At 50.7% G+C, this 55,590-nt stretch overlaps 2 protein-coding genes across 3 annotated transcripts; both read left to right on the top strand.

Moving 5' to 3' along the window:
- The first annotated feature begins 1,971 nt into the window (after positions 1 to 1,971).
- On the top strand, positions 1,972 to 32,449 carry Qsox2 (quiescin sulfhydryl oxidase 2). Its single transcript, XM_041674848.1, has 12 exons — positions 1,972 to 2,315; positions 11,931 to 12,031; positions 13,904 to 13,952; positions 15,207 to 15,312; positions 15,528 to 15,618; positions 18,874 to 19,019; positions 20,320 to 20,454; positions 20,608 to 20,737; positions 23,174 to 23,296; positions 23,979 to 24,129; positions 28,172 to 28,360; positions 29,957 to 32,449. The coding sequence occupies exons 1-12, from the start codon at positions 2,015 to 2,017 to the stop codon at positions 30,487 to 30,489; spliced, it is 2,055 nt and encodes a 684-aa protein (XP_041530782.1). The 5' UTR covers positions 1,972 to 2,014; the 3' UTR covers positions 30,490 to 32,449.
- Positions 32,450 to 33,469: 1,020 nt separating this feature from the next.
- On the top strand, positions 33,470 to 40,560 carry Lhx3 (LIM homeobox 3). 2 transcript variants are annotated; one of them, XM_041675223.1, is made up of 6 exons: positions 33,470 to 33,557; positions 37,525 to 37,696; positions 38,431 to 38,633; positions 39,114 to 39,265; positions 39,372 to 39,540; positions 40,061 to 40,560. In XM_041675223.1, exons 1-6 carry the CDS (start codon positions 33,470 to 33,472, stop codon positions 40,480 to 40,482), a joined length of 1,206 nt encoding a protein of 401 aa, XP_041531157.1. In that variant the 3' UTR covers positions 40,483 to 40,560. The 2 variants fall into 2 exon arrangements, with proteins under 2 accessions (XP_041531157.1, XP_041531156.1); XM_041675222.1 differs by lacking the exon at positions 33,470 to 33,557 and adding an exon at positions 35,263 to 35,356.
- Positions 40,561 to 55,590: the final 15,030 nt, after the last annotated feature.

Raw genomic sequence — 55,590 nt, 5'->3', positions numbered from 1 at the left:
GCCCCAAGTGTCTAGCGTCTGTGGACTGGGAAAAGAGTGGGCTGGTCATCAGTAGACACACAGCCCTTGTGGTCTCTACAAGCTGAGGACTCTCCTTATCCTTCCAGGATTTCCATCTAGATAACTCCAGATACTTGACTTTGCCATAGATAAGAATTTCAGGATTAGCCAGATGGTAGTGGAGTCGGAAGAAAGCAACAAAATTTTGCCGAGGCGGTTAATAGAGAGATGCTCAAAGAAAGAGCAGGGCACACCTTAGCCGGGGTGTTGGCTTCTCAAAGACAATCATAGCCAAGTGGTTTAGCAATAGCCATGTATAGGATTTCGGAAGCTGCCAGAACTTCTTGCTCAGCAGGTTCCTAAGGAATTTTTCCCTTCTCTCTTTTCCCCTTTTCAACAAGTGAGATTATAGGGTGGTTCTGAGGGCGCATTGGATGGGATTACAATCTGTTAAAAACAAAACCTTGGGCCTCAAGGGGTTTGAGACACAGCTTTTCTTGTAAATGGGGTTCCTAGTGAGAGGCCTAGAAACCGGCAGGTTTAGACTGAGAAGTCCAAACGTGGCTTGTTGCTACTTTAACATCCTTCTTTGAAAATGTTGTCTGTGTGTCAGCAAGAAGGTTAATTGCATATTGGAATTCTTATCAGACTTCAGCCAGAGTCACTTCCTCATATCCGGGTTGCGTTTCCCTGTGGTATCCTGCCTTAGACTTTTGTGCCTTCTGCTAGAGTTGGAAGCTCTACCTGAAGCTCTTCCGCCTCAGACAGGCCTTGTCCAGATCATTCCCATAAACCCAGGCTTAAGCAGCCAGTCCTCTCAAGCCTGCTTCCCAGAGGCAGTTTCCACTACGGACTGCTTACTCACCCTCTGGGGGCCATTAAACACCAAACAGCTTCTCTGTATTAGGCTCCCAGCAAGTGTCTCTCTCCCTTTGCCTCAAGCAATTCTCCCCACCCCACCCCCAATTCCCCCCACCCTCACTCCCTCTGCTTCCCAAGGGCTCAGCAGCCTCCACCTCAGAAACTTTGTACAAAGAGATGCCTGCATGCTCACATATACACAACAGCCCCCACTTGCTCTCTTGATCTATACTACCCTGGGCACTGGGGCTTGGCTTGGATTATATGTTCTCTCCAGTGTTTGGCACAGAGTAGAACATTAGCACAGGGAAATAGACCAAGTAGCTGTGGAAGCCAGGCATGGTGATACACATCCGTAAGGCCAGGGCTAGGGAAGCAGGAGGACAAGCTATATATAGAGTTCCATGCCAGCCATAGAACCCTGTCTAAAAAAAAAAAAAAAAAAAAAAAAAAAAAGTCAGGTATATGTCTCCCATCTACAATCTAGCAGAAGGCCGTCTGATTTTGCCCTGTGACTCTACCATATCCTCTGGGTTCTAAAGGGGTCAAGGTGATCATCGTGGACGTTTGAAATTGACAGATAAAATCGCAGTTGGCTTATAAAATCCAGGATTCATGTTACGCATGAATTTCAGATACATAGAGACTAGTTTCTGAGTCTTATTTATGCCCAATTAAAAATGCATTTCAGGCTGAAACTTCTGGCGTGGTGTTTACACAACTTCATATTCATCTTGGCATGGACTACGTCCCCCCGCTAAATCTGGCTCCCTAGGCCTCACAGTCCCTTGGGTGAGAAGTACCTGTGTTTGGCAGCGAACTAAGATCGGGGCAGGACCAACAGTGACCCAAGGCAGGGGCGGGGCCAGAAATACGTAGGCGGAGCAGGCCTAGGGAGCAAGGCGGGGCCTGCGTTCTGGGGCGGGGCCATCGGACGGGGGCGGGGCAAAAAGAGAGAGCGAAGCCGGACCAGGACTGATCAGGGCTCGGGGTGGGGCCAGATCACGAGGGCGGGGCGAAAAGGACGAGGGGTAGTCCTTGAGAGGACTAGCTGATTGGGGGCGGGGCCAATGCCCGGGGCGGGACCGGCGCGCGCAAGCACGTGATGGCGGTTGCCAGGGTGAAAGGTCGGCGCGCCGGCGGCACTCCCAACATGGCGGCGGCCGGGGCTGTGGCGCGCGGTCCCGAAGCTGAAGCGCGGCGGCCGTCCTCTCTCCGGGCCGCGCGGCTGCTCCTGCTGCTGGCGGCGGTGGCGGCGGTGGGGCCCCGGGAGGGCGGCGCGGCGCGGCTGTACCGCGTGGGCGTGGACGCCGTGTGGTTGCTGGACAGCGGCAGCGTGCGCTCGGCCACAGGCAACAGCTCGGCCGCGTGGCTTGTGCAGTTCCATTCGTCGTGGTGCGGCCACTGCATCGCCTACGCGCCCACCTGGCGGGCGCTGGCGGCGGACGTGCGAGGTGAGGGTCCCGCGCAACGGCCGACGTCCCTTCCGCGCAACAGCTGTGCGGGTCGCTGCCTCCGCGGGGGCCGATGGCTTTGCTGAGGTCGCCAGCTCTCAGAACGCCGACTTCATCCTGTCCCCAGCCTCTTATGCTGGCCCCTCCCTGGCCAGCCTTGACCTTCCCCGTCCCCAGCAATTGCATTTCAGAGCCTGCCACCTTCTCCACTCTGGAAGGGTCCCCGTTCCTGTCAAACCCCAACCTGGTTTGCTAGGTAACCGGCCATATGGTGGACTTCGGGCCGAGAAACTTAGAAACCCAGACACTCTGGGGACTGCTCTGCAGAAGCAGAAAGTTTGCAAAGCATCTTCTTGCTGGGCTTCTCGTTCACTAACCATAGCTTTTGAGAAATGCTGCCTTTCTTAGTGCTGAGTTACGTTTGCAGACCTCAGACCTCTTCCAGCAGCTCCCGAAAGTGGGATTTAAGTGACTGTGCAGTAGCTTTCCGAGCACTGGCTGAGGTTTGGCTCCAGCCGCTTACTACTGTTGAACTAACCTCTAATTACAGACCTCGCAGGGCAAGACAACAAATTGTTGCTCTTCTTCCTGCACCTTTGCCTTTAGGTCTGCTGTTGAACACTACTGTGTTTTTCTTGAACAGATCTGCAAAGAGCCTTTCCCAAGTACACAATTGCAAATGACTGTTTTAAGATGTTTGCCTTTTCTTTCCTCCCTGTTGGGGCACTTTATTTATTTATTTTTTTAAGAGTTTCATAGTGTAACCTAGGCTGGCCTAGAATCCACTGACTTCCTGCTTCTTGAATGCTAGGCTTTTATTTTATGTAGAATCTAATGGAATTGTTTTCTTGGGTCTGAAGGTTTTCTTTTTCTTTCTTCCTAAAATTTATTTTGTTTTGAATTATGTGGGTGTAGATGTGTGCAGTTTTTCATGGAAGCCGGAGGTGTGGATCCTCCGAAGCTGTAAGATGTAGGTGCTGGGAATCAATTCCCAGTCCCTGCAAGAACAGAATGTGTTTTTAACCTCCAAACCATTTCAAGTTTTCTTAAGTACCTGGCAAGCACTAGCCGAAACTGAGACCAGTGACTGAAAAGACAGAGTTTTTATTGGGGTTTTGTTTTTCACTTTTTTTTTTCAAAACCACTGAGTAGTAGAGAGGACTTTCCTGTTCTTGATACTTGTCAGTGGACATGCAGGTGACCCTGTCAAGACTTGTTGGCAGCTCTTTTGTTTATTTCGGTTCTGACTTTCAATCTAGTAAAGGGCTTGTAGATGTCATAAGCCACACCAGATGTTATAAGCGGGCTCTTCTGTAACCAGACCAGCAGCAGAAGGGGTTAAGATGTCCCTGGAACTTGAAAGGAAGACCGTTCCGAAAGTGCCACATAAACACCCACAGTTAATGCTGTGGTTGACACTCAATGAAGTGGAGTTGCCTTGAAAGAGTGGCTGGCTGCCAAGAAGAAGAGCCTGAGACTGACTTCAGGTCTGGGGAAAGAGCTGACTGGCAGGAACAGGTGAGAACCTGAGGAGGGAAGCAGGCCCTCAGAGTATGTTTGAGTGTGAAGCAAGTCACCTGGGGATTTGGTAGACACCCATGTTATCGGGCTCGGCCTAGGCTGCTGGGTGGGTCCCAATATCCTGTCAGCACAAGCTCCAAAGATGTCAGGTCACCTGTTGTAAGGGATCCTGCGTAACTGCTAGATACCTGCAGAAGAGACAGTGTCCCTTGTGATGTCTGCCATGTCCCACTTCCTGGGAAAGTTTTGACTCTCACCCCTGTCCTCCTGGGATACTGAGTTCAGTTCCTCTTCTGTACCTTGTCTTGTGGGATTCTGTGCAGAGTATGGGAAGCACTAGACCCTCTGCCCCAGCCTCCACTTGCCTATGTTCCCTACCGAGGCTCCCTGCCTGGGTCATCCAGCAGCAGGGAGGATGCTTAGCCACACAGTCTATGGGCCTTGCATTGGGTGCTCCCCAGGTATCTCTTCCTGTCCCCTTGAAATAGCACCCAGTGGTCCGTCATCCGCTCACCCCCGCTGCCCCTACCCCAGACTCTGGTTGGATTGGCTTTGCTGCCATTGTAGGGATTGGAACTAGATAGATGGTGGCCTACGCCTGCTTTCCTGCCCCTCAGCTTATCCAATTGGAGTAAGCAGCTGGGAGGTCTGTAGTGGGAGGGCTTCCCCAGCTATGTGTCTTTGGTTCAGGATGCCTTTCCCTCCCTCAGAAACTTACGCAGGTGTTTCTTTGGCTCTTTACTGACTTTTAGGGGGAAATAGTGGGTTTCCTTGTGAGAAATAGGTTAACAAAAGGTCTGTTCATTGGGCCTAAAGGCTGTTCTAGTACTTATGTGGCCCTGGCTTAGGCCTATCCCATCTTAAGTATTTCCCAGAACAAAACCTGCTCTGTTGAAACCATTTATCCCAGGCTGTTGTGTTTGTCTCAATCTGGATTGGCAGTTGGCACCTGTGCTTTCTCTCCTGGCCACTGAAGGATTTGTGTAGATGCCTAGGAGAACAGGAATGTGCCTGAAGAATGAGCCTGTGTCCCTCTGAGCTCTTCTCTCCCCTTCAGTACACCTTGGAGAGCAGAGCAGATCTGTGTTGGCCCTAAAATTCTTGGTGAAGGTCTTGAAAGGGAACAGGAGATCTGGCAGGTCATCATCACAGCATTTAGGATGAGTCTAGAACTGTTGGTCAGTCTCTATATTGCAAGTGATGGTACCTAGGTGACAGGCCAGGGCCTAAGTCCAGGCACAGGTGATTCCAGAACCCCTTTGGCACACTTCTGTGTCTCTAAAGAGGACATTGGGAATTGAGAGTGGGAGGTGTTGGACAGATAGTTGGGCACAGAGTGTGCCATCCACAGGTAGAGGACTGAGTAGTGCTCTGTCACTGTTGCCAGCAGTAGCTGAGCCTTTGTGTCTTCCCGAGGTTCCTCATTCCCATGGTGTCAGGTGTCTTCTGCTTGCTTAGAATACAGGCTCTTGAAGATGACTGCTTAGTATTTATGGGGTGCCTGTTACCCATTTACAGAGAACAAGTAGAGAGGGACACTGGCGACAGTAATTGCTGAGGGGTGTGGCAGGACTGGCAGGGCCCAGAATCCTGGAAGCTACAAAGGGCAACCACTCTTTGGTGTATGTCACGGCCATCTGGTCACTTTACCATTAGCCAGGGCCAGTTGCCAGCTGGCCAGAGAATGTGCCTCTCCAAGGCAGCTGCAGTTAGCATGTCAGGGCCCTCAGCTGCTTGTGTGTTTTCAAATAACCAAGTGGGTTTTACTTAACCAGGCTGGCCATCCACTCAGAGGGCTATCCCCACTGCATGTCAGGTCCCGGGCCGTGGACTGGACCCAGTCATCACAGCAATTCCTGCCTTGTCTCTCCAGTATGTGCTTTACCATCTCACCAGCAGGGCTTGTTGCCCTCATCCCTGTACACCCTTGAATGCTTAGGGCCACATCGTTTTCCAGCTTACCAAGACTAAATAAACCAAGAGCTGAGAATGCAGAACCTTGAGACCCAGCCACTCCCAGTGAGGCTGGGGAAGAGTGATGGCCTGGTTCCCACGCTGGTCCTGGGTACTGGTGGGTAGCAAGTATCAGAGAGAAGGTTCTAGGAGTCTGGAATGTGGGCTTGGAGACTTGGCTGTCCAGCATTTTGTGAGGGTGAAGAAGCCGTAAGAGAGCTAAAACAGTCCTGCCTTGTATTTGAACCTGGGAGCTAATTCACTTGTAATAATTTTCTAGAACCAATGATACTTGGTCACAAATCATGATTTCCTCTGCTTTTCCATTGAGACATGGCAAGTGATGCGGAAAGTTAAATCTGTTCATTCAGCAGTAGAATTACTTGACAAATAAATTTGAAATAACTTGGTCTACTGTGTATCATAATTATTTCAAAGATATTTCTAAGCCTGTAGTACTAAAATAGCTAAGCTGAGTACAAGCCAGAAATCACTTGTAATTTAGTTATCCTTCCCTCTCGCAACCTCTGCCCTCCAGTGGGGGCCCCCGTTCCCACAGAATGGAGGGGACAGGGACAGCCTGGCTGGTGCAAACAAGCAATTTGCATTCGATTTCTTTTAGTATGGTGTCCTGGCTAGGCGAGGCAGGCACTGCTGAAGGAGGCACACACCCCATAGCCAGCCTTTTCAGGGTTCTGAATCCCATTTTTGGTGAAGTAGGTGCTGTGTCTTTTGTTTGCTGTGAGTACTGTCCATCTGCCAGCCTCAGGCTTCAGGCTTCACAGTTTCTAACTGTCACTGCCGTCTGTTGCAGCCTCCGCAGGGTGCACAAGCCCAGCTGGGTTTTCCCTCATGAGATACCAGCACACAGGCCCTTTTCCCTGGATGCCCTCCGTTAAGGGGCACTTTATCCAAGTGTGGCTCTGCAGGTGCCTTATCGGCTCACCAGGATCTGGAGAAGCAGCTAGGCAGGTGGTGCTCGTATGAGCGTAGAGCTGAACTTTCAGCATTAGCAGTTGGTAGTGCTGGCTCTGAGCTAACTCTCACACTCTTCACCCAGCACCACTAGACTGAAGGGAGCAGTGCACAGTGCAGGCAGGGCCCTGTTCCTAGAGGGACATGCAGTACTGAGAAAGTAATTGTAGGACTAACCTGTCCGTGCTAAAGAACCTGGGTTGGCTGGTGCCCTCTGAGGAGTTGTCCCTATGACTGGCCACAGCAAGGACAGAGAGCCCAGGCAGGACCCCAGGTCCAGAGGACATTAAAAAGGTGGTGACCTGGTAAACTGCCCATCCTTCTCCTAAATGACAAGAAACCAAAAACAAACCATGGTTTTATACTGCAGAGCAGACTGCTGAGAAGGTCTGGGTAAAAGTCAGAAAAAAACTGGAACCCTAGGAAAGGCAAAGTAACTCTTTGTACCCTTATTGGTAGAGGACAGTAGGGTCATTGACCCCCACAGCCAAGGGTCTGGTTGGTGGTGGGGAAACAGAAGAAAGTTATACCTTCTAAGGTCAGCTCAGGGTCTTTGCAGCCCTTTCAGGCCTGTGAGGTTCCCTGTAGACAGAGCAGAGGCAAGGCACATTCGTGACGGTCCCTTGCGCTTTTTAATCGTAGAGGGAGGGATAATTTGTTTGAGGCAAGGTCTTCAAAGTTGCCATCCTCTTGCCTCTGCTTTTTGATGCTGGGATTTTAGGTATGGTGTGTACCAGTTCACCCAACCAACTGTATAGATAGATTTGGGCCAGTGCTTACCCTGAGGCAAGAGTAAGGAGTGATTCTTACAAGGAGACTTAATGACCCATCACATGCTCCCAGCCTGGTCAGCTTCCGCCTTCTGGCTGCTTTCATCCTCAGCCACTGTGGGCCTCGGGTGCTTTCCATCTCATACTAGGACTTCGGGGTGTCTGGGTGGCTGCTGTTCATTAATCACTAGTCCTGGCTACTTATGTGAACTCCACATTTACCCAGTCAGTAAGATGCTGATGGGATAGGTCAGCACTGAGACAGCTTTGTTCTAGCCACGCGCTGTCCCTAATAGTGTTGTAGTTTGACCCTCCAGTGTTCCTCTGCCCACACCTTCAGTGATCTACTAAAGGACATTGTTAGCATGGTGACATGGGTTCTCTCAATGAGAATCTGCTCTTTATCTCTCTCTCTTTCTCTCTCTCTCTTGGTTTTTTGAGACAGGGTTTCTCTTTTAGCCCTAGCTATTCTGGAACTCAGTTTGTAGACCAGATTGGCCTCAGACTCAGAGATCTGCCTGCCTCTGCCTCCCAAATGCTGGGATTACAGCATGCACCAGCACACCCAGTTTGAGAGTCTGTTTTTATTCTTTGGAAATTATGCTTTGGTGCTCCAGGGTGGACTCGTGGTAAGGATTTCCATCACTGGCAGATGACCTTGTTACTGATCCTGTCTGAAGGAGATGAGCTCCACGCTCCTTGCTCCTCAGTGCTGCAGCGATGGCTTTTTATCATGCTGATGAGTCACCAGACTGCTGAGACAGTGTGGGCCACCCAGGGCTTTCTCATTTCAAGCCAACAGTTGCCCCATATGGGGCCAGGCAGCCCCGATCCCATATGATTGAAATGATTGTTGTGAGGCTGAACAAGAGAGAGCCGGTGGTGTCTTCATTGTAACTATGTGTGACAGTTGGAACTGAGGAGGAAGACAGGGCATTTCAGGAGAAATGCTTGGACAGCCAGCTGCAGTCACCACAGAGGCAGGCCTCAGAGCGGGCCAGGCCAGAAGTGGACATTGTGGTGTGTCAGTCCCATAGACCCAGCAACGTGGGAAGGAGGACTTGTTCCCGGCCCTTGTCTGTGATGCACATGCACTGTGTGGTAGAATTTGCTCTTCTGAATCTCTGAGGTCAGAGGGCATTGTCATTAGTGTTCTACAGATGCTTGGTAAGACCTTTCTCTGGCCCTAGAGAGGTCTCAGCCTTGCTTCCATGGCCTTAGGATAGTCTGCGGCGCTCACCGGCTGATGGCTACTGCGCTGCTCGTGGTCCTCACCTTCACCTTCATGCACCTGAGTGTCGTGGATGCTGTAGTGGGATTCAAACCCAGGACGAGAGATCCGACAGAGTGTTGTGTGACCATGGGGACCTGTAAAGACTGTGGTTTGAAGCCACAGAGTTCTGTGAGGTCCTGTGTCACCTCCTGCAACTGTTTGCACAAGGCTATACAAACTTGTTCTCAGGAGCACAGCTGAGCTAAGAGTCTCCCTCCATCTTGATAGTATGGCTCACTGTGCCTTGCTGCTTCCCAGAGCCAGGTAGTAGATTAGCACTCAGAAGCATCAGCTTCCCCACATGCCCTCCTTCCTTGTCTCTGTCCTGGTGTCCTTGTCAGGAGAATTGGTTCTGGAGTTCCCTCTTTCTTCCTCATCATGTGGGTACTTAGAATTCAGTGTCCTCAGTACAGAGTAGGGCCGGGTTGAGACAGTGTGGATCAAAAACCCACAGCAGTGTTCTGTGCTGGTTATGCTGCAAGGCGAGGAGGTTGCTCGTGTATTTGGGGACAGAGCCGACTGTGGCGGTGAAATCTGTGAATTAGCGATGAGGCCTTGCTCTGATGGAGAGCCAGGGTGCAGTTGTCAGCGAACGCTGCTCTGCATTCCTAATGAACTAGGCTCTCAGTGCCTTCAGTCTTCCAGATGCCGAGCCATATCAGGAGGGCTCCTGTGTTCAGCCTCTAGCGCTGGCCTATATTAACCAGCCAGTCTATGATCTCAGCACTCAGGAGGCTGAGGCAGGAGCATTTCAAGTTCAAGCCCAACCTGGGCTACCTAGCCAGAGCCTATCTCAGACAAAAGCAAACAAAACAAATAAACAGACAAACTGCAAAGCTGGCTCTGTAATTTGTCTTGCTGAGCACTGTCCCCTGCAGCGCTGGGAAACTGTCTTTTCCTGTGCCTTGTGTTGAAGTGGCCTCTGCTTCAGATTCTGGAAGGCAGAATCTGAGAAACACAAAGCTAATACCCAGTACCAGCAAGCAGCTGCTGCAGTGCCAGGATCAGCCTAGGGATGTCCTCTGCCACTGAGCCCCAGCCCCTACACTTAGTTCTCCTGAGTATGCATGCTTAAGAAAAATTTGAAAAATGAAAACAGGACCAGACCCCACCATGCAATCCTAGGTGCATCCATCCCAGTTCGGGGTGGGTTTGGTATTTCATCTGGCTGGGAGACTGGTTCCTGCATTTTACTCGTGGAGATTTTTCACTGTTACACTCTTTCCAGGCAGAAGGTGCTTTTTTAGAACATGGAAGGAAAGTGTGGGTGGGGGCACTCAGTGAGCAGAGTGAATTGGTTGGGTCTGTGAGTCAAATCAGGGTGGTGGGAGTGAGCTGCTGTGCCAGATGCAGGGCGTGAATCTGCCCTCGAAGCACCTTGAGCCTCAGAGTGCCTTCTGTGCCATCTGCCCCTAATTGGATGGGAGTATTAACTGTTCTTCCTCGGTTCTGTGCCATTTGAGACTCCAGGAAGCTATGCTTGTGATTCAGAAATACTGGAGTTCGCTTCTACGTTTTTAAAGTGGCCTTGTGGCAGAGCTGACTTTCCATAGCCAACAGTATTTATTTGGTTAGTATCTGTGATGACCTATTCTTCTTTCTTATTCTTAATAAAATAAAGAAAGGGTGTGTAATACAAGTCAGGGTGGTAGGAAGGACACTGGGGTGGCTCACAAAGAAGACAGTCATTGACCTCTGGCACCTGATGTAAGTGTCCTCTGACACTGTCCCTTCAGCTCAAGTTAATCCCCATATGCAGCCTCTGAGGCTTTTGAACATTACTTGTCCTCAGAGGAATGGTTTCATGTGACAGAATAACACTAGCAACACAGAACATGCTGATCGCCTGTATGAACTGTATGAGCTCCTGCCCAGAAATCAAGCAACTTCCAGGCAGCTTATACAAGGTCACCCAGGTGGCTCTTCTGACTGTCTCTCATGCTTGTTCCCCCGGCCAGCACTGTGTATCTGTGAACTGTGCTGTGCTGCTGACCATGCAGAGGCCACCAACCAAGCTCAGCACTTCTTGGGCTTGGGCCTAGACAGGACCCCTGCAGGACCAGATGCTGGGAAGTATGCGCGATGATGTGACTTAATGCCCTGGAGATATTAATGCACGGCTCTTAGAAGGACCCCCAGCGGTCACCTAAAGGTACACAAGATGCTAGTGACCAGAGGGCAAGGCAGAGAGAGCTAGGCACTTATCTCTGTATTACCAGGAGAGTGTCCTTCCCCTGGGTGAGAGCTGAGAAAAGAGGCTACAGCCCTGATTTAATGTGTATTTATTCTAATAATGATGGAAGTGCCAAGCCCTCCGCCCCATGCTCCTGCAGAAGCACACTTCGCTTTTTTTTTTTTTTTTTTTTTTTTTTATTTCCTAGCTGTCCTGGAACTTGCTCTGTAGATTAGGCTAACCTCAAACTCAGAGATCCACCTGCCTCTGTCTCTGGCGTGCTGGGATTAAAGGCGCACCTGACTTACATTTCGCTTATTAAGACTAATCCCAGCAAAAGAACCTGATAAAAATCTCTACCTGTGCCTCTTTTAAGGAGCTCTAGGGAACGTGTCGAATGTGGGCAGAATGGGAGGAGATGTTCAACTAGGTGCCTAACGGCATTAGGAGCATGCGTCATTTGCTATGGCCATGGCGGTGTGTTGGACTGAAAAAGACAGGAAGATTTATGATGGATTGGGATAAAACATTCACAAGAGCTGGTAATTACTGACACCAAGACAAGGCATATGTAGGGCATTTAATCACCATGCATGCTATACTTGGTATCTCTTGTAGTGTTCCATTACCATCTTTCAGACAATGCTTCCAGGTTCCTACACTTCCACCCATCAGGTGTCTTTTAATAGGAAATGGTGTATAGCAAGCTGCTGAGTGATTTGAAAATTCAACCAAAATCAGTTTTCTCAGTGAACAGTGGTGGAAGACACCTCTTGTTTTGGTTAAAATGTTACTCTGTTTTCCCAGCTCAGCACAGGTTCACAAACACTTAAAGGGAGGAGGTAAATGGGTGGTTTCACTGAGGCCACTGGTGCTCATGCAGATGCTGCCTAGGATGGAATAACGTGGTGCTGGCAACTCTGCTCAAGGTCCCATTTCTTGCCTTGTAGACTGGAGTGCTGCCATCCGTGTCGCTGCTCTGGACTGTGCAGAAGAAAAGAACCAAGACGTATGCCGCACATATGACATCCACTTCTACCCCACTTTCAGGGTGAGCCCCCAGCAACCTTGACTCTGCTCCAGTCCTGCTTTTTTTTACAAGGGGCTTTTGGGGCAGAATTCCTTCCTGTACCAGTAACTCCTAGGTTATCATTAAAAACTGTTCGAATTTGCATTCACACTGCCCAGCACACTGTCCCTTTATTCCTCATCTTGAGTCGCAGAAGGCTCCGAAGCCTGTTGGGTGCCTGTCTTTGTGTGATATCACGCTGCTTGGTCCTGTTACTGGCAGAAGGCACCAGCAGTGTTGAAAGTGGCTTCCTCAGCACCTTGATGCCTGGGCTGCAGTTGGGCCTGCCACCAAATTTGTACATATTTCTTCCACTAGAGGGCAGAGTTACTACCTGAGAACCTGCCGAAGGTCTGTCTGCTTAGTGTGTGCCTGACTGTGTGGCCACATGCTTGCATTTGAACATCTCAAATTCATGGGCATCTCCAAAACCACATAGCCCCCCCATTCCTCCTCCTCCTTTTCTTCCTCCTCCTCTTCCTCCTTCTTTTTTCTTCCTCCTCCTTTTCTTTTTTTTCTTTTTCTTTTTTTTTCTTTATTTTGGAGACAGATGGTTTCTCTGTGTAGCCCTGACTGTCCTGAAACTCACTTTGTAGACTAGGCTGGCCTTGAACTCAGAGACCACCTGCCTCTGCCTCTTGAGTGCTGGGATTAAAGGTGTGAACCACCACTACCCAACTCAGAGATAATTTCTAAAAAACCTGTGACTCCATCTCTGCACTTCTGTCCTGCTAGTACTTTGCACTGTCAGAGGCAGGACCCAGCCCAGTGGTGTCCCCTGTGTTTCCCCACCCATTCATTGACTGGGCTTTGCTTCCCTATGACTTCCTATGCTATACCTGGCTTCCCAGTGTAATGCTCTGTGGTACTAGCCCCAGAGACCTCACAGGCCCTTGCTGCTTGTTCTCTTGCTTTCTAGCCTTGGGCTGATAATGTCACATATATCTCTTTCTTACTTGACACTAACTTCATACCCTCTATTAAACAGTGCTGTTGGAAATGTCTGGGCCTTTCTTATACTTCACATGACTTTGCCAAGATTTGCCCATGGTGCTGGGCACTGCTGTGGCTCATTGGGTTTGGCTGTGCAGTAATGTCTCATTGAATGTGATGGCCCTCTCTACTGAGTGTTGAGGTATCTCCTGGATTTTATTATATGGACCAATGAGGGCCCCTACCGCCTTCATACACACAAGTTTCCCTGGCTGTGTCTGGGAAGAAGGCCAGAGGACTCCATGGGACCAGCCCTTCCCACAACATGATGCATCTGCCCATGGTGCAGGACAAAGTGCCTGTGCTCCCTGTTTTCCTGGTGACAAGCGCGTCTGTGTTTTTTATTCTTGAGGAACTGTTAGATATCTGTCACTTTCCTCTTGAGTGTGTCTGCGTCCCCCACTGTTATAGGATTCCTCTGCATGTATCTGCACTGTTTCTCCTGTGGCCTTTGTTGGGAATACTACCTAGCCTCTGCTGTCGTGATGTGCTTCTGATGGGGCAGCCCTGGTCGGAAGCTCTCCTCTTCTCAGAGGCTCTGGATAGCCCCTCTTCCCTAGAACCTGTGCCCTCAAATTGCTCTTCAAGGGATACCACCTTTGTAAGGATCCCGCCCTAGTGAGTTGTCTTGCTTCGGATCCTGTTGGACTAGAATGACATAGTGAAAGCCAGTTGGTTCTTAGTACAGTGGTTCATGCATCCGCAGGAACATTGGTGTCCATGGAAGCATAGAACATGTCTTGTGCAGTCAGTGTAACGTTGGGAGGGACTTGACCAGAGCTCCTGTTTGAGTCATCTTGTTTAAGTATATGCACAATTCCCCCAAGCTGTTTCTTATTTTTGTATGTGTTTTTCCTTTAGTATTTTAAAGCATTTACAAAGGAGTTTACAACTGGAGAAAATTTTAAAGGTAAGATATGCAGTATTCTATTATCATCCCATAGACTGACTCCATCAACCCGGTAAACTGGATATGGTCCCAGCAGATGGAGCCCATGGGCCTCCTCTCTGCAGTTAACATATTTGCACCAGTACTGCCTGACTTTCTATTAAAAGCTCAGAGTTTTAATAATTTGTGTGGTAATAAGTTTTAAAAACATTTTTTTTAATTATATGTGTGGTTGGTGTGTGCACACCTGTCTGTCCTTGGAGGTCAGACCCCCTGAAACTGGAATTACAGGAGGCTGTGAACCATCTGTTATGGGTTTTAGGAACTGAATTCAGTCCTCTGGAAGAGCAGTACATGCTCTTATCCACTAAGCCATCTCTCCAGCCACAGAAAATTCTTTATTTTGTGCTTTGCCCTTCTTGGGAAATGTGGTAGTAAATTTTTTTATTTCTTATTTATTTTATTTTATTTTATTTTTGAGACAGGGTTTCTCTGTGTAACAGCCCTAGCTGTTCAGGAACTAGCTCTTATAGACCAGGCTGGCCTCGAGCTCACCGAAATCCTCCTGCCTCTGCCTCCCAAATTCTGAGAGTAAAAGCATACACCACCACTGCCCAGCTAGTAGTAAATTTTTTATTACAATTTTTATTAAGCTTGTCCTTTGGCTATTTCACGCATGTATATCCTCCATTCTGGCTCTGCACGTTCCAGTCCTACCCCGGTACTTACAGTCCTTTTCTCACTTTCATGTGGTAACAACTTTTATTGAGAAAGTGTCTAGTGGAGCATACATACACACACACACACACACACACACACACACACACACACACACACACACAAGTACAGGGCTCAGCTCATATATTTCAGTGTGTGAGCCTGGCCAGGTAAGCAGTGCCCTAGTGAAGACCAGGTGACTGCTTCACAGGCTTATCCCCTGGGAGACACCTGCCATTTCTGGCATCAGGAGTAGTGTTTGCCTGTGTTAGCAGTGTATATGAAGTTGTTGATGCGCCTGGCCACCTCTTACCACCATGAGCATGAGAATTGTCATTTTGCCAGGTATCCTGTTTCCTGTCACTTGCTCTGGACTGTGTGATCTCCCATTGTATGCACCTGCTACTGATCACGCTACAACCTGTCAGTGAGCAGCTGTACACACAGGGTTGCGTGAATGGTGCTGCTGCCTTCACTGTCCTTGGGCTCTGGGCTTGGGATGGCTGCTGAGGTATGTTTACCCGCAGCCACAACCATGACCTAGATTTGCTTTTGTAGGACCTGACAGGGAGCTGCGGACAGTCAGGCAGACAATGATTGACTTCCTGCAGAACCATACAGAGGGCACTCGGCCTCCTGCATGCCCACCCCTGGACCCTATTCAGTGAGTAGTTCCATTGAAAGATGGCCTATGGGGCCTAGAACATCATGGTGGTAGAGCTCAGCAAGTGGGAAGCCCTGGTTCATACCTCTTCCCAAGTTGCATGGTGCATATTGGGGCATGGTTTTTAAAATCTGTGTGTAAGTGACCAGGGTGCATGCATGCTGTGACATCTGAATATTATGGAAAGCACTGAACGTTTTGCTTTCTCCTGACAGGCCCAGTGACATCCTTTCCCTCATGGACAGCCACAGTGGCCAATACCACGCTGTTGTGTTTGAAAGCAATGGTTCTTATGTTGGACGAGAGGTATTGTGTTTTGTATGTTCTGGGGCTGCAGCTGGCATGGTGGGGGTAGACTGTAGTTAGTGTTGTGGGGGTAGACTGTAGTTAGTGCGGTGGGGGTAGACTGTAGTTAGTGCGGTGGGGGTAGGCTGTAGTTAGTGTGGTGGGGGTAGGCTGTAGTTAGTGTTGTGGGGGTAGGCTGTAGTTAGTGTTGTGGGGGTAGGCTGTAGTTAGTGTGGTGGGGGTAGGCTGTAGTTAGTGTTGTGGGGGTAGGCTGTAGTTAGTGTTGTGGGGGTAGGCTGTAGTTAGTGTTGTGGGGGTAGGCTGTAGTTAGTGTTGTGGGGGTAGGCTGTAGTTAGTGTTGTGGGGGTAGGCTGTAGTTAGTGTTGTGGGGGTAGGCTGTAGCTAGTGCGGTGGGGGTAGGCTGTAGTTATTGTGGGGGTAGGCTGTAGCTAGTGTGGTGGGGGTAGGCTGTAGCTAGTGTTGTGGGGTAGGCTGTAGTTATTGTGGGGGTAGGCTGTAGCTAGTGTGGTGGGGGTAGGCTGTAGCTAGTGCGGTGGGGGTAGGCTGTAGTTAGTGCGGTGGGGGTAGGCTGTAGCTAGTGCATAGATAGCAACAACCAGTGAGCCTTGAGCTATTAGTTATAGAGACCCAAGTCACTGGCGTATATAGCAAAAAATGCTGGAGTGACAGGGCTTGCCTTTGAGGGTCCAGCCATAGCTTTGTCTTCCATCAGTGCCATTACCGTGCACTGTTACAGATCTCTTGTGTTACCACATCAAGAGACTGTAAAAAAAAAAAAAAAAAAAAAAAAAAAAGTCTGTAAGACCTTGCTTCTCTGTAAGATGTTGGTGTCATGTGTGTAGTTCAGAAGCCTTTGGCTTTGGCTAAGTATCAAACCAAGGTACCAGAGACCTAGTTGGTAATACCAGGATCCCTTGAAGACAAAAAGGAAGCCTCCCAGCCCACATGGGAATTCAGCACTGACCCCTGGGCTCTTCCCTCCTGCCACTTGAGTGCAATTCTCCAGGTTATCTGGGTAGCTCAGGAAGGAGGAGATAGTACTACCCTCAGTAGGCCTTGGAGGGTGTGAGGCAGGCTCCAGACAACAGTGTGGCAACTCCATGTGGCTGCTGCCCTCCAGGACCTTACTGTCCTCCCTCCATGTTTGGTGATACGTCTTATCCTTTGCTTCATTGTTGGCAGGATTCTCAGTCAAAGGACTGAGAAGCAGTGGAGCCCAGAACTCCTTCATGCCCAGCTCCTTTCTGTAACATGAACTGGGGGCCTGCTTGTTTGGGTTTCTGTCCTCCCACCAGGTCCCCACAACTGTTTAGCCCCAATCACACATAGGTCTCCTTAAATTATAAGCTGATTGGCCCATTAGCTCTAGCCTCTCACTGGCTAACTCTTATATCTTGATTAACCCATTTTTCTGATCTATGTTAGCCATGTGGCTCAGTACCTTCTTTTCAGTGGGGCAGATCACATCCTGTTGCTTTGGTGGTCTGGGCAGGAGTGGGAGGAATCAACTTCCTCTTTCCCAGAATTCTCCTGTTCTCATTGCATCATTTCTACTTCCTGTCCAGTTTTCCTGCCTATATTTCCTGCCTGGCCAATCGGCGTTTATTTATAACATGGTTGACAGAATACGGACAATTCTCCCTCACCACCTTTCCCTACTGCCCAGAGCCACTGCATGCCGGATCTTCTGGGCAGTGCCCGTGCCCTTTGTACACATGTACACTTAAACACTTATAAACCAAAAACAGGACTTCGTCCCTGAGAAAATGGCTGAAGGCCCATTTTCTTGCCAGTTACCCTGTCCCCATAGTACCAGCACATCAGTGCCTTTGGGATCAGTAAGGCCTGGCTCTCTGGGTAGTACCTGTAACCAAGGGTGTCCTTAAAATCAGTATCAAGAAGAACCATTGTGACCAGTGTGGTGTGATGCACCTTTAATCACAGTGACAAATTTCTGTGAGTTTAAGATCAGCCTGGACTACATGTGAGTTCCAGGCCAGTGAAGGCTACAAAGTATCTCAAAAACAACAGTAACAACAGCAACAAACAAAAGGACAGCCACCACCACTGTCAACACCACCACTATGATCCACTGCACATGTAATCCTTTCCTCATTCCTGGAAGGAACTGGCTTTGTTGACAACTAAGAGCAGCAGAGACAGACTCCACCCACTTGCCATGTGGTGAGCACAGGAGGGGCTTTTTAGACATTGAGATGCTATAGCTATGGTCTCTCAGTCACTAAGACCCACTGCATGCAGCTCCTTCAGCCTAAGCAACGGGTTACAAGTCACCTGTCGGAGCCACCCCAAACCTCCTGGCTCAGAGCTGGAATGATGTTGAGTTTCCAGTTAGCCCAGAAATGTGGGCACACAATACCCAGTGTGTTGGGAAAACAGGGCTGTAGCTGATGAGTGGTGGAGGTACTTACTCAATTCATGTAGATTCTATAGCAGACAAACTGGTTCAGAAAGGTAAAGTCTGGTAACAAATGTTACCTTTGGGTGTAGGTTACTTTATGATTCAGCCCATAAAGTGCTTACCTTGAAAGCCTAGGACTTGAGTTCCATCCCCAAGCGGCAGGCATACTGTAATCCCAGTGCTGAGTAGCCAGGGTAGGCACATCTCCTGTCTCAAACACAAAGTGAATGGTACTTGAGTAATGACACCTTAGGCTGTCCTCTGACCTCCACATGTGTCTACATACAACATGCACTCACACATATACATGAATGCATACACACACAAACAACAAATGTTATTTTTGATTATTTTGGAAAGTTGCTAAATGAGAGTGGGCGTGTAACTTGAAGAGCTGCTTAAAATGTAATAACAGGGCCGGGCGGTGGTAGCGCACGCCTGTAATCCCAGCACTCGGGAGGCAGAGGCAGGCGGATCTCTGTGAGTTCGAGGCCAGCCTGGTCTACAAAGGGAGTTCCAGGACAGCCTCCAAAGCTACAGAGAAATCCTGTCTCAAAAAAAAAAAAAAATGTAATAACAGTTAAGGTGCGCGGGATGCTTTTGATTGCAGAGGGATGGATGAGACGACTGTGGTACTGTGCCTCAGCCTTGTGTAATCGGTACAGCACCGCATGTCACACCGCCCAGCTGTTTGCTGTGTGTCCAGGTCGACAGTGCTGTTCTGAGTAGTTCAGCACCTGCTGGGTGAGGGGTGGCCTGTGAAGTGTGGGTCTACATACTCTGGGATGTTTTCCAGGAAAAGCATGAAGGTAACATGACTTCTTGTTTCGCAGGTGATCTTAGATTTGATTCCATATGAAAACATCGTGGTGAGCCGAGCACTGGATAGGGACAAAGCATTTCTGGGGACACTTGGCATTTCTTCGGTTCCTTCCTGTTACCTGATTTACCCAAATGGGTCTCATGGACTGGTTAATGTGTAAGTGCCAGTTTATATAATGAGTAGATGAGCACTCAGTAAGGTCTGTGGAGACTCATACTTCATTGGCATACTGAATAAAGGCCCAGAGTCCACATGACAGACTAGGTGGCCAAGATGCAAGGCCACCTTTCCTAACCTGTTGTGACCATGTTCCAAACTCCAATATCTGGGGTGGTCATTGCCTCTGGTTGTTTCTGTGGGTTTCTGCACAGACCTCAAGTGCAACAGGTGTCCTATGCTAGTCTGGGCTTTGGGTTGTGTCTTTTGTAGCCAGCAAACCCCGTTTAGAGTGAAAGGTGGGGATGTGCACTAGATACCCAGTCAATAAAGTGACCATGAACAAAGCTTCAGAAAGCAAAATCGATGGGAAAGTTAACCAGAGTTCTGAGGCTGCAGGAGAGCCTTCCCAAAGTCTCAGTTACACGTCATAATTCTTTAGCTTTGTAAAGGAAGGGTTGTGTGGCAGAGTACTTGGTTAGCATGCAGGAAGCCTAGGTTTGATCTTAGCACTGCATAACTAGGCATGGTGGCAATACCTGTAACCCCAGCATTTGGGAGGTAGGCAGAAGGATCAGAAGTTCAAGGTCATCCTTGGCTACATAGGGACTACATGAAACCCTCTCTCAAAAAGGAAAAGAAAAAAATAGAAACCCAGGGCACCGAAGGTCATGGAGCTACTTGGGATGGGCCCCGAGCAGCTGGGCTGCCCTCACAGTTACCCAGTAACTGCAGTTGGGTTCTGAAGACCGATGTATGTACATGTAGCACCAAGAGTGTCACGTGTGCAGCCTCTCACACAAAGCCTTGGTAATACTTTACAATAACATGACTGCATTCTTTGTGGAAATGACACTGAGCTCTGGGTGGCTCCTGAATGGCAGAGAGCTTGGGATTGGCCAATCCCAGGCCTGGCCTCCAGATATGGTTCAGCTGGCTGAGCAAGCATGTCATGAAGGCCCCTCTGGCACAGTGGAATCATAGCTGGGATGAAACTCGTTTTGGCAGATGCTCAAACAGCTTTACAAGCATCTTGCTGTCCCAGAAAGTATGGATGAGCTGTGGTACTTACTGTAGCTACGTCAGTGATTCTCTGGATTTGGTGTTCTGTCTTCTCATCTCAGATGGGAGGGCAGCTCCTGAGGCCCAGCTGAGGTGAGTGTCCTTCACCACCTCTGTCAGTGTATGTACAGGGTGAATAGCGTGTGAGGCTTGAACAGCTCTCCTCCAAACTATGGCCTGGAGAGGCTGCAAGGTCTCAGAGGACAGCCATAAAATCATCCCCTCCTTCCTTTCACAGCGCAAAGCCTCTTCGATCATTTTTCTCCTCTTATCTAAAATCTTTGCCAGATGTGAGGAAAAAGTCACTTTCCTTGCCTGAGAAGCCCAACAAAGAAGAAAATTCAGAGGTTATGGTTTGGGAAGAATTTGACAGGCAAGTATGAGTGGGACTGGGTGCAGCTGAGAGGCTACCCTCTGGGGCCACTCCCTTAATCTGCCTCCCACCTGGGAATGGTGGTGGAAACAATAGGGGCCTTGTACAGGAAATCAGGACGTATCCTTCCTCACTTCTCACTGTTCCTCTCAGGGCCAAGCTGTACTCCGCAGACCTGGAGTCGGGACTTCACTACCTGCTGAGAGTAGAGCTGGCTGCCCACAAGTCCCTGGCTGGAACTCAGCTAAAGACATTCAAGGACTTCATGACTGTTGTTGCCAAGGTGCAGTTAGTTCTGCTCAGCCGGTAATACGAGGTCCCGTTTAGATGACTTGGGTCATCTGTCTGTTGATGTGGATGGTTGGCTAGCCTAGACCCCCTGGTATTGACTGGTATTTGCCTGTGAGGGAGGGGAAAAAGAGGCTGAGAAGAGGAGCAGAGCACACTGAGCGCTGACTTTCCCACTTAGCTTGGGGCAGGCTGAGGAAAACAGTAGGTGAGACATGAAGCATGGGTGGATTGTACAGATAGCAAAGGTGGGTACCTGCTACTAGGCAGCTTCAGAATGGGGTTCTAGGAGAGTCAGGTGTCCAGGGAAAGGGAAAGTCATGACACAACACAGCCTAGGTCCTGCCATGCCAGAGTCAGGTTGAAGAGCAGCCAGCATAGCCGTAGTCTCCCAGAAGTCATGTGAGGAACTTTGTTCCGTGCATAGGTGCTGAACAGGACTAAAGAGAAGATGAAGGGACACCTAACAGAGCTAATGCAGGAAGGCCACTAGGTGTGTACTCTGTGGCTGTTCAGCCCTGGTAGGAGGGCTCCCAAGGGGTTGGAAGAGAGATTCTGAGCTAGTAGTTTCAGGTGACTGGCTCCTGAAGAACAGGACTTATATTGTACAGGGTGGGAAGGAGCAGGTAGAACTCCAGAAGACAGGGCAGCATGCTTGACATTCTCAGAAGACCTCCTAGATGGGCTGGGACCACCTTTAGTGTTGAGTAGTACAGGCTAACGCTCTGGTAGCTGGCAGGGTGGTGAGAAGTGTCAGGCTTAGTTCCCTGCCAAATGTTCATCTTCAGTGCCCAGAGCTAGAGAGGAGGATTGCCCTGCCCTTTGGGAATGAACATGAGCCCTCCTGTTGGTTGTAACAGCCCCGTCTGGTCTGGCTGTGGTCCTGCTGCTTTCTGGCCTTTCAGATACCTCCACCACCACTATTGGCACAAGTGCAATATTAGATCCACCTTACCTTGTACTGTGTACAGATGAAGCAAGGTATTTTATAGACCTTCTTTCACTAAATGAAAAGTTCCATAGGCCAGGCTCCAAAGCTACAGAGAGACCCTGTCTCGACAAACCAAAAAAAAGTCCCTGATAGGACTGTTTTTGTCTAGCTAGTTAGATTGTAAACATTTACATTTATAGTGTAATTCAGAAAAACAAAGGAAGTAGGGTTTCTATTTCAAGGAATAATGGGTCAGATATTTCAGTGAATACTGCTAGGTATTTAGCCCACTGTGCTGCTCAGGATTTGAGATGGCACTGGATGACTTTGTTCTTTAAAAGTGTGTCCAGCTAGGTTTGGTGGCACACACCTATGATCCTAGCACTCGGTTGGCAGAGGCAAGTAGATCTATGCAAGTTTAAGAACAGTCTAGTCAGCCGGGCAGTGGGGGTGCACACCTTTAATCCTGGTACTCAGGAGGCTGAGGCAGGCGGATCTCTGTGAGTTTGCAGCCAGCCTGGTCTACAAAGTGAGTTCCAGGGTAGACTTCAAAGCTACGCAGAGAAACCCTGTCTTGAAAAACAAACCAAAAAAAAAAAAAAACATAAAAAACAAAAAAGGATAGTCTACTTTTGAGTTTCACGTCAGCCTGGGCTACATAGAGAAAACCCTGTCTTCAAAACAAAAAGCTAAACTGTGTGTTTCACTAGACCTGCTATCCTGGAGTGACTTCCAGCCAGAAGACTCACCCTGGCATGTAGTTGTGGGCTTACAGGAGTTAACCTTGTCTCGATGGGTATGCCTCTCTGCATATTGACCTTCTTTCAGCCAGCTCTGGTGTTTGAAGATGTGTGGTATGATGGTGACAGCTCCTTAAATCAAACAAAAAGTTACAGTTGTAAAATTTACTTAACATCTAAGAACAAATTCAATGCTGCTTCACTGATCTTGTTACTTTGTAAACAATGTATAAAATATAGCCAAAGAAGCCTTTATCTTTGCGCATGTAATAAGGGAACAATATACTATCCAAAGAGAACAAAACCACCAGGTTTCTCTTAGCTACTCGCTCTCCAGGCTCCTGTATGTCATCACTGCCTGTGGTGGGTCTCTGTTCCCACACGTCTGTAGGGCAGTTGGTTAGAGACAAGAAGAGAAACTGTTGGAACTGAAGAATTGCAGAAAGACAGGATAAGTATGCAGGTGGTGCCTTCTGGAGGGCCACTGAGCCCTTGATGGCTTGGTAATATACCATACCCCCTGTCTGACATTGTGAAATAGCCAACTGCTGTCCCCCTAGTTCTTAAAGAACTCCCAATTCTTGGCTGGCCCTCAGGCTGAATCCTTTTCCTTAAAGAACTGTCTGAGGCAGGGCATGTGTGGTGTGGAGCTTTGACCCTGCTTTGTGGACTTTGCCACAAGGTCATAGCTCTCCATACTGCTTTCAAACTTTGGGAGGTAGTGGCAAACATCTTATAGGATGGGTTCTTCTTCTCTTAGCTGTTCCCCGGCCAACCACCAGTCAAGAAGCTTTTGGAGACACTGCAGGAGTGGCTGGCCAACCTCCCCCTGGACAAGATTCCGTACAATGCCATCCTAGACCTAGTCAACAACAAAATGCGGGTAAGTCCCAGCCCTGGCCATGGCTAGTATAAATCCTGCCATTTTCCTTCACCTCACAAGTCTCCTCCTCCTGCTCTGGCCTAGGACCCAGAGTCTACAGAAAGGAAGAATAAATTATTCACCTGTGGTGTCTCCCTGGCTTTGTTGTCAGTGCTTGTTTCCCACAGCACCGGCCCCGTCTCTCTGCTTGGAGATAGCCCCTCTCCCTGTATAGACAAGCCCGTGTGGAGAAGCCTCATGTCCCTAGGTAAAGAAGCCCCCATCCCTCGGTAGAGATGCCTCATGATTTTTGCTATTCCTGTTTCTGTGATGACTTCATGTCCACTTCTTACCTCAGTAATACTGGTAGGTTATTCTGAAGGCTTCAATTTTAGGGCAGCTCGCCAAGAACACACTGTGAGCGCTGCCTTCAAGCAGCGCAGCACCCGGGGCTTTTGGTTTCTATGTTGTTGTTTGATTCTTTTGTTTGTTGAGATTGTGTCTCATGTAGTCCAGGCTGGCCTCAAACTTGAAATTCTCCACTCTTAGCCTTCTAAGTGCTGAGATTGTAGGCATGCAGCAAGAAGCTTTGATAAATACATACCCTTGTATGATCATCTCCCCAACCAAGGCCCAAGGCATCCTGCAGCTGGTGTTAATTTTAACACTTGTCTTGTATTTTTTGTGGATGTTTTCCCTTTAGATTTCTGGAATCTTTCTTACCAGCCACATAAAGTGGGTGGGATGTCAAGGAAGCCGATTGGAGTTGAGGGGCTACCCATGCTCCCTCTGGAAACTGTTTCACACTTTGACGGTTCAGGCCTCCATCCATCCAGAAGCGCTGGTTGGCACAGGTAACATCTGCCTAACCGAGCTGGCATAAGTGGCCTTCTCTACTCACTGTCTAGTTCCAGTGCATGGCATGTGCTACCATAAGTACCTTCAAGATTTTGCTTTGCTGTCTATGAGATGTCGGGGCAGAGAACATGCCAAGTCTGGAGGTGAGCATCTCAGAATTTAGACACCATGAGCACAACCTGCCTCTATGTGGAAGGCAGTAGGGAGAGTTCTATACCCTTTGCCGCAACAGCTTTATAAAAAAGAAACCACTAAGAAGACAGACCAGCCAGGAATCTTTGTATGTAAACTCACCTTGCTTTACTCAGGAAAATTAGGCAAGTGAACCCTGCTTAGTGCGGTATATTATTTGTCATTTGTTCTAGAACAATTTAGCCTCAAATTTAGCAGCTTAAAACATCCTACTTTGGGGCTGGAGAGATGAGTCAGCAGTTAAGAGCACTGGCTGCTCTTCCAGAGGACCTGGGTTCAATTTCCAGCACCCACATGGCAGCTCACAACTGTCTGTAATTCCAGTTCCAGAGTATATATAGGCAAAATACCAGTGCATGTTAAATAAATAAATCTTAAAAACAAACAAACTCCTACTATCATAGTCTTATAGTTTGTGGGTCAGGAAATTTGACTGTGGCTTAACCTGGATCCTCAGCTTCAGGATAATAAGATCCATTTCAACTTGGGATAGCCCCCCTACCCTGCTTTCTCAGTGCCTGCTGGCTGCTCCTCTGAGGTCCGCTCAAATCTTGGCAACTGGCTTAGTAGAAGGGAGCCAGCAGAAGGTGACACTCAGCACTTCTGTCATCTTGGTCTCACTGGGCCCACTCTGCTCCCCAGGGAACAAGAACCTGTGAGTCTTGAGTCTCAGAGGCAGGGACCAGGGACAGTCCCAAAGGCTGCCTGCCACACGGAGTTGAAAACTACAAACCTGAGGATAAGGACTGCTAGCTGTCAGTGACAACAGAGCAAGATGAGAATTACATCTGTTCTCTTCACATCCCCTGTGGATCGAGCCCTGGAGCTGTGGAGCAGTGTTTGCCTCTCAGCCCTGGTGCTTTAGTCTCTTCGGTCCACACTGTCACTCATGCTGATACTAAACCTTAGTGGGCTCCGTGGGCTCCAATATGCCTTCTAGTAGCTTCATAAAATTCTTAAAACTGCAGTGTGGTCAAACACCCACCATTTTACTTGCTCATGTTTGAATGGGTCTTCTATTTCTAGGCATGGGCTTGTTTGTGTGGGTGTCTAGTGGTAGCTGGCCATCCAGGGCAGGGGGCTGGGATTAACTTACTCCTGAAGGCCACCCTCAGCTGGTGTAGGAGTTCCTTCTGTTTGTGTGTTGCTTTTATTGGTTAATGAATAAAGAAACTGCCTTGGCCTAGTTGATAGGGTGGAACTTAGGTAGGTGGAGAAGACAGAACTGAATTCTGGGAGGAAGAAAGCAGAGTCAGGAGAGAGATGCTATGGAGCCGCCAGAGACAGACATGCCGAATCTTTCCTAGTAGGCCACGAACTCATAGTGATATATAGATTAATAGAAATGGCTTAAATCAAGATGTGAGAGTTAGCCAATAAGAGGCTAGAACTAATGGGCCAAGCAGTAATTCATTAATACAGTTACTCTGTGATTATTTTGGTTCTGGGTGGCCAGGATGAACAAGTGGCCCTCTCTCCTCCTACACTCAGCTTTCTAGCAGGTGGTGCCAAGATCAGGAAGGACCCTAAAGGCCTTGGCAGGTTGTCATTGAGCCATATCCTGTTTGTACAGACTGAACTCAGAGATAGGGAAGTGGACCTACCTCGTCACAGAGGCATCTAAATCACTTTGCAAAAGGGTATGTCCAGGAGGGGAGAGGATTGGTTAGTCTCAGTCACATTCCCATGGGAATCAGGAGAAAGAGGAACACACACTAGGGAGAAACCCCAGAAACAGTCCAGACACTGAGGTCAGACCCAGGGCACTATGTAATTTAATGCTTCAGGACTACTAAAACGGGCTGATTCCAGAGATCTCTTGTCTATTTGGAGAAAGTTCTGTGGAAAAAGGAAGTGAATGCTGACCCGCCGTGCTCCTGCTGTGCTAGCTCCTCAGAGCACTGCTGATGTTTGTTCAAGGAAGGATGCTTCAAGACAGTTTGAGACAGCCAGAGACACAGGCCCTTAGACACACACTTGATGTCTGCATGACAGAGCACATTCAGGCAGGCATCTGCAGCACTCTCTCTTCCTCTTGACACACCTGATGCAGCCCTGAGGAGAGTAGTCTCCTGCCGATGGAATTGGGTCAGTCGAGGAGCAGGATTAAGTCTTTGATGTTTTCTTTTCTCGCTGCTGATTTAAACCCGTCTACTAAAGTGCTGACTACATGGTCTAACCCTCCCCCAGGTAGTGGTTTATGGTTCTTGTCCACTTTAAAGATTAGGACTGGAGCGAGCAGTGGTTTGGTGGGAAGAGGGGGGATTACTGTGATGTGAGGCAGATGTTTGGAGATCTGTGGGGAGAGGAAGCAAGGCAGGCTGGCTACAAGAGCAGTAATGGCGTCTCACACCGGGCATTGCCCAGCTACCCATGGGCATATTCAGAGCCAGCACGAACAGTGGTATGTGGATTTGTACATCCCAGATACAAAGGTTCTAGCGTAACTCCCCGTTGTCCAAGAGCTTCGTGTTGTCAGACACCTGGGTCAGCGCCTATTGAGAAGCAGACATCCATGCAGGCTGCTGTAGATAGAAAGCCTCCCTCCGTAGTGGGAGATGCATTTTCTGTTCAGTCACTGTCCTGCCTGTCTGTGACACTGGTCTGTTACTTCTGTGCTCATCTGCATTGGGATGCAGCCCAGCCTCGTACAGTTGGGTTGCTTGGCTCAGGCTGCTTGTTTCTGCCTTTAGGATGAATTGCTTTCTGAAAATGCTGTAACCCTTCATATCTGCTGCTTCTATCTATGTCTAGAAACCCCTGTGTCGCTGGGAACTATGGCCCTAGATGCTAGATGGTTGTATTTTAAAACCACCAGCAGCCGGGTGGTGGTGTTACACACCTTTAATCCCAGCATTTGTGAGACAGAGGCAGGAGGATCTCTGAGTTTAAGGCAAGCCTGCTACAGAGCAAGTTCCAAAACAGCCAGGACTACTTAGAGAAATCTTGTCTCAAAAAAACAAAACAAAACAAACAAAAAAACTCCACCAGTTAGATGTGGTGGTTTTATAATCCTATAATTCCAATACTCAGGAGACTGAAGCAGGAGGATAGCCTTGAATTCAAGTCCAGCCTGAGCTCTTTTGCAAGTCCTAGGCCAGCCTGGGTGGCATAGCAAGATGCTGTTTCCAAAAAATCAAAACAAACCAAAGAATAAAACTGTCACCATTTGAAGAGGCTCAACACTGTGGAAAGAGTGCAGCCTTTGCCAACCTGTTTCCCTGTTCGTCCTCCAAAAGGGAGCCCCGGCAGCTGGCCATCTGGTAACTGTTGCTGCCCATCTGATGAAGGAAGATTGTACATAGCCATATTTGCTCTTGGGCCTGGTTCTGTGGATTCTGAAGCAGGATGGCCCTGGGCTCAGAGTGACAGCCTCATCTCCACAAGCAACTCTTGGAGGGATTACAAAGCAGGAAAGTGCTGACAGCTGTCAGCTTGGCAGATCCTAAGGGAAACATACTCTTTGGAGTTAGGCTGCTCTTTGGTCATGAGGTCAAGGGCAGAGACAACCAGAGGCATGGCAGAGGAATGTTAGAATATCCCTGTTAAGGCTTATGGGGATTGAGACGTCTGGATTATTGGGGTTTGTTTCTCTCGATATTGGCACCCATACTAGCGTTGTATGCCCAGTGTGATTTCTACTCTCCTCATGCAGTGGGAGCAGACTTCACACTCCCAGTTGCCCTTTGGTATCGGGGAACCCATGCCATGGGTCCTCTGTGGGGACACTTGGAGCCACTCCATGCTCCTGGATGCTACCTGAGTCTTCCTGTTTGAGCCATGTGACAGGTCCGGGGTTTGGTAATCTGTAGGCTTGCATCACTGATGGCCTTCTTCCTTCTTCAGGTTTTGAAGATGACCCCCAGGCTGTGTTGCAGACCATAAGGAGATACATTCACACGTTCTTTGGGTGTAAAGAATGTGGTGAGCATTTTGAGGAAATGGCTAAGGAGTCCATGAATTCTGTGAAAACCCCAGACCAAGCTGTCCTCTGGCTTTGGAGAAAGCACAACATGGTGAACAGCCGCCTGGCAGGTACGAGGCCTGCCACTTCCTTGCTGTTCCGACACTAGCCAGCACATACCTTGAGCCTGGATTTGGAGGGTCCAGCCCCCTTCAAGGCTGCCAGGGTGCCTGATCAGCGTATTTGGGTACAGTGATATTGGTTCCCTCTCACCACGGCTTGTTCTGGGCGTCTCAGGCCACTGTTCTTTCAACCCTATCTCCCCCTCTCTTTTACCCCTCCCCAACTTTACCACCAGTAATTCTGAACTCTGGGGTGGGGGTGGGGGGAGCTATAGAAATTTTACTAAACATTTTTAGTGTCTTTAAAATATGTTTCCAGGGGTTGGAGATTTAGTTCAACTTGTAAAATTCTTGCTATACAAGCATGAGGATCTTAGTCAATGTCTTAAAAAATCTGCGCCAGGTGGTGCATATCTTTAATCCCAGAATTTGGGAGGCAGAGACAGGAGGATCTCTGTGAGTTCAAGGCTAACCTGGTCTACAGAGGGAGTTCCAGGACAACCAGGGCTCCACAGAGAAACCCTGTCTCACAAAACTAAAACCTGGGCGCAGCAGCACATCTCTAATTCTGGAGCTAGGGAGGAGACAGCCCTGGATCTTGTTGGCCAGTCTAGCCCAATCAAATCTGCAAACTTCAGGTTCAGTGAAAGACCCTGTGTCAGAACCTAAGATCCTCAGGGAGTAATTGAGGAAGACCTACCAGAATGTGTACACACTGACACACACAGTCATGTCTATGTGCACACAAGTCTCAAGTTGTTAAGCAAACCTCACAAAGTGATTTTGTTTTAAGAAAACTAAATAGAGGGCACTTGTAGTCTGTCAGAGTTAAGTAATTCCTTCTATTCCAAAATCAGTGGCAGATTAAAATTAGACTTAAGAGTAATTCTACTGAGAAATGAATTTAATAGAGATGAACGGAAAATGTCGCTAAACTCTTGGTTTTTGTTTAATCCGCTGTATTATAAAACATATTACAACTAAAGCACTAAAGAAAATTGGTTTTTCTTGGCACCAGAAGCAGACGGTGCCTTTCGTGTGGCGGATTTGCTTTGTCTCAAGGCGCTGCTGCGTGGCCCTTGTAAAGGGATTTCTCCCTAAGCCCTCCCAGCTCCCCCCCCCGCCCCTCCACCAGCTGGGCCTGCCCAGTCCAGGGCCCTGCTGTCATTTGTCCCCAACCCCAAGTGCCCACATCATGAGGCCACAGTGGAAAGGGACTGTGTAGCCTGATGTGATGTTGCTCATAAGATTCCTCACCTGCTCCTCGGTCTCACCACCAGCCTGGGGTTTGGGCTCCAGGACAGCCAGGGCTGTTATACAGAGAAACCCTGTCTTGAAAATACCAAAGGGGTTGGGGAGGAAGACACACAAGGTAGAACTTAATGGACCCATGAAAGAGGGAGGGTCTAGGCGAGTTACAACAGAATGCAGGGTCCCTCCTTTGTGTGCAGATGTGGTCACTTGCCAGAGAGAAGAGGCATGCATTGGGTACCCAGGAGCAGGGGAAGGAGGGAAACAGGAACACAGCTAGTGGTGGATGGGGTGAGGCCTAGCATCCTATGGCTGAAAAGTTTTTCTGTGGTTCTCTCCTTGCCTCCCACCTAGGCCATCTGAGCGAGGATCCCAAGTTCCCAAAGGTTCCATGGCCTACTCCAGACCTCTGCCCAGCCTGTCATGAGGAAATTAAAGGTCTGGACAGCTGGAATGAGGACCAGGTGCTTGTGTTCCTGAAGCAGCACTACAGCAGGGGCAACCTGGTGGATACCTACTCTGTGGACCAGGGCAGGCCTGGTGACAGGGAGCAGGAAGAGGGTGAAGGTCTTAACCCCTCAGGGAAGCCCTGGGGACGTCAGGATGCTGAGAGTCTCCGTCCACCCCACATGCTGGGCCCCAGAATTGACCTTTCCAAGAGCCTGCACCACAGGCTGGATCTAAAACTCCAGAGCCCCCAGGGGCTCCAGGCACTTGAAGAAGCCAAGGCAGCTGTGCCCTTCCTTGGGGTTGGCTTCTCCAGCTTGGACATGAGCCTCTGTGTGGTGCTCTATGTGGCCTCCTCCTTGTTCCTGATGATTATGTATTTCTTCTTCCGAGTGAGGTCCAAGCGATGGAAAGTTCGGCTCTACCACCCAGTTGTGTAGAGCACCTGGGACAGCCATGGACACAGAAGAAGCCTTTGAAATCACCCGTGTACCTGCAGCTTTAATGTTGGGATCAGGGATTTTGGAAATGTGCCCAGCATGGTGCCTGGAGGAGCATGTTTTGTTTTGTTTCGTTTCGTTTTGACTGGAACATTTTGCCTTGCTGGTACCTTGTCCTCACCTTCCCAGCCTCCATATCAGCCTTGTGTGTATTTGCCCTTGTAGGCCAGAAGGAGGCAGGTCCAGCACATAGCCATCCACGTTGCTGCTCTCATGAGGCCTCGTGTCTACAGTGGCCAGTAATGAACAGCCAAAGCACAGAGGCCTCCAGACTTCACACACCCTGCCACAGATGTGAGCTGTGTAGCTGTTCCTTCATAAGCCTCAGGTGCTCTGAGGTTGAGCGGGGAGGTCTGGTCACCTTGTGGGATTCATGTCCTAGAGGCCACTGAGTTGTTTTGTAGCTTCTCTGTTTCTTACGAAATAAGGTTGGGAGTGAGACACTTAGAAGCTCAGAAAGGGAACGGTGGTGACAGTAGATAGGAGGGCCATCTCGATCAGGCTGTAGTATAATTCTGGTCCTACATGGTGGGGTTCTACCCAAAGCACAGTGGTGAGCATTGGTCTGTTGGGAGAGTTTTCATCTCTGGGAAGCCTCTAGAGCCCCTGTCATGTCTCATGTACACTGCAGAAGGCACTGGTGGGGGCACAGGATGTTGGGCACATGCAATGGCCCCTGCATACAAAGCTTCCTGGCCTTTAGGGTGACTTTAAAACAAACCAATTAAAATTAAACTATTTAAATATATTATTTGTAAAATCCCAAAACACTGAAATTGAAAGGTAAACTTGTGCCTAAAGACTTTTTTAAAAACATAGACTAAGACTACATTTATGGAGACATTCCTGCTGAGACCTGTCATGGCTCAGGAGTTTCTTTTTATTTGGATAAAGCAAGCTAGCTCTGTGTGTGCGTGTGTGTGTTTGATGAATGTGTGTACCTCTGTGAACCCACAAGGGTGTGACTTGGTTAGTTAAATATACATTCCACTTTGCATATTCAATATTTTATATTTGCGTCCTTCCCAATGACAGCTGATCACGTGGGTATCATTTAAGACCCTGTATTATCAATGTTCCTGCTGCCACTTAAAAAAAATGGACAGCTGTCTCCTTGGTCTGTTGTTACCCTCCTTCCATCACATGGGAGAATCATGCCTGTTGGGGCAGGCGTAGCCTAGGTCCAGCCACTTGAACTTCTTGCTTCACTTCCCTGTGGCAGGAGGTTTCTTTGAAACCTGGAATCCTGTGCTTTTAAAAAAAAAAAAAACAAAACAAATGAAAAAGAAAAAAAAAATGAGTTTGTCCGTATTGGTAGCTGTGTGTCTAGGTTGTTGGGACACCATTGGTCTGTCAGCTTTAAAACCAGGCCTGTGTAAGCACAGCTCCAAAGAGAAATACTTTGAGGCCATGTCAAACTGCATCTGGGGACATTGTTGAGGGTGACTTCTGTAACTGTGACCCCAGGGCTGCCACAGTACCACACAAGGCCTGACATGCTGATGTTTGAAGAAGCCCACACTGGGCAGAGCCTACTTTCAGCTGCTCTTGTAGAGTCCCAGGTCATCCCTTCTGGGGGACAAACTTGCCACATACATCCCTGTTTGGACTGTCCATTCTGCAGTGAGAAGGTTTGCATTTCTCCTCCAGGACCCTGCTCAGCCCTGGGATCTACCTTTAGACCAGGTGTACGGTCTGAAGTATTAAGAGATGGATATAGTAGTTCAGTAATTTAAATGTTTATTTATTTTTATTGCAAAGATTTTGATTAAAAAGCCAGTTGGCATGAAAATGTCAATGAAATTTCTTACCTGTAAAGAAAGGGTACATTTTGTATTTAAGTAAACTCTACTGTGCACATTTTAAGAATAAAGAAATCTGACATTTAATAAAGCTGTTACCAATTTGTTGTTTTTTTTTTTAAATTTGAGAAGCTTTATGTTAAGCTGAATTCAGGGAGTGCTCTAAGCCCTTTGCTCCCTTCTAGTTTGCAGTCCCAACTCTGAAATTCTAGAATTTCTTGTGTAAAAAAGCTAGAGGCTTTGGGGCAGACAGCTCAGAGGCCAAGAAGAAATGAAGAGTGAGAATGTACTGTGGCTGAGAGCTGCGGATCCTGTATCCTTGTTAACAAAGTACAGAGATCAGGGCAAGTGCACCCTCATGCTGATTCTGAACCCAAGAGTTGCTCCTAGCTGCCAGAGCCTAGGGGGACCAACCAACCCAGGAGCTGCTGAGGCTCTCACCAAGTTTCCCTTCTGCTCTTTGTCCCTGCTCTGTCATCCTGGGGCAGCTTGTGGATAGAAGATTGCCCTGCAGGAATCTGGGAGCTTCTGTGAGGAGCCTTGCAGTAGCAGGTGGGTTTGCACACATGACCGTTTTCTAGAGGTGGGAATTGGAGAGGAGGGTCTAAAATCTGCCTGCAGAGTACTGGATACAGGTGGTTGAGTATGGAAAGTTCAAAAGGCCACCAGCAGCAGTTGGAGGCCTCTGACCTGTGCCTGTAGCAGACAGCCTTTGGACCTAGAGTCTACTCCATCAGAGGACAAAGCTCCAGGCTAACAGCCCTGAGGCTCCCAAACCCGTATACTGCAAACTCTGCGCCTCCAGCCAAGGCATAGAGCAGAGCAAGTTGGAGCCGCTAAGCTACTTTGTGGCAGGTAAAAGGAGGTCCTGGAAAAGGGTTACCACATATCATAGACTGGTCAAACCCAGCCCTGGAGTGACGCCAGCTTGACTCCGCCTGCCCAGACCTGAAAGGGGCTAAGGGCGGGGACAGAGGAGGGGCGGGGCAGGCTAGAGAGGGGGCCCAGCACGCTAATGCCTCCTTCAGCACCGCGGACAGCGCTCGTCCAGTGCGTGGGTCAAGGCCCGACAGAAATCCAGCCCTCACCCTGCACCAACCTCTGGATTAGTGACTGCCATGCTGCTAGAAGCGGAACTCGATTGTGACCGAGAGCAGCCTGGTGCCCCCGGAGCTGCTGCCCTCTGTACCTTCAGCAGGGCTCGAGGTAAGAGTCATTGCAACCTAGAGGCCTCCATGCGAGGCGGGAAGGAGAGAAAAGACAGAGTTCAGAAGAGCGGCTAGGAGGGAGTAGCATAGGAGTGACTGCAGAGAAAGAAAGTACAAGGTGATAACCGGCAGGGGGTACAGGGAGGCCACAGGGTCAAGAGTGACCCAGGAATATCTGGGGCTGGTCTGAAGTGGTGTCAAGAGGGGCAGAATAAAGAACATCAAGGACCCTAGAGATCAAATGTCTCTCAGCTTCCAGAACTGCTCTGGCTTACAGCAGGGGTCCCCAGGCCAAGTCTCCCGCCTGAACTCTGATCCCCAAGGGCCATTTCATTGCCATGGACGTTAGAAAATAATGGAGGCATTGTTGGAGGCAAGCCAGATGCCCAGCAGTGTGGGGCCGCCCCTTCTCTAGTCTAGCCACACAGGCCCCCGCCCCGCAGCCTCTGTAGCAGCTGACACTCAATGGCTTACATCCCAGCTCACCCAGCGCCCATTTTACTCCAAGCTGGTGGTCTCTGACCTCCTTGGAATAAAAAGTACGGAGCAACAGGAAGGGATGAATGCAGGCACGGGGCTCTTGCCGTGGCAGCAGGTGTGCTGCCGGGAGCAGGTGGGAAATCCTGGGTTCTTGCACTCATCCTTCCCACCCCAGGCTCTTAGAGTTCACAGCCTAAGGGACAGAGACAGAGCAGGGCAAGCAGAGGAACCTGCTGGAGGGTGGCAGGAACGTGCTGATTCCTCAAACACTTTCTGGGTGTCCCTGACAGTCGTCAGGGTCCTACTACCTACTGGGTTCTACTTATGGCTGGTGACTGCACAGCCCCGTCTCCTGATTAGGTCCTGTGAGTCCTCAGTGAGGGTACATGCAAGGATAGGATGGGGTCTGGTGGGCTCACCTGTTCTGATGGGGCAAGATGTGGAAATCCAGCAGCAGGGATTGTTCTAAGCAGTGAGGCTAGATTCCAGGGTTTCCACACCTCAGCTCTCTTCCGACCTAGAGCCTTGGCTCTGTGTTCCCACAGGGAACACCAGGCCTGAGGTCCTAAAATTCGTTCCTTCTCCCTGCACTAGCTCCTGTTGGCAGTTCCAGAGGTGGGGTCCGGAAGTGTCAGAGGTGGAGAGGGGGCGTCAAGTCGGGCTCCTGGCAGCTCTACTGTGGCTTCTTTGTAGCCTTATTCCCTCGGCGGTTATCAGGTTGCCCTTCGGCTGACCAGGTGTGGTCCCCAACGCTTTCCAGCTCGGGCTGAGAGACTAAACATGAGCAATAGGAGAATGCGTTTTCCCCCTGACCCTTCTCTCAGGACCTCAGCCCTCCTGGAGCCTTAGTGAACTTGCTTCGGGGCAGGGACGAGCATCTGTGGAAAGCAGCCTTGACTGGGTTACAACGCTGTGTCCATCCTCGGGAAGTGCAAGCCCTTCGGCTTCTGGGCACCTCGGGTTCCGGGCTCAAAGGCGCACAGAGCCTGCAGCGGCCTCGGGAGCGTCTCTGCGACCCCGGCCCGGCCCCGCCCCGCGGCCCCGCCCCCCGCCGCTCCGCCCTCCGCGGGCCCGTGGCTTGGCGCCCCGAGGCCTCCCGTGGGCACAGCGCCCAGCAGCGACACGAGTCGCTCCGACGCCAGCTCGGAGTCTCTGCAGCGGTGGCCTCGCCGGACTCAAGAGAAGTTCAGGGTCGGAAAGCAGCAGCACCCAGCCCCGGCCCCATGGAGGCTCGAGGGGAGCTGGACCCGGCCCGGGAATCGGCGAGCGGTGACCTTCTGCTGGCGTTGCTGGCGCGGAGGGCTGACCTGCGCCGAGGTGGGTGCTCGACGGAGCGGCTGCACCGACAGGCTCAGATGTCCTCGGTTTTTTTTTTTCCTGGCCTGTGCGCGTAGGCCGGAAGAAGCCAGGGCATTCGGGCAAGGGTTCTGGCCCAGCTAGGCAAAGGCTCCTCAACCTCCAAAGTGTGTGGGGCCCCCTGGTACAGTGTTGTCCTGGCATTTGGTCCTCGGGCTCGGGAGCCTTGATGACTCAGAAACTGTTTAGGAGAACCCAGCTCTGAGCTGGCTGAGGCCCTTGAGCTGGAGAGAGCACATGAAGCAGTTTCCAGAAGCCCAGGAATAAAGGAGCAAGAGTGTCTCCAAGGGAATTGCGTTCACCCAGTCCCTCCCCACTTTTCAGAGGGATCAGGGCCAGGTCATGCTAAACCGCACATCTCCCCTGATTTGGGTCTTGGTGGCTTCACCCGCAGCTTACCAAATTAGGCTGGTGGCCAAGACCTGTTTACAGGGGAGAGTGGGACTTGTCCGGGTCTCTAGTTTTTTGGTGGTACCAAATCTCTTCGCAGGACTTTGGTTCTGGGGAATAGGAGCGCTTCCCGGGTTTTCGGGTTAATGGGATAAAGGATGGGGAAAGGGGCAGTTAGACTGGCAGAAGGTCGGAGCAGGCGGGAAAAGGATTCTATCCCGTCTGGGGGTCGGATATGACCTACTTGCTTCTTTATTTATTTTCCGATGGTTTATGGGAGGGGTTGACCGCAGGGGCTGAGAGGAAGAGGTGGGAGGGGAGGAAGAGAAAGGGAGGGGAGCTTGGTAAGCAAGGCTCCCGAGCCCTGGGAGGCTTGCTAGAGCACTGGTGGCTCCGGAGGCTCCACAGGGCCCTCCAACTCTGTGCAGGAAATTGTGCGGAGGCTGGAGTCACCATGCAACGTAAGCAAGCGGAGGTCCAGGGTGGCTTCTCTGGGGGGCTTGACCGTGGGCGATGGCTTTTGTAGGAAGCGGGCCCCGTGGGCTTCTTGGCTAAGGCGCTGTCCGTCCCTGGGTGCTGAATAGTCAGTGCCTGTCCCGCCAGCCCCACTCTTTTCTGAGTATCCTTGCTGCCCTATGATGGTTCTCGTGGTGGTGATTCTGACATACTATAAACGATCTCCATGTCCACTCTTGGATATGTGGTTTTGTTTAATGCGGGACAGCATCCGTCGTAGGCTCATGGCCAGTGCTGGAGGGCGGTAGGACACTTTTCCTCCTTTTCTAAGCCCTCCCACAAGCTGGAGGCCAGTCTGAAGCTAGCTGTCTGTAGCCAGAGAGGTAAGGACACTGGCGTGGTGGGTGTGACATGGACCTATGAGTGAGTCCTAGGTCCTGCACATGGTTCTCCCTTCTAGAAACCATTCCTAAATTATCAGGGACTCTTCATCCCATGAAAATGAAGAAGCCCCCCCCCCCCCGCGCAGGGTTTCCCTGGCTCCTGAAAAGCAGCTTTGGATTTCTCCAATCCGATTCTCCTGAGGCCGGAAGTCTGGTGGGGGTCGGGGATCAGAACTGAGGAGAACTTAGGTGTTGGAGGAACTGATGGTGTAGAGAGTGAAGCCACCTTATGCATGTCAACTCACGCCTGAGCAGAAGAACAGCAAATCTACTCATAAAAAAATGTAGCCAGTCACTCCTAAACACTTGCAGCCACTCAGGGTGATGCCAGTGTTCGTTTATTCCTCAGAGGCTGCAGGCAGGGGCCTGGGCTGGACAGCCTCACTTGCTGGAACTCTGTGGAGTGAGGCCAAGGCTCTTCATTGAGAAAGTCACAAAGACAATAAAGTCCCGCGGGTGGCCTTTTGCCCTTGCTAGTAAGAATGTTTCCTATTTTCTGTCCCAGATTTCCAGATCACGCAAGGGGCAGGATTTTTCATTTGAGATGGACATGCCCTGTCTGGTCCTGGGGACACCTTGAGGAATGGTCATTCGGCTTTAGGGGACAGCTTGGTCAGTTCTCCTGTGGTAGACACATTTCTAAGCCTATTTCCATTTTCTTTGACAGCAGCGAGGCCTAGGGGTGCCGCAGGATACAGTATCCTACCGTTGCCCTAGATAGCCTGTAGGGGAAGGTGTGCAGCCCTTGAAGTCTGCAGCTCTGCCAGCTGGTTCTAGCCAGTAAAGGGGCCATCACCCATCTTTGTGATCCCATGACCTGGGTTATTTTTGTACCCACAGAGATCCCGATGTGTGCCGGCTGTGATCAGCACATCTTGGACCGCTTCATCCTTAAGGCTCTGGACCGACATTGGCACAGCAAGTGTCTCAAGTGCAGTGACTGCCACATACCTCTAGCTGAGCGCTGCTTCAGCCGCGGGGAAAGCGTCTACTGCAAAGATGACTTCTTCAAGTAAGCTGCCTGCTGAATTGCTTTGCAGCATGGGAGGGGGGGAAAAGGAGGCTGGGAGCAAGTTTCACGATAACTAGGTCCCTGCACAGGTAGGGCACCCTGCGGTCTGGCTCAGCTCAGGATGGGGCTCCCCGTGATATTTTTAAAAAATCGTTTTTATTTTATTGTATGTGTAACAGGCCACATGTACGTATTATGTATTACGTGCATGCCTGGTGCCCTCAGAAGATTGAGGAAGGCACCAGATCTCCTGCACCTGGAATTAGAGATGGTTGTGAGCTGCTGTGTAGGTGCTGGGATCTGAACTCGGGTCCCCTGGAAAGGCAGCCAGTGCTCTTAACCCAGCCCAGCCGAACCTCCAACCCCAGCATTACTTTTTAGGGTAATTTGTTTTGCAAATCTTGAAAAGCAGTTGTTGAGTTTAAAAAAAAAAACAGAATAATCCAAATACAACTGTAGAATTGTGTGAGACATACTCCCTCTTAAAATGTGGTTTTGTTCTTTAAATATCCGGGGAGTGGGAAGTTCTGGCTTCTTGGAGACGAGGGTACTGACCCAGGTAAGGTCTCTAAACAGACCTTTCCCAAGAGCAGGGAAGCAGGCTAGGCTACCCAGGGTGCTGTGGCTCCGCAGAAGATGCAGGAGTCTTCCTGGCCGTCCGCGGCTTTGCGACCCGCTCCGGACGAAGGAGCTGCTGTACTGCTCCACTGAGCCGCACCCTGTGCATCCCGCAGGCGCTTCGGGACCAAGTGCGCCGCATGCCAGCTGGGCATCCCGCCCACGCAGGTGGTGCGCCGCGCCCAGGACTTCGTGTACCACCTGCATTGCTTTGCCTGCGTGGTTTGCAAACGACAGCTGGCCACGGGGGACGAGTTCTACCTCATGGAAGACAGCCGGCTGGTGTGCAAGGCGGACTACGAAACAGCCAAGCAGCGAGGTCAGTGGGCGGGGATGGCCCTCAAGGCAGACGAGGGAAACTCTCAGTCCCCAAGGCTAAACGGGAATTGGTTTGCAGGCTGGGAGGTGGAGCGACCTGAAGCCCCAGGCACTAAGCAGGAGGCTCCCTGAGCCCAAGTAGCAAAAGCATCGGCGGGAACAGGAGGTTGCCCGCTTTGGGAGAATTAGCAGCCTTGACCGTGAAAAATTAGCAGTTTTGACCACGAAGGCCTAACTCACACAAACTCTTAGAATAAGGGGGCAAGGACCTTGTCTGGCAGCGATGCGCGCCACGGCGGGTTCTTAATACAGAACCCATCTGCCTGCGCTCCGCCTTCGGCGAAGCGCTTGGGGCCACTGGCAGCCTTTGCCTGGGAGCCAGGTAACCATGGGCATCCGGAGAGCGACGCGGGGATCTTGGGGTGAGGCTGGTGCAGCAGACCGGAGAGGGTTGGCCGGCCTCACCGTCTGTCCCGCGCAGAAGCCGAGGCCACAGCCAAGCGACCGCGCACGACCATCACCGCCAAGCAGCTGGAGACACTGAAGAGCGCCTACAACACTTCGCCCAAGCCGGCGCGCCACGTGCGGGAGCAGCTCTCCTCCGAGACCGGCCTGGACATGCGCGTGGTGCAGGTCAGCGCTCGGCCGCGTCCCTCACTCCCCTCCCGGGCCCGCAGGAGAGAAGAGCCACGTGCGCTCCAAGGGCGCTGGGCGGCCACTCACCATCCCTACCCCCCAGGTGTGGTTCCAGAACCGCCGAGCCAAGGAAAAGAGACTGAAGAAAGACGCGGGCCGGCAGCGCTGGGGACAGTATTTCCGCAATATGAAGCGCTCCCGCGGCAGCTCTAAGTCCGACAAGGACAGCATCCAGGAGGGACAGGACAGCGACGCCGAGGTCTCCTTCACTGGTAAGCCCTCCGCGTTAACTAGCTGTGAACTGGGACTCTCACCCCACCCCACCCCACCCCTCGGCTGCCTTCCTGGGGAGGATCTAAGCTGTTCTTGAAGCCACGGACTGCAAGTTTGGAGGGCAGAAACTTCCACCCTCGTCTGTGGAACCCAACCTTATTTCTTACACCAAGAACACTGTTCCTATCCCTTAATATCCCCTTCTGTTTGGGGCTGTATTGTGACCTCGGGTTACTAACACAGGCCCTGGGGCCCTAAATTTCCTCCCTGGGTTCTGGCTGGAAAAGCAAGCCTCTGATTGAGATCAAAGCCTCCCTTGGAGGGTGCAACCGAAAGCGCTCCTGGTAGGGGGTGGAGGAGGAGCCAAAGGCTGTTCGGAGTTTCTACAGAGTTGGAGAGACTTTCTGACCGCTACCTTCTTTACTTAGGACAGTCTCCCTTACTTAATCCGGGTAGCACACTGCAGGAACCTCAGACCAAGGGCTGAGCTTCTCACCTGAGCTCTCTTTTCTATTGCAGATGAGCCGTCCATGGCTGACATGGGGCCTGCCAATGGCCTGTACAGCAGCCTCGGAGAGCCCACCCCTACCCTAGGCCGGCCTGTAGGAGGAGGCCTCGGCAGCTTTGCACTGGAACACGGAGGCTTGCCAGGTCCAGAGCAGTACAGAGAGCTGCGCCCAGGAAGCCCCTATGGCATCCCCCCATCTCCTGCAGCCCCCCAGAATCTTTCCGGTCCCCAGCCTCTCCTCTCTAGCCTGGTATACCCAGACACCAACTTGGGCCTTGTCCCTTCAGGGCCCCCAGGTGGGCCCCCACCCATGAGGGTTCTGGCTGGAAATGGACCCAGCTCTGATCTGTCCACGGAGAGCAGCGGTGGTTACCCCGACTTCCCTGCTAGCCCTGCCTCCTGGTTGGATGAGGTAGATCACGCTCAGTTCTGACCGAGGCCCCCAGTTCCCCTGGCTCTAACCCAGGGGTCTTGGTGCTGGCTCTGGGTGGGCAGCTAGCCCTACCCCATCTTGTCCATTCCAGGGACCTCTGCGGGAAGGACAGAGTTCCCAAGTGGGAGATTAGGGACTGCCCTACTGCCAGGCTCCCTGGCTCCTCCCTGGGCCTGAGGGGTTCCATAGCCCTTCCTTGGCCACAAGGTTGGCCTGCCTGGTGGCTGCCCACAGGCCAGTGACTCTTGACCACATTTTGTAAGCATTTCTCTTCCTTTATGAACCAGTTAACCGGGCCCTTGCTACTGTTTCCGACAAGGTGAGAGACCCAAGCCCTGGCCCTAAAGTCCTGGCAGAAAACAATGGTGACAACTTGTTTCATTGCTTTGATGAAACTTGGTTGGGGACCATGCTTGTGTCTTCCCCTGCCACTGACAAAACCTGGGAGCAGACCTCGGCTTACAGCTCTCCCTCCCTGGAGTCTCCAGATCTTTCTGCTCTGGAATGCATTGAGGAAGAGGAGCTTTCTGAAGTCCCTTCTCTAGGGTGGAGTCTTTAAATGTGAGAGCAGTTCCCTCTTCTCCTAAGGCACAGCCTCTCTCTGGAGCAGAACGGAGTCGCACGCCAATGACAGATATTGCCAAACAGACTGTGACCCTGTGCAGCGGGATGGGGTGGGATGACTCTGCCAGCCCAGACTGGGAGGTCTTCCGGACTGGAGGAGGCTGGGCTGGGGGTCCTGGGAGTCCAGTCTGTCTCAGACACAAAGTTTGGCCGTGTGTAAGTCAAAATCGTTCCTGAAAACCAACCAGGACCTTGGTCACCTGTTGGTTCTGTAAATGTCCCGTGACTTATTTATTCTCTGGTGATCGCTCTTTCCAAGACTTCAATAAATTTGTCAGTTTCAGTGCTGGAAGGCCTGTGTTTCTGGTGAGCCTGGAGGGTACAGCCCAGGGCGTTGCAGCAGTAGAGGACAGGACGGGCCTCCGACACCTGAAGTGTGGCCGTGCTGGAGGGGCGGAGGAGGGGCTGTTAGGACTAGCTGAGACTGGCCCTCGCTAGGAATTTGGCCTCCGTTCTCCCTGAGTTTTGACTCCCGGGAAATAAGCAAGGGATTGTCTGTCCATTGTGGTGGGATTGGTGGGGAGCCCTAGGGTCTCTACCATATCTGGCCAGGATGGGATGTCCAAGGAGCCTTATCAGGGAATTGGATTTCGATCCTAACTGCCCTGCTAATGTCCTGTGTAGCAGAGAGCCAGGGACTTGACTTTTGGGAACCCTAAACAGAGATAACAAAGGGTTTTGTTTGTTTGTTTGTTTAGTTTTTCAAGACAAGGTTTCTCTGTAGCTTTGGAGCCTGTCTTGGAACTAGGTCTTGTAGACCAGGCTGGCCTCAAACTCAGAGATCCGCGTGCCTCTGCCTCTTGAGATTAAAGGCATGCACCGCCACCGCCACCACCTGACTGACAAAACTCTTGAAAGAAATATTTCAAGTAAGGATCAAGGCCGGTGTTCCAGCCTGTCAGGTTATGTTCCTCAGAGGCTAGTGGCGGGGTCGGCATTAGGAACACACACTCCAGATGAGGTGGACTGAAGTCTGGACAGCGTCCTCGATTCTCAGAGGAGGAGAAAGCCAGGTTGGTTGCTGTTATGAGGGCTGAGCAAGTAGCTGTCGTCGGTACAGAAAATTATTGGTGTGTGTGGTCAGGGGGAGCTGCTTGAAACTGGAGACCTGAGCTCCCTAGCTAGGCTCCCTCACTCCTGAGCCTTGGGTCTCTTGAAGAGGCATCAGCTGAAACTGACAAGACCCTGTCTGTGTCTCCAGCACCCATACTTCTCACTAAGGAGACAGCCCTGAAAGGGAGGGACGGAGAGACAGGCATGGGGAGTGACTTGATAAATGGGTCAAAGGGGATGAGAAGAATCTTAAAGGGTTAGCCTCTGGCATTCACAGACTGTCGTGAGCCAGGATTGGGAACTCTCGTTATACTGGGTACCTGAACCCTTCCTCCTCTCACTGATCCACACGGCTCACAGGGAGTCTGAGGCCCAGAGTGGAAAGGGTTTATCCTGGTGGGGCACCTGCTGTGGTGAAGGAAGAGGGGGGCCTGCCCAGCGCCACTCTCCAGCCCTGCAGCTCTAGCCTGAACCGCCTGGGACTTGGGAGAGGCTATACCACCTTGCCATCCAGTAGAACTTGCAAGAAAGAAGGCTTCCATCACACCCCCACCCCCACCCGGAGGCAAGGCTTCTCAGTGTATCCCTGACTGTCCTGGATCTCTCTCTATAGCTCAGGCAGGTCTCAAACTCAAAGGTCCACCTTCCTCTGCCTCCCTAGTGATGGGATTAAGGGTGCGCAGCCACCACACCTGGCTTGAAAGAAGGGCTTCTAAGGAAGTACAGGTGTCCTAGGAGGGAGGGGGGCACACACTTCCGGGATCCTGCAGAGCATAGTAGCCGGTCGGTGCTGGCCTGAGGAGGGAGAAAACTGAGGTGCGTGGAAGAGAAAAAATTAAATTCTTTTTTAGGATGATGCCCACCGAAGAGACAGCAGCTCAAAGCCCGGGTCTGATTCAGGATCGGGGAAAGGATAGATAAACGTGGCTGCTCTCCAGTCAGACCCTCAAGCCCCGCCCATCTGGCCAGCCTACAGCCCCTCCCCCAGGGCCCCTTGGGACCTTTTAGGCGTTGACAGGTTAATGAAGTGCTAAGCGTCCCCTTGGGGGCCCTTCTCTCGTCTGCTGAACCCCGCTGGCTCTCTCCCGCTGGCCTTGTCGATAACTTTAGCGCCGGAGGAGCAAGAAAGGGGCAGTGCTGAGGGCCAACCGCCGAGGTATGGCCCATCTATGCAGGTCCTGAGTGGGCTCATTTGAATAATCTTGCTTGCCTCAGTTTCCCTACCTGAACATCCCTATCAGAACTGCTATCTAATTATCCTCCCCAGCCCCCCAAAGGCCTGGAAGCCAGCTACTGAGAGCGCAGTAGCCAGGATCGAAATGCTTTCCCTCCCCCCCCCCCCCCCCCGCGCCACACCCCATCCTCATCAAACTGCAGTGATTTGAATCCAGACTCAGACCTCACAGTTAAACCCCGACTCACCCTGTCAGCCCAATAGGTGTCCCGGGAAGTTCCAGACCTGAGGTAGAGAGAGAGCTTGGGCTACCAGCTGTCTTCAGGCCCTGGCAGGAAGAGATGAAGCCCTGACTGGTGGTTCCAGGTGGTGTAGATCTTCAGGGACTTAATGTGGGTAGTGTAGTGTATGAGGTACCCATATGAAATTTGGGATCCCTGCACCCCATCTTCCCAGGGCCTTGTCATCTAGGAGACTCTGGCTTTAGGAGCTTTCGAGAACCCTGCTGGAGGAAAAGCTGCAGACAGGGACTAGACTGAGGGAACCGAGAAGGGAGTGTGCAGGGTCCCCGCATCCCTGCCTGTGCATCCCCGCCTGCCTTTTGAATGTATCTCTTGATTGATCGCAGAGACGCCCCTGCCCAGGGATGGCGTGGGTCAGCCCCGTGCCCATCTGCTCATCAGCCGTGACTGGAGTCCCTTGGGCTTTGCAGGGGGGGGGATGTCAAAGGAATGGCATAGTGGCGGGGGGGGGTGGCCTGAGATCACCCACTTGGGCTTGTTAACTTTTTTTTTGAGGTTGCATGTTTATTCAGGGGGTTATGGAGGAGGAAGGGTGAAGGGGGGGACAGAGAGAGAGGGAGAGAGAGAGAAGAGGAGAAAGAGACAGAGAAGTGAGGAGAGAGGCAGAAGCGAAGCTGCCTCTCCGAGAGGAAGATGGAAAAGAGCGGCTTGTTAACTTTTGGTCTCGCAACTGTAGTTTATCTTTAAATGGAAGACCCCAAATGATTTGGGGTGGGGGAAGCAGAAGTTTTAGCTGCTGGTTTGGGGCACCGCTTGTAATCCTAGCACTTGGGAAGCTGAGGCATGAGGATCAGGAGTTCAAAGCTAGCTCGGTTTGAGGATAGCCTGAACCACGTGAAGCCCTGCTTAAAAGGGGTGGGGGCAGTTAATTTCAACCAACAGACACATTTTAAAAAAAATGCTTCTCTCTCTTACATTGTGAAATTCATACTAGCTCCCATGACTTAGGACCCCTTCAATCTAGGGCACCTGGGGACACACTCCTCCCCTTTCTCCCTCCCAACCATCTGCCACTGGGTCAACCCCCAGGCTGCTCAAGATGGGTATAGCGGGAAGAGTCCAGCTCCAGGGCTGGCCCTGTGGAGTAGCCACCACAATAAATCAGAAGGGTTTTCAAAGGCTCCAGTGTGGAGTGCTGAGTCCCAGGGGCTGTAATGATCAATTCTTTAAGCCCATAATTGTTCAAATTACTCTGAGCAACATAAAACATTAATTTTAGGGAATTTAATAGAAAAAAGCTCTTTAAATCCACCGCGAGATAAATGGTACCCAGTATGGCCACCTTCTTCCATACCTTGGTGACAGTGAATGATCTGAAAGTTATTCACAGTTTCATTCTCCGTAGAAAATGTTGACAAGCTCTTGGCCACTGGTGAGGTCCGCTTCAGTGTGGGAGGACCCCTCCCCCCTAATTAATAGGGGAGCAGTGACTTCATAAGCAGAGTTTTCATCCATCTGCCTGGGCGACCTCAGGTGATGGCTCCCACCCTCCCGAAGCAGATGCAACTGCGGCTCATTTTTTATCATAAAAATATTCCATCCTGACCTGTGATCCCCCCTCTTGGCATTTCAAAAGTGTGTTTGACACCAGAAAGCAGCCACCATATCTGGGGCTATGGGTTGAGTCCAAGATCCTGACTGAGAAAAAGTACGGGTTCTGCTGTCCTGCAAAGGTAATGGAAGTGGAGCTACCCTGATGCATTCCACAGGGGACACTCAGTCAGAGTCCTCAAGTGCGAATTCTCCCCCACCCCGCTGTCATGGGGGTGGGGGGCATCTCTGCAAGACTGCAAGAGTAAGACAATTTCAGGGTTGGAGCAGGGCAAGAGGGATGAGGTGGGGTGCTAGATGCAGGGTGACTTGCCCTGGGTTCCCTGCATGTCCAAGGGTCTGTTACTGATGGAGCTGGACATACAGCTGCAGGGTGCAACCTTGGGACAGGTTTTCCCCTGTGTGGGAGGGGATGCAGATGTGTGATCAGGGGAAGTCCTAGAGAAGGGGAGGAAGTAGTTCATGGAGGACTCTGGGTCTCAGCTCGCGTTTGGTCCTCTCTGAGACCCAGCAGCCACTGGGCCAAGCTGGTAGCAAACTAGACCACAGCAGGACGCCATCCATACCTGTGGAGGTTGTACCCAGTGATGTAATGTAGCTCTCTAAAGTGTAGCACACCGAAGATTTATTTGTTTGCATATTTTATGTACAAGAATGCTTGTCTTCATACACACAAGAGGGCATCAGATCCTATTACAAATGGTTGTGAGCTACCATGTAGTTGCCGGGAATTGAACTCAGGACCCCTGGAAGAGCAGCTAGACATCACTGAGACATCTCTCCAACCCCCACCCCAGCGTAGTGTTCTCTCAGTAAGCTCAGCACCCTGAGTACAATCCCCAACACTGCGAAAGCAAACAACAAAACCACCACAAATGTAGGGAAATTGAGCCCCTGTGTGCAGTTGCCATAAAAAAAAAGATGGTGCTGCCACCGGGAAAAACAGTATGGAAGTTCGTTAAAAACAAGTAAGTCACATCTAGTCCACGCTAGGTTCACACCTGAAGAACTGAAAAGCAAGAACCCTAGCCAATACCTGCCCATAGATGCAGCAAGCACTATCCACTGTGGGCAAACAGAAGCAGACACCAGTCAACGAATGGATAACTCAAACCCGGGTCCTCATCTCCGAGGGGATGTTTCCAGCTGCACAGAGAGAATGATGCAGCTTGGGGTCCACCTAGGAAGAGGAAAAGGCACATGACCCCCATCACCTGAGAGCATGAAATGTCCAAAAGATCTAATGCAATGTCCAAAGAGGACCCCCAGGGTAGTAAAACTTGAGATAAGGAAAAAAGGATAAGGGACATAGGTTCTGTTCTGGGTGATGGGATTTCATGGAACCTGGTGTGGGGGAGGGAGTTTAGCGTTCACTTTACAGCATCTGATGCTGTTACATGGCTCTCACTCACCTCCTTTAAAAAGGAAGGCTCCCTCTCCTTGCCATGGAAGCCTGGCTCCCAACAGATGGGAAAACTGGGGGGACTGCGATCTGCAGAGTCCACCTTAGCCTCTCCTTAAGGTGGACCTGGGCCCTATGGAAGCAGACAGGGGGCTCGTTCTTTCTATTTCAGGGGCCCTCCCCACAGCCTGCTTGGCATCACCCTGGCTCCAAGCCATTAGTATAAGGGATATACACTCTTCTCACAAAGGAAGGCTAGAGTCCCCACAGATTTGCCTTGACCTTGGAGTGCCTTTCTTGGTGAGGAGGGCCAAGGGACCCCCAGGCCAATGGCCTAGTGATTATTTATAAAGTGGCTCTTTTCTGTCCCCTGGTATTGTCCCCTGGCTGGCCTATCCTGGTCACTAACCTTATCTGACCTCTCACAGGTCAGAGGTTGAGTTCTGACATGGGGACGCATGCTCTTTCACCTGCTGCCTCCCTATGTCTCTCTTAGTTTAGGGAACAACAGGTAGCAGCCACCTGCTCCAAGGGGTGGCATTCCCTGGACCCTCACCATGGAATGCTCACTGAAGACACCGGAAACCATGGGGTCAATGTCGTTGGAAGGGAACCAGCTACTGTTGCTGAACCTGGACATCCGGGACTGAGGATATGGTCAGCCGGCTTCTGACCATCTTGTCGCCAGGATAGCACCTGTAGCCAGGCATGGCCCAAACTGCCTCAGGAATTGGGGGATGTGGGGCTTCTATAATTTCCAGAAGATTCCTGTTTGAGCTAATCCTCTAAGCAAGTTTGCTCCCAAGATCCATGCCCTCTTCCATGTGTCTGGTGGGATGGAGCGAGCCCCCACCTTGCTCCTCTGGGGAGTACTGACCGCCCCTCCTACTCCTCAGGGCTTTGTTCAGACCTCTAGCTAATCCTGGGAATGACAAGGTTTAAAATTTAATTAGCAGGTTTCTCTTATGCAAACTCTCCTCATTAAACTAAGTGTCCCATTAGTTAAAATGGAGGCTGGTGGGGGCGGGGTGGCGGTGGCGGAACTAAAGCCAGCCGGCTTGTCTGAGGTGTGTCACTGGCAGGGAGCTTTATGAGCAGGCAGACCCCTTTCTCACCCATCCCAGGCCTTGGCTACCTCTGGATGGTCAGAACAGAATTGATGTCCTTCAGGGGACATTAGTTGGACGTTCGGGACAGAGTCAGGCTGTCAGGTGGTAAGAGGTTGGTGTCTAGGACCTTCGACCCCTACCCCAGCTGACGCCTTGGCTGGCAGGGTCATGGAGTCTAGACACCACAAGGCATTTAGAAGTGGGGTGGGGTAGGTAGTGTTCCCTCCTCCCCTCCCCCACCTGCAGGGATTCAGGACCAGAACACTGAGGAGCCAGGTGGCCTCTGTGCCTAGGACTCTCACTCAGCTCCCTCCCCTACAGTTCCAAACCCCAGCGTCAGAAAGAAAGGGGCGGGGCTCAGTGTCTGTATTCCCCTGGAGTTGGCACCCCCTCAGTGGTGCAGGCCTTTAATCCTAGTACTCCAGAGGGAGGCAGACCAGTCTTTATGAGTCTAGGGCCAGCCTGAGCTACAAAGCAAGTTCCAGGACAACCAGGACCACATGGGGAGACCCTGACTCAAAACAAAACCAAATAAAACAAATAAAAAACAACCCCCTCCCCCCCCCCAAACTGCTTCCTAAGGAAATGTTCAGTATGATCACGTCCCTGGTCGTCGGTGTCAGTGACCCTCCAGATATGTCTGACAGCACCTGGCTTTGGGACTACCTGATGGCAGAGTTGAGGCCACTTGGGGACCACAGGTCTGAGGCCACCGAGGGGAAATCCTCAGGCTTCAGAAAGACCCTGCAGGAAGGTAAATTAAAAGCTGCACAAACCACAAAGAGACTTCTTAGTGTTGCATAACAGGTGGCCTAAAAGGGCCTTCAGATCTAGGGTTGAAAAGACCAGTATTGCTTGGAAAGAAAAGGGGAAGTAGGTGAGTAGTCAGTGTGCCCCACCTCCTATCCCAGCTCTGTAGTTCCTGCATTTGTCAAAATAAAAAGCTGGCGAGAACGATGCTCTCTAAAGAATCTAGAACCAGGAGTCAAGGCGGCAGAGCTCGAACCGTCCAGGAATCTGGTGGTCCTTCCTGCAATTTGGGCACACATAGGGGCTCAACCGTGTTGGTCCTCTGGTGCAATTATAAAGACAATGTATTTCTTAGACCCAGATGTGACTTTGAATAAGGCAGCAGAGTCCCTAGGGGGACAGAAATGTGGCCCCGGAGCTGGAGCAATTTGTTTGTTTGTGTTTGGAGACAAGATTACTCTGTGAAATAGCCCTAGCTGTCCTAGAACGCAGTCTGTAAACCAGGTTGGCCTTGAACTCACAAAGGCGGCTCCTGCCTCTGCCTCCCAAGCGCTGGGATTAAGGCATGCACTGTTTGCCACCACTGTCAGGGCCTGTGATAGCTTTTAAAGCCATGAATGCAGACTGAGTACATAGAAACCAGAGGCATGGCTCAGATGCTGAGAGGGGATCTGAAGATGCTGACACTCAGGGCTCACAGCTGTCCTGGTTGTCATTCTTGCTGCTCAGGTATGGTGCCAAACCGTTTCTGGCCAGCCAGACCTCACAGGGGGGCTTTGGGGATCCTTCTCTAGATTGCCTCCATTCCTGGGAGACCTGTAGGCTTCTTTGGATCACATGTATCCACCACTGGCTCACTTAGCCCTAAACACAGGCACTTGGCTTCATTGTATCCGTGAAGCGATAAGCTAATGGGAGACAGGAAATGGTCTGGAAGCTGACTGTAAATGATGGACTTGCATGGTGACCTACGCAGCAGGTGGAACCTGGTCTGGGACCCCAGGTTGCAGCCAGACTCTGTCAGAAGGGCAGGACACCTCAGTTGCGTGTCTTGTCCATCCCACACTCATGTAGTGGCCACCGCCTCACACTCTGCATCTGGCTTTCCATCTGACCCTTTGCGTGTGGGTAGTTGGGGAGGGTGCAGCCGACAGGAGGGTCTAGTCTGGGAGGATCAGGTTACTCTTCCCCAGGTCTGGTAGCCTGACTCCTGTTTCTGGTTTTTAACAAACTCACTGAGGAATTTTCAAAAGGTACTGTCTCAGGCAGGCTGTGAGAGAGTCTAGCAGGCAGCTGTGAGGGACAGGAGAGCCAAAATGGCAGAAGGCCCTACTGTGACTTCCTTCTATGCTCTTGGGAGCCCCAGTCCCCCCCCCCCCCCGCCGCCCCTATGTTACTATCTGGGTTGACTGCCATCACTAAGCATACCCAGCCTTTAGGCAGTCCAAGAAAAAGACTACGACAGGAAAGTCCGACATCACCGTTTGGACCTTGCCTTGGAGGTTAGCAATGAGAAACTCTGCTTTCTGTATCTTGGGGAAACAGCACAACTCTGTATTGATTCTTTAACAATATTGCTGTGTGATTTGTCTCTGGGGGTTGGAAGATGATGCCACAGTTATGAGTGCTTGCTGTTCTTGCAGAGGACACAGATTTAGTTCCCAGCACTCACAGGGTGGTTCACAACCATCTGCAGCTCTAGTTCCCGGGAACCCAAATCACTCCTCCAGCCTCTGCAAACAAACAGTAGACATGCATGCATGCAGGCGGAACACTCATGCACATAAAATAAAAATAAATAAGCCTTAAGAAAATGTTAAGCACAATCACACTCCAAAAATGTTAATTAAAAGTTAAGAATTATATATAGGGATGTTTGTATGTTTAAGGTTAAAAGAATCAGTATTTTGCTTCCTGGTTTTTTGAGACAGGGTTTCTGTCCTGGAACTCACTCGGTAGACCAGGCTGGCTGCTTGGCTCAAGTTTAATTTTTTAAGACTTATTTTTACTACTTTTTAACTGTGTGTATGTGTGTATTTGTGCAGATGCCTGCAGAGGCCAGAGACGTTGAACCTGCTGGAAGTGGAGTTGCAGGTGGTTGTGAGCCACCGGATGTGGGTGCTGGGATCCAGCTCAGGTCCTCTGGAAGAGCAGCAAGTGTCCTTAACCACGGAGCCACCTCTTCAGCCCTCGCTTGTTTTTCTTTGAGGATTTTGTCTGCGTTAAAGAAGCTTGTCCTTTAACACCGGCTGTCCTGAGATCCCACTATCGTGTTTAATGAAACGATGGGGCAAATTCAGCAACAGCCGAGGCACCCTGCTTGACAGTTGTGTTTCTTAGAGGCAGAAGGGCTCTCTCTATGTGTGTGGTTCAGGATCTTCATACCTCAGCCTCCCAAGAGCCTTTTCTTTGGAGTGCAGAAATAATAGGCAGACGACGTGAAGGTGATGTCTATAATCCCAGCATTCAGGAGGCAGAAACAGGAACATTAGGAATTCAGGGCCATCCTTGGCTACATAGCAAGTTTGAAACCAGCCTGTGGTAACAGGAAACCCTGTCTCAAACAATGAAACAAATGATTTAACTGCTGCAAAAGTTCCTTATCATTGTTCTTCAAATCTAAAACCTTAAAGGAGAATTCCTTTGTCTGTGTGGGAAGGTTCTTTGTGTTGTGATGCAGGATGGCCTGTGTCCTAGGTGCAACCTCAACCTTCAGCTTACAAGTCTGGGCGCCACGCTGAGGTTAGAGGGCTGTTTTTTCAGTGTTGTTATTGTTTATATATACATAATTTATTTTTATTTTATGTGCATTCATGGTTTTTGTATGTGTATGTCTGTGTATGAAGTGTTGAATCCTCTGAAACTGGAGTTACAGTTATGAGCTGCCATGTGGTGCTGGGAATTGAACTCTGGTCCTCTGGAAGAACAGCCAGTGCTCTCAACCAACCGCTGAGCCATCTCTCCAGCCCTTGTTATTGCTTTTATATTTTTACATTTTTAGTTAGCTTTTTAAGCGTACAAAGTGTGAGTTTCTCTGACAGTTTCAACTAAGTTCTGGAAACACTAACTAGGGGTACAGAAATGCGGCTAAGAGTGCGGGCTGCTCTTGCAGAGTGGTGGAGTTTACTTCCCGGCATCCATTTCTGGCCCCCAGATTGGAGGGGTCCTAAGTCACAGGAGCCAAATAGGAAATTTTCATATAAGAGAAAAAAAAGCATTTTTTAATATATCTGTTAGTTGGGGCTGGAGAGATGGCTCAGTGGTTAAGAGCATTGCCTGCTCCTCCAAAGGTCCTGAGTTCAATTCCCAACAACCACATGGTGGCTCACAACCATCTGTAAAGACGTCTGGCGCCCTCATCTGGCCTGCAGGCATACAGACAGAATATTGTATACATAATAAATAAATATTTTAAAAAAATATATATATCTGTTAGTTGAAATTAAATACTCCGCCCCCATTTTAGGCAGGGCCTCATGTAGCTCAGGCTATCCTTGAACTGAGCTGGGTTTGAGCCCCTGATCTTCATACCTCAGCCTCCCAAGTGCTAGGATTACAAGCAGAACCACCAAGCCCACGGGTAAAATGTCTGCATTTTTAATCATCTGGGTTCTTTGTTTAAAGATATAATATAGTTGCTGGACTCAGAAGCTAACAAGTGCTAGTGGGTGGTCTCAGGCTATCCCCATCACACTGTGAGGTACAGTTGTACGGAATAGAGACAGAAGTGGGGTGAGACACCACCCCGGGGCTTCACAGAGTATAACAGAGCCTGGGCCGATTTTCCCTCTGAGCCAAGGAGGGAGCAGGCTTATCGCACCTGAGCCTGGGCTGGAATACACATGAACTGTTCAGCTTGCCGAGTTGGTGGCCCTTTCTTACTGTAGCCCTCATGTTTCCAGGATAACTGAATTGCCCAGACTGACTCCCTGCTGGAGTTGAGGCTCCCAGGACAGCGGTGTGGGGACATGCAGGTCCCTAGTTGGTACTGAGAACGTGGTAGAACAAGTTCTCAGGGAGCCAGCACAGGTGCAGAGCAAGCCTAGAAATCCCCCTGTTCCTAAGACCTGGGTACCTTCCCCTGCCTCCTGCAGCTGTGCTGCCCCACAGCCTGGGCATGGTCTGTTGCTGCACCTCATGCCCAGCAACGCCCCCCCCCCAACCATCCATCGCCTTCTCATAACCTGACAGGGGTGGGCTATGGGGCCCTTGGCCCCAGTGACCCTGCTCTGGCCTCCCAAATCCGACAATATTACAAAGGATTTGTGTCCCTGATGAATAATGCAGAGTTAAATTACATCCGCTCTGGCTTAAATTTTCATATTCCTATCTCTCATCTCCATAAAGAATTTCCACTTGCAGTTTCATGGGGTTGCCTCTGCCAGCTGCGCGGCGTTCCTAATGAAATTATTCCTGCAGCGGGCGAGGAGGTGGGCTTCAGGGCGGCCCGCCCACTGGGGGAAAAGGTAAAAAGTCAGAGTTCAAATTATTTATCTCCTCAATAACTTAACAGAGCACATGTATTATGTGTCAGAGGCTGGCAGCTGGCGGGGCCTCAAGCAGCCCTGGCAGCAAGCTGTGCGGAGGCAGGAGTGGAAGTCAGCACCAGGGCACAGCGGGAAGTGGCCACCCCGACTAGGGCTGGGAGAAGGGGTCCCTGAGTCCCAGCTCCACACATAGGATAGGGATCGCAACCTCCTGTGGAGGGTTGCACCTGTACCCCTTGCTGAGTGCAAGGGCTTCCCAGAAGCTGCCAAGAGCTACCAGGGCTCAGTATCCACAGGCTTCCTACCTAGGTGCTCAGAAAATGAGGACTGAAGGAAGTGGCCCAGCCCAGGAGCAGGGCAGGAGTTCTGGGAGGAGGGAAGCCTGCCCTCAGGGACATGAGGTCCAGCCAGCCAGGAGGTGGGATCCATGGCAGCATCAGAAGAGGTCCTGGGAGACAGCTGCCCAGAGAGCATCAGTGGGAGACTGGGAAGACACCCAAGGCAGGGAGCCTTTGAACCCAGAGGAGGCAGAGGCTTTGGAAAGGAGCAGCCAGGAAGAAGGAGGGCAGAAGAAGCACACACCCGATGCAGACCACCTTCTGGGTTAGAGGCAGACTGGCCCTGGCTCTCTTCCCCCAGACACTTCCAGCCTTCGCAGGCCTCAATAGCCATTTCTTTGGGCTCCCACATGTCCCAGCTGGGTAAGGTGAACAAGAAGAAACTCCAGGCTTAGCCCAGCTCCTCAGTTGGCCCTTATCCTGCATCTTGGTCCATGACCCCCAGACTGCAGCCCCTCAGGAGACACCAATGGCCCCCTGTCTTGTACTTATAGCCACTTAATCTGTTTGAGCGGATGGCCCCCAATATATCTCCAAATATTGATCAGCGTTGGGCTGATAGAAGTTCAAGCTCACAAGGTCTCGCTCTTTGACCCCCAAATAGGGTATGAATCTCAATCGAATAGACTGATATTCACACTTGGCTCCTCCACAAGGGCCGGAGGCTGCGGGAAAAATCAATGAAGAGCGCTGAAGACTCACAATTTATAGAACACCTGCCATTTTAATATTAGAATAAATGTTATATTGCACAGGGGGAGGGGGTCACAGGAAAATATTTCTTAGAGAGCTGTTTCTGTTGGAGAATGATGTGCGTGGGATTTTATGAAGTTAAATTTATAGACCTCATTTGGGCTTATAATTTAAAACTCTTGATGAGAAAGACATTAAGTAGAGTGCTTGGGTGGAGGGGAGGGGCTGGACTAGTGGGTGGGCCAGAGCCAGAGTGAGTGCTGGCTGGGGCATGGGGCCAGGAGGCCATCTCTGCCAAGACCTATGCAGCTAGACATGGGGTCACGGCAGGCTCAGAGAGCTGGGCTGGGTGAGGGCCAGCAGGTCAAGTGACAGAGCAGCCCAGGTATCTCCTTCCTAGGGTCTCAAGACTCCAACCCCAGAATTCCCGGCACAGCAGACCCTGGAGGATGAGCCCACTTGTAGAGATTCTTACACACACAATGCTGATATATCTGTGAGTGTGCAGACATCCATTTGAGGTGTCACTGCACATCCCGAGTGTGAGTGAGTGTGTGTGTGTGTGTGTGTGTGTGCACGCACATAGTTACAGATTGTCCATTTGCATGCATACATGTGTACAGATACATGCATGGACACACATGCTCTAATATACACACATGCGCAGACATGTGCTCACACTGAGTGTGTGCCCAAGTACATGCTCACACACTCAGGAGCACCCAAAAAGACATTCATATACACAGTTATGCGTGCATTCACTTGCTTGTGCGTGTTGTGTGTGCACGCACACACAAACACAATCACGTGCCCACTTTCTGCCTGAATATCCTCTGGGTCTGAACATTCTCCTGCTGCTCCTCAGGGACCTCATGTTACACCTCAGTGCTCTCTTTCAGACAAACTTCTAGGAAAGGGGCCTGGGCTCTGGAATCAAGTGCTATTTTGAAGGCCACTGAGGGAGTGAACTGTTAAGGATGGCGCCGCCTCAGAAGGGAGCAGACTTCTACCAGGACAACATGGAGACCAGACCATCGTCTCACTGTAGCCCGATACCTCACAGAGGGGACCCACAGTAGCCTGAGTGAGGAAGAACTGCGTCTGGGAAGTCAGTCCAGGGTCCCAGAGGGTCTCTTCAGGACACTTGTCCCTTCCATAGCCTATTTCTCAGCTGGGATTAGCCAGGGCCTTCTGTGAACCCTCTGCTTATTTGTGGCTCTGAATACAGCTCGCACCCTCGAGGCTGTTTTCCCACATGTAACTGGAGAGGTTTAGCTATCTATCCTTCTGTGCCTGTTGGTCTGAGAGTCTAGGACTCCAGGCCCAGTGTCTGACCTGGAATCTCCTGAGGGCTCAGTTCAGACTCCATCCTGCTCCTTTGAAGATCCTGCAGGGTGCATGCTAGAGAGACTGTGTCAAGTTCTAAAACAGAGATTCTCCAAAAGGGTGGCTGAGAGCCAAATCTGGCTTCTCCAAGGGAGTGGACGATAGCCAAACCTGGCAGGATTCTGGCAGGACCTAATGGGTTAGGAGATCCACAGAAAGGGGAGCCACAGACAGGGCAGACACAGACAGGGGAGCCACAGACAGGGCAGACACAGACAGGGCAGCCACAGACAGGGCAG

This window comes from Microtus oregoni, unplaced genomic scaffold (assembly GCF_018167655.1).
Source record: "Microtus oregoni isolate MIOR12 unplaced genomic scaffold, Mior012 000025F_ref0000491, whole genome shotgun sequence".
NCBI lineage: Eukaryota > Metazoa > Chordata > Mammalia > Rodentia > Cricetidae > Microtus > Microtus oregoni.
Note: the sequence above shows the minus strand (reverse complement) of the source record. Positions and strands in the feature narration are given on the sequence as shown.

Coding starts and splice junctions, on each gene's coding strand:
- Qsox2 (XM_041674848.1), top strand. CDS start 2,015: ATGGCGGCGGCCGGGGCTGTGGCGCGCGGTCCCGAAGCTGAAGCGCGG. Junction 23,297..23,978: donor TAGTCAACAACAAAATGCGG/GTAAGTCCCAGC, acceptor TTTTCCCTTTAG/ATTTCTGGAATCTTTCTTAC. Junction 28,361..29,956: donor GGTGAACAGCCGCCTGGCAG/GTACGAGGCCTG, acceptor CCTCCCACCTAG/GCCATCTGAGCGAGGATCCC.
- Lhx3 (XM_041675222.1), top strand. CDS start 35,263: ATGGAGGCTCGAGGGGAGCTGGACCCGGCCCGGGAATCGGCGAGCGGT. Junction 39,266..39,371: donor TGGACATGCGCGTGGTGCAG/GTCAGCGCTCGG, acceptor CCTACCCCCCAG/GTGTGGTTCCAGAACCGCCG. Junction 39,541..40,060: donor CGCCGAGGTCTCCTTCACTG/GTAAGCCCTCCG, acceptor TTTCTATTGCAG/ATGAGCCGTCCATGGCTGAC.